This window comes from Capsella rubella, unplaced genomic scaffold, assembly GCF_000375325.1.
Source record: "Capsella rubella cultivar Monte Gargano unplaced genomic scaffold, Caprub1_0 scaffold_2, whole genome shotgun sequence".
Lineage (NCBI taxonomy): Eukaryota > Viridiplantae > Streptophyta > Magnoliopsida > Brassicales > Brassicaceae > Capsella > Capsella rubella.
The window spans coordinates 2,124,750-2,194,788 of record NW_006238922.1 but is presented as its reverse complement, the minus strand read 5'-3'; the positions used below and the strand labels follow the sequence as shown (position 1 = coordinate 2,194,788).

General features: G+C 32.3%; 10 protein-coding genes, 1 long non-coding RNA gene and 1 pseudogene across 12 annotated transcripts; 5 read left to right on the top strand and 7 right to left on the bottom strand.

The window, feature by feature from the left end:
- Nucleotides 1-915: 915 nt before the first annotated feature.
- On the bottom strand, nt 916-1,935 carry LOC17895318 (RNA-binding protein CP31B, chloroplastic). The gene is made up of 2 exons (XM_006302641.2): nt 1,425-1,935; nt 916-1,348 (listed from the first exon to the last, which is right to left on the bottom strand). Exons 1-2 carry the CDS (start codon nt 1,881-1,883, stop codon nt 1,019-1,021), a joined length of 789 nt encoding a protein of 262 aa, XP_006302703.1. The 5' UTR covers nt 1,884-1,935; the 3' UTR covers nt 916-1,018.
- A 923-nt stretch (nt 1,936-2,858) lies between these two features.
- LOC17894078 lies at nt 2,859-4,134 on the bottom strand. Its single transcript, XM_006302840.2, has 3 exons — nt 3,680-4,134; nt 3,453-3,583; nt 2,859-3,275 (listed from the first exon to the last, which is right to left on the bottom strand). The coding sequence occupies exons 1-3, from the start codon at nt 3,972-3,974 to the stop codon at nt 3,171-3,173; spliced, it is 531 nt and encodes a 176-aa protein (XP_006302902.1). The 5' UTR covers nt 3,975-4,134; the 3' UTR covers nt 2,859-3,170.
- A 9,286-nt stretch (nt 4,135-13,420) lies between these two features.
- Nucleotides 13,421-14,494, top strand: LOC17894199 (probable F-box protein At5g47300). Its single transcript, XM_006301675.1, has one exon. It carries the CDS (start codon nt 13,421-13,423, stop codon nt 14,492-14,494), a length of 1,074 nt encoding a protein of 357 aa, XP_006301737.1.
- A 199-nt stretch (nt 14,495-14,693) lies between these two features.
- Nucleotides 14,694-17,599, bottom strand: LOC17894196 (nucleobase-ascorbate transporter 7). Its single transcript, XM_006300379.2, has 13 exons — nt 17,250-17,599; nt 17,063-17,160; nt 16,797-16,973; nt 16,623-16,723; nt 16,466-16,541; nt 16,331-16,390; nt 16,063-16,247; nt 15,866-15,962; nt 15,684-15,770; nt 15,552-15,610; nt 15,288-15,457; nt 15,043-15,203; nt 14,694-14,955 (listed from the first exon to the last, which is right to left on the bottom strand). The coding sequence occupies exons 1-13, from the start codon at nt 17,371-17,373 to the stop codon at nt 14,737-14,739; spliced, it is 1,614 nt and encodes a 537-aa protein (XP_006300441.1). The 5' UTR covers nt 17,374-17,599; the 3' UTR covers nt 14,694-14,736.
- Nucleotides 17,600-19,338: 1,739 nt separating this feature from the next.
- LOC17896504 (WAT1-related protein At1g60050) lies at nt 19,339-21,122 on the bottom strand. Its single transcript, XM_023788578.1, has 7 exons — nt 20,920-21,122; nt 20,760-20,822; nt 20,494-20,606; nt 20,115-20,380; nt 19,857-20,015; nt 19,601-19,752; nt 19,339-19,507 (listed from the first exon to the last, which is right to left on the bottom strand). The coding sequence occupies exons 1-7, from the start codon at nt 21,120-21,122 to the stop codon at nt 19,339-19,341; spliced, it is 1,125 nt and encodes a 374-aa protein (XP_023644346.1).
- A 2,587-nt stretch (nt 21,123-23,709) lies between these two features.
- On the bottom strand, nt 23,710-28,494 carry LOC17895771 (annotated as a pseudogene).
- LOC111832046 lies at nt 26,850-30,695 on the top strand. Its single transcript, XR_002835184.1, has 2 exons — nt 26,850-26,921; nt 30,479-30,695. It is a non-coding gene; the product is annotated as an uncharacterized LOC111832046 (long non-coding RNA).
- A 12,045-nt stretch (nt 30,696-42,740) lies between these two features.
- On the top strand, nt 42,741-45,287 carry LOC17895717 (protein RICE SALT SENSITIVE 3). Its single transcript, XM_006302335.2, has 7 exons — nt 42,741-42,972; nt 43,239-43,289; nt 43,380-43,559; nt 44,000-44,105; nt 44,285-44,326; nt 44,430-44,486; nt 44,588-45,287. Exons 1-7 carry the CDS (start codon nt 42,836-42,838, stop codon nt 45,158-45,160), a joined length of 1,146 nt encoding a protein of 381 aa, XP_006302397.1. The 5' UTR covers nt 42,741-42,835; the 3' UTR covers nt 45,161-45,287.
- Nucleotides 45,288-49,092: 3,805 nt separating this feature from the next.
- On the bottom strand, nt 49,093-56,401 carry LOC17895611 (AP-1 complex subunit gamma-2). 2 transcript variants are annotated; one of them, XM_006300329.2, is made up of 18 exons: nt 56,192-56,401; nt 55,270-55,572; nt 55,013-55,154; nt 54,621-54,794; nt 54,079-54,258; nt 53,564-53,718; nt 53,162-53,252; nt 52,761-52,924; nt 52,520-52,574; nt 52,237-52,359; nt 52,049-52,144; nt 51,555-51,682; nt 51,266-51,370; nt 50,907-51,157; nt 50,300-50,527; nt 50,029-50,204; nt 49,580-49,678; nt 49,093-49,462 (listed from the first exon to the last, which is right to left on the bottom strand). In XM_006300329.2, the coding sequence occupies exons 1-18, from the start codon at nt 56,221-56,223 to the stop codon at nt 49,367-49,369; spliced, it is 2,598 nt and encodes an 865-aa protein (XP_006300391.1). In that variant the 5' UTR covers nt 56,224-56,401; the 3' UTR covers nt 49,093-49,366. The 2 variants fall into 2 exon arrangements, with proteins under 2 accessions (XP_006300391.1, XP_023643387.1); XM_023787619.1 differs by having other exon boundaries at nt 50,300-50,521.
- A 4,395-nt stretch (nt 56,402-60,796) lies between these two features.
- On the top strand, nt 60,797-62,190 carry LOC17895237 (putative F-box protein At4g21240). The gene is made up of 2 exons (XM_006301373.2): nt 60,797-62,040; nt 62,140-62,190. Exon 1 carries the CDS (start codon nt 60,876-60,878, stop codon nt 62,013-62,015), a length of 1,140 nt encoding a protein of 379 aa, XP_006301435.1. The 5' UTR covers nt 60,797-60,875; the 3' UTR covers nt 62,016-62,040; nt 62,140-62,190.
- Nucleotides 62,191-62,296: 106 nt separating this feature from the next.
- LOC17896211 (putative F-box protein At4g21240) lies at nt 62,297-64,470 on the top strand. Its single transcript, XM_006300274.2, has 2 exons — nt 62,297-62,301; nt 63,285-64,470. Exons 1-2 carry the CDS (start codon nt 62,297-62,299, stop codon nt 64,468-64,470), a joined length of 1,191 nt encoding a protein of 396 aa, XP_006300336.2.
- Nucleotides 64,471-64,911: 441 nt separating this feature from the next.
- On the bottom strand, nt 64,912-67,048 carry LOC17895834 (exosome complex component RRP43). The gene is made up of 9 exons (XM_006302545.2): nt 66,940-67,048; nt 66,641-66,809; nt 66,508-66,557; nt 66,350-66,419; nt 66,165-66,270; nt 66,011-66,077; nt 65,796-65,871; nt 65,230-65,537; nt 64,912-65,141 (listed from the first exon to the last, which is right to left on the bottom strand). Exons 2-9 carry the CDS (start codon nt 66,798-66,800, stop codon nt 65,070-65,072), a joined length of 909 nt encoding a protein of 302 aa, XP_006302607.1. The 5' UTR covers nt 66,801-66,809; nt 66,940-67,048; the 3' UTR covers nt 64,912-65,069.
- Nucleotides 67,049-70,039: the final 2,991 nt, after the last annotated feature.

The window sequence follows — 70,039 nt, the reverse complement described above, 5'->3', positions numbered from 1 at the left end:
CTTGTTTTCCAGAGCGAGAAGTCACCGGATCCATCAAACACCGCGATCGGAACTCCATACATTTTCGTAACAACTTTGCTCCGCCGCCGAACCTGGCTCTGATACCAATTTGTAGAGAATCTTCTCTATCTTTAGACTTGAGCAAATGCTGAATGAAGACGATCTCTGATGAATCTAATATGAATCGAGAACAAGAACAGAAACGAAAGAACACGAGCAATTAACGAGTTCAGAATCCAAACCGGATTCCTACGTCTCGCCGGAGAAACTCCTCCGGAATCCACTAGAACTTGGTGAACAAAGTAATCGTTACAATCTCTCAGATGCTCTCTCTCTCTAAGCTTTCTCACTCTCAGATTCAACTCTCTCTCTCTCCTCAATCCAAATCTAACAAACTTGTAAAAAATGAATCGATACAGAGGAAGAGAAGAAGATGACTTAATATAAGAGCTGAAGCGAAAAGACGATTATGCCCCTCCTTGGTTTGTTAGAACCATCAACGGCATCACGTGAAACTCACGTGTCTTCTTCCTGCATCTGAAACTTTGAAACCCTCTCTTGACCTGAGAGTCTTCACCACACTTAGACTCCACCTGAAGAATATCATAGTCAATTACTTCAAATATAATGAACAATTTGGTTCAGTGAAGCTAGTTTTGTTAGCACCACTAGTGCTTGGTAAGCGAGCTCTCGGGGTATGATTCTGAATACAGTTTATGAGAGTCTCTTTGTGATTCTTATATATGTCTTCATGGAATTCACTAGGTGATCTTCTTGGAGTTTTTTGTTATCTAGAGAAGGTACAAGATCAATGCTTGATTCATTCAAATGTTTTTTAAGCAAGTTAAAATTATGCTTTGTGTCTCTGAGATTTCCTCACAGATTGGACTAGTACTGACTAGTTAAACCAACACCTTGAAGCATAAAAATTTATTGAATTTGAGTTAATTAGTTTAGCTTTAACATAACTCTAATGTATGGAAAAACTCAAATGATTCCACAATGTTGTTGTATAATATCAAAATTTCTTCCCTTGAGCCAGGTTAACTCGAATTTCCCGACCCTCAAGCTCAAATCCGTCAAGCGATTCAAGCGCGGTTTCCATTTCCTCTTTGGAAGAGTAACATACAAAGCCATAACCCCGTGATCTCCCAGTATCTCCATCAAACACAACTCTTGCCCCAACCACTTCTCCACATTCTCGAAACGCTCCAGCTAATGACTCAGAAGTAACAGTCCACGACAAGTTACCAACAAACAGCTTATGCTCTGTCTCTGGATACAGTGGTTCTTTGTTAGGTTTTGGTTTGTCAGCAAAGTTCACCTTCAAAGCCCGACCAAGATACTCCTGAGAAAAGACAACACAAGAACCATCAACCAAAATGTGTTTTTTGCCTTTTGTGAAAAGCTTGCAAGAAACTTACAGTTCCATCGAGGTTATCGATGATGATGTTACAATCTTCGACATTGCTCATCGTTACAAAGGCGAATCCACGACTCTGCCCTGTGTCTCTGTTGTAAAGAACCTCAACGAGCTCAGGGTTAGCAAAATCTTGAATAATCTGAGCCAAAGTTGCACTATCAACATTATAAGGCAAATTCCCAAAGTAGAGCTTAGTGTTAACGGCTGCAGGAGGATCAAGATCACCAGTTTTATCCTCCTCCTCCTCCTTCACTTCCTCTTCTAATTTTGCAGTTATGGTCTCTGGGAGGGCTTTGAATCGCCGGGAGCTGCAACTACGTGAGGAGGAGATGAGTAGAGGTTTTGGAAGTGAAAAGTTGAATCTGATGAATGTTTGGTTAGATGAGAGGTTGCAGCCATTAAGGAGATTGGGTTGATGATGGAGTTTGAAGCACGAAAGTGGTGCCGTTGATGCTGCCATTTTCTCTCTGGACAGAGAGAAAGAAACAGAGAGATTGGCCTAAGGCAGAGTCTGTCCACAAAAAGAGTTTGGATAAGGCCAAAAAAAAATTGATTGGCCTATCAGAACATCATCTTTAGAATTGATTGGTTCTGTAATCTATCACTTGGTAATTGATTGGTTTACTCTGGATTTTTCGGTTTCTTAATTTTGGCTTTTTTTTTTTTGACTGACATTCTTGATTTTGGTTTTGTTATTAGAGAAAAACAAACAAACCAAAAGTACTAAACTACTAATAAAGAAATAAATTTATTAATCAGATATAATCAGATATTTTGTTTGGAATAATAGTTTCTTATAGTCTAAATTATTGGTTTATAATAGAAAATTGTTCGGTTTAAAAAATTTCGGTTAACATTCTAGTTTGGTTTGGGTTTGATAGAAAAAACAAACCAAAAGTGCTAATAACGAATAAATTATTACTCAGATATTTTCTTATCAGTTGGCTAAAAAAAAAGAAAAAAATCTTATAGTCTGAAATACCGGTTTATAATCTAAAATTGTTCGGTTTATAAAATATCGGTTCAAGTGTTAGTTTGGTTTTGGGTTTGATCCATAATGCCATCATTTTTTTGCTTTACAGAAAACAAAAAGAAAAATTTATGAGAAACCTATTTTATTCAGTTTAATTTCAATTCAAAGGAATATTTATAAATTTTGAAAAAAGTATGTATAAAAAATAACTCAATAAATTTGGTTATTGATCTTAAATAACCTTCTCATAAATGCATGAAAGGATGTGTACCTACCAATGATCAATCCAACTCAATGCAATTCTTACAACCCATTTATACCTCACACATTCATACATCTAAATCAAATGTTTTTGGACTCATTTAACTAATGTTTTTATTTTCTTGAATCCTATTCCAAGAATTTGTGTAAACAAACCCCATTAATGGCTAAGACATAATAAATTCTATTAACAAAAACATATGTTTTCACAATCTTTTTTTTTCGATTGATTTCTTCATATGGAGAAGTACTTATATATACATTAACAGGACAAAAAAAGGGACTAAGTTCTTAATCTCTGCTTTTTTTTTTACATCTTAATCTATATAATTCTCATCTCCTATGTAATTTAATAACCAGAAAAGGAACTTATAATAATAAGAGAAGAGTTTATTCAATAAAGTTTTATATCTCTTCTTCTTCTTCTTCTTTAGATTCCATCTTCTGATTTTGATTGATCGATCTCCACACTACAGAGACTATGTTTCTTGTCCCTCACGTTAAAACCAAACATCAACTCGTAGCTTCAGAGATGCTCTGCAATGATGGCCTCCATGTTTTTGATTTCGACGATGCTGAACTCGTTAACATTGACCGTTGCTTCTCATCTTTCGTTTCCTATTATAAAAATAAACACACAAACCCATTAATTATTTTTAATTTTTTATACTAATCGTTGCTTATAGCTTAAGTTTTTTTTTAGCCAATAAATAGATTATTTAACCAAATCCATATCTAATTACTGTTAAATTCGAATAAATCTTGATTATATTCGAGTTGAGAAAGATAACGTACCAGATTCTGATTCTTGTCAGATTCTTCATTAATCTTCTTCTCAAGTGATGGCTTCTTCTTCTCTCTAGTCGTTTCACTCTGATGCTTCTTTGTCTTTGCGTACTTCTTAGCTTTCAAAATCTTCATAACCTCTGGAAACATATCAAACCATAATCAGAAACCCATTATTACAAGAACACAAAGCAAAATCTTGTGAAGTGATTACAGTTCAAAAAAAGAACACAAACCTTGTGAAGTGATGAGACGATAAGCATGACCAAGAACAAGATTCTCAGTTGGTCGGAGAAGTTTCACGCGCGTGAACCTCACAACCCTTCTCTCTACACTCTTATCATCCGTCGTGGTCGTCGTAGTAGTCGCCGGTATAGTAGTCTCCGGTAAAGGGATGATAAGAGAAACGTAGTGACCAGGATACATACGCATAACTTCACTAACTGATATAGGACCGTAATATCTATCGATCTTGCCGTCAGGATGTTGTAGAACCAAAGCCGCCGCATCAACCGCTTGACAATTCCCCATCTCTCTAGCTCCTTCTTCTTCCACACACAACAAAAACAGAAACAAAAAACTCTGTTCTTCCAAAAAATGATATGATTAAGAGAGTACACACAAGAAAAGAAACAGAGTAAGAAGAATGAGAGAGTTTTTGTGAAGGAAAGAGGAAGAGAGAAGAGAAGAAAAGAGTCTTTTTCGGGACAGCGTGAAGGGTTAGGTCCACCACACTGGCTTTGCTTATAAAACATGTGAAACCCTCAAAGAAAAAAAATTAAAAATTGTTATTATTTAATTTGGTTACATTTTGTGTGATTATTGTTATTAAATTGGACTGTCATTTTTCGGGTTTAATTAATGATAAGAATAATAATATTGTTTAAAGATTTGTAACCATATTGGTTTAAAGATTTGACTGTGGTTGCCCTGAGACATCTCTGACGTTTGCTTTATTTTAATTTTCTTTGGTTATTTTCTTTTTTTTGGAGTTATAAAAATTGAATGGAATAGAGTAATAGGATGGTCGGAAATTAAATAGTTTGATGTGAACGGGTGGGTGCCGGCACCGGAGATCAGGGACCGATGATTTTGACATTGTTTTTGTTCTTGCTCTTTAGAATAATTTAAGTTGTTTCTATTTATATAATTAGTTACTCGTTTTAGATCATGTGAAATATTTTAGAATGCTGCAATAAGATAATTAACCATTTCCTAGTAGTTACATTATTGAATGTTGTAGTGTTTTGACTTTTTATTTAGAGACTTGATTAGATACTAGACTAGTATAAAGAATAACTTAGCTTTCCAAAATTTAATTCATTTTGTTGTGTAATGGTACAAAAAATCAGATACATACATAAAATTGAACTTTCAAAAAACTAGTTAAGCAAGGTGTCTTTTCTTAGTTTATTATTTAAAATATCTATAACACGCGTTTGAAGAATCGGAAAAACATCAGTTTCAAATGACAATTGTCCAAAGGATTTGAATAAGTGCCGTTTCGAACTAATGTTTTTCTCGTTTCGATGTGTATTTGTAACGTTTGAAGAATCAAGAAAAAAAATAGTTTGAGATGACAATTGTTCAAATGATTTGAATAGGTGCCGTTTCGAACTAATGTTTTTCTCGTTTCAATGTTTATCTGTAACGTTTGAAGAATAAATAAATAAAAGTTTGAAACAATGTTTTTCTCGTTTTGATGTAACGTTCAATTTTTTCTCGTAAATGATTTTCTTTAAACTAATATTTTTTATAATTTCTTTTTAAATGTTACTCTTATTTTTTTTCAATTACCTATAATTAGGTATAAACATAAAATACTTGGAAAATTAATGTTAAAGATAGCAACTAGTCATTTGTGTATATATTCTATTTTTGTTCACTTGTAGAGACTATAGACTTTGGTTCTATTATTTTCCTTAGTCTTCTTAACACACTTGACATTGAAGTTATAACAATATATGGATACAAAATATTATACTATAATAGTCATACTAGAATTTTAGTTCTCTTCAACCACCAGAAGCTTAAGTATTATTCTGCTTATTTTCAAACTCGGCCTAATATAACATTTAATGCACGTTGAACTTGGACCATGGGGACAAAACGATATGGTATACATAGATTTAGAAGAATATAAGAAAAATCATAGACGATAGCTGAACATAACCTAACTAATAGATCCAAAAAAATCAATTTTGGTACCACTCATCACGAATAATAATACCAAAAAAATATCAATATTATTCTTTAGAAATTTTGAGACGTAATATAGATAAATAAAACAGGATTGTGGATTTTGGGTGGACAAGGGACACTGCAACTTCTTATCTCCTTTTTTCTCACTTTCACGGACTTAAATGCTTTCTCTTGACATTTTATTTTTGTTTGTATTTACTTTTTTGTATGATTCATTGATAAGGTAAGTATCGGTTCTGGTTCTTTTGAAGATGATCCGATTCATGTCCCAAATGGGTCATCTCGTCTCGATCTTATTTAGATTGGCAAAGGTGTATATGACATGTTCATGCATGGATAGTATTATAATGTGCCCATCCCTTGACCAAAGCACCCATATGGGAAACACTTCGATCTGACATGGTCAATTCTTGCTACGATATCCATTACTAGCAAATTATATCCTTTCGTTTAGTGGATATGCATACGTTCAACCAAAAAGATCATTGTTATATATTTTTTTTTGTAAAATATCGTTATCTTTCTTTTATCTTTTAGGACTATCGTTATCTTTTTTAAGGGTGGAAATATCTTATATATAGTATACAACTTTAATGATGACTACGTATGGAAGAGATATGCTAGGACTTAGGGTTCAATTATAGATGACGAACTAAAGTGAGATTTTTAGAAATGATTAGATATCAGATTGTTATTAGTGGAAGAATATTGAGAAATCTATAAAGTACATAGTTCTTTAGTCTCAATTGACTCGATTATATATAGGCTAATAAAGGTTTCAGAAAACCATAGAAACGAGGTTTGAAAATCCAAAAGAATATTTAGATGTAAAGAATGCACAAAACCAAGAGGTGAAAAAATAGATTTTACTCGTCATGTAAATTTAACGAATATAAGATTCATATTTAAATGTTTTATAGATTTACATTACGAACTACAGGCTAATCAACCATCACTGATTAGTAAAATGTAAAACTAATCAGTCACTTAATTGCAAGGGCTAATAAGATTTATATTACAAATTTACAATGTAATGTATGAGAGAAACTCGTGTACTAATTAACATGCACAAGCTCTTTAGTTTACACATTATTCAAATTTAATTTGGTTTAATGATCGATATACAGGTAAGTATTGGACCCATATATTTTGCTACAATTTCGAAGTTAATGGTCCATCTAAACATCAATAATATGCAAAAATACATATTCACATGAGGATGAGGTAATCAATTCACTCTAATAAATAGAACCCAAGATTCGGATATCCTAAGGAAACATCCTCATGATCATAAAAGTATAATAACATAATCGTATTTTTAGATAAAATAATGTAATTACTCTGACTCATGATCATCAAGTGTGCCCTCCACAATTATAATTAAAAAGGTCGTCCTTCGTGGATACATCCCTACGTCCCTACCTAATATTTTCACCAATTCATTGATATATTTTTGTTAAAAAAAAAAAAAAAAAAACAAATAAGAATAGCTAAAGTTAAAATTGAGATTTGCATATATACGGAGACCTAATCACGTTGACGTTTGTACGGCGACCAACACGCAACAAAATAAAAAGATTAAAAAGATTTTTAAGATCGCAAAATTATGTCTTTTGGTTCTTCATCCACCCAACATCTCAAACTTATAATAATCTTTTTAATCTACTTTCGTTAAACACAAACAAAACCAGCTAATTCTTCCAGAGCATCTTTGGGACTTGTTGGTGAGAAAAAAAATCTTGACATGATTAAATAACATATTTGAATAATTAAAAACAACTTAATAATTAACTAATTAGAATCCCGAGGATTTAGGACTAAGCTTATTAGTAGTTTTTAGTTTAAGACATTTAATTGTTGTTGACATGTGTGAACGAACACATGATCTGATACAACAACGGTCAGAGAGTGTGTTGTGTGTGTGTGCCATGTGAAGGTGTTGGAATGGTCTTTCGTCTCTCGAACTTATTAAATGTCTTTGACGATTTGGAAACTTCATTTTCAAGTTTGTTTCTTCTTCTACATCGATATAACTGCACATCCCAATCCATAAAACCCAAATAATAATAATAAATTTTCCAAAGTTTATTTTATTAATCACATGTTCACAACTACTAAACTTGTGCTAATTAACATTTTAAACCGTTCTATCATTTTAACCGTTAATGTTAACATATATGGGTTATATTATCACCGGACTTAATTAGTCTTCACAAATTTATACCAAAACTACAAAACCGTTGTATTATTTGATTTCTAGTTATTCATATCGTTTTCTAACATGTGAATGTTAGTTTGCAAAAAAAAAAAAAACATGTGATATTAGAGCATTCAAAGTCACAAACAAGATTCTGACTTTTTTATAAAATAAGAAAAAGTCAAATATAAATTAATTTTGGTCTATTTTTTTTTCTTGTAAAGAAATTAGCAATTCAAATATATATAATTAATATTTGCCATTTTGCACAAGACTTACAAAAATAGTTTGAAAGATCATGCATATTCGATATATAAACCTAGTATGATTTTTTAATATAAAAAAATAGATTGGAAGTGACTGAAATAATGATGATCTAAAACATTCATAAATATAGCTAGGCATGCGACTAAACTAGGGTATTAGTTGCAATCCGACCCCAAATATAATCATCACAAACTTCATTCATCCACTATCAATATTTCATTAATTTGGATATTAATTATAAATTGTGTCTATCTAAGAAAAAAAAAAAGAACAAAGAAAAAGTTTCTTTTGGGCTTTGGAATACCAAGGCTAAGTAAGAACTAAGAATAATCATTCGAGATGTGAAAGTTTCAGGTGAGGTGCAATCATCTATCTTCGGTTTCTGAATTGAAGTTGCTCTTTTATCAATGCATGATGACTCCAATGATATTGTTTGGTTATTTTTTTTTTTTTAATTTACTTTATGCTTAAGGCTTAAGCATGTTTAACAATGTCAGGGGTGGATTTTTTTTGTTTTCTTTTCTTTTTTCTTCTCACTACAATAACTTATAATATATAGATTTGAACTCGAGTGTAACAACAGCAACAACAACAATACAAACCATTAAGTTCTGTAATCATATAATTTACTAAAATTGTGTGGATTCTTAAATCGACTTTCATATGTTTTTTTAGTACAATACACTATAATTGTTTTAGTGTATATTTTTTCTAATTGTTATCATAGATAATTGTTTCCCTTCATTTCATAAAAGATCAAAAAGTAAAAGTGTTCTTTTGAAGAAAAAAAGTTAATTGTTCTATTGTGTTAATTAGTATTTATAATCTTCGTATAGATAAGGTAACCACCACTTATTAAGTGGACGATGAGTGTCCAAAGTTAGGTTTAGAATGTCGTTTTGTAGGCTTTGCATGCCACTATAAACATCCTTTAATCACTCTCTTTTGGCTTCCTCTACCAAACCATGGAACATTGAACCAAATGATCTTTATTCTATCCAATCTCTATATGTATAAGACTAAATTTTTTTTTTTTTTTTGACATCACCAATTCTGATTTCTTTCTCAAGAAATGATCACAAACTTTTATATAATTACAAAAAAACATTTGTGTGAAATGTCAAATCGTTTTCCGACAAAGAGAATCGGTACCAGAACAATACATCAGCAATCACCAACTACTGAGGATCCTACAGAGCATGTCAACTTTTATTTTCTAAATGGTTTTAGTAAATATTCATTTTATACAAGTTCCAATCATATGAGAATATTATTGCACGACAGTTTCATTCACAATACTGTAAAGTATTTTGCTTTGGATAATTTGTGGAAGTGACTTAATTTAATTCTAGCTAGGGTCGACATTTTATTTTAAGATCAAAATGATACATAGTTATATTATTATCTGTTTAGGTTTTGTTGTCCCTAACCAGAAGAATATGTATATTTCGTTAGATCAAAATATCTAATCATGTTTAGATAAGTGTATTTCTTCTGCACTATACCATATTAATAGTTAGTGGTGTTAGTAGTTTGTAGCATATTAACATAAATATAATTTATGCGTAGAAGGTGGACATTATCAATTCGTTTAAAAACCGACAAATCAAACAGAAACAATGGTACATGTAATCTTCTGACGAGAGATACTCTGCGGAAAACTTTTACATGTGTCGTTTGATATAGTTAAACCTTTAATAATGTAGTTTTGCATGATGTTATAACCATACTAATAAATAATATCATTGTCAGCTACTCAGCTTTTACTAAATAAATTGAATACACTTAATTGGCTTCAATGTGCAAGAACAGAAACGATATATTTTTTTTGCTAAACTTCTAAATATCATTCAAATGAAGGTTTAGGTTTTTTTGCTAACCTTGTTTTTTTTTTTTTTGCCAAATTAACTTATGTTATTAGGTATTGCTGTTATAGAGAGATACATATTTCAATAATTTTTGTCAACCTACCAATTTAAATCTTGATAATAACTTAACGAAATTATTACTATAAAGTTTTTTTTTTTGGTGTCAACTTTATTACTATAAAGTATAAACTGCTGAATTACATGTCATGGACCGCCATACAGATTGAGGTAAGTTAAGAAGCAGAAAAATTATAAAAAGTTTTGGATGTGGAAAAGCCAAAAGGAAGAGTATAAATTCATCCGTTAATTTGCATAGAAAATGGAAATCGCCATGTTTAATATTTTCTTTTTTTTTAACTTATGACTTTTATTAATTGGTTAAAAATTACAAAGATTGTAAGAGCATGTACATTAGTCATATAGGAGAGTATCTTTAATATATAATTAAAAAAATATATTGTAAATGTGAGATACTAGATCTAACATATCTTTAGGAAGACATTTTGATTGAGTTTGTTTTAGTTGTAAAGACATTTATAATATAATATTAGTAATTTTATAATTAAATTTATGTAAAGACATCTACACTAATTGATGTTTAGGAGTTCTAAACACCAATTAAAAACATCATCTTATTTAAAACTATTCTAAAACATTAGGAAAAAGAATGAAAGAAAGAAAGAGAGTATTATTTAATAAGGTCATCTTTTGGCAATTCATGTGCACTTGGAAGTATGATAGACCGTACATGTGAAACAGTGCACTTATACACACATACACGCAATCATGTATCAATATGTCAAGAGATAACATCTTTGATTTAAACACTTCAAAGAAATTAACATATAACTACGAGAGTGTACGTACACAAATTTTGACAAGAAAAAGCTCAAAACTCAAAAGGAATGAGAGAGAAGTAAGGAAGAGAGACAGAAACACAAGTCAGTGGCCTCTTTTGTCGCCCAAATTGCTTCAATTTCCTAAGAAAAATACAAAATTTTTGTTGTAAGCCATTATCCTAACATTATAACATCATAATCATCTTTACCGGTAGACTCTTTAAGCAACATTAATCATATTGATCACGTGATTTTACAAACAAAAAATATAATCTTCCCTTACTTCCTCTGTTTTATTGCAAGTATAATTATTGTATGAGCATATTTTTTGGTTATATATAAAAAAAAAAAATTCAAATTTTATTGCACCTTTTCTAATTCACTATATCTATTTAATGGTTAAAATGTTAAATACTTCTAGGAATATATGCATACAAAAGAACTTATCTATTCGAAGAAAACAAAGAAGAAGACTCATTCGTGGATAGAGGCTTCTTCGGAGGTTTAAAGGGAACAAAGAAGACTCTTATTAGGTGTCACAAACCAAACATCCTATTTCAAGTTTGATATTGAAGGACAAATCAAGATGTTTGGTTTGTTGGAAGCTTACTTAGAAGTTAGAAGAAGAAGAAGAAAAATCTTTGAGCTAGTTGACGAACCAACAACGAAAACTAGAGAAGGGACTATTCTACAAACAATAGAAATTAATCTTAACTTCAAAACCAGTGGATACACAACTCTAGAACAGAGAAGGGGAAATGCCATATCAACCATCATTCTTGAGTGTAGGTGTGACAAATGTGTTAGAAAAAAAAAATTCATCAAGGGTAAATAATTTACACTATATATGTGGGTTCCGGGCTCACACTGACAGCCCAATGGCCAATACACAAGTAAAACATTTATCTAAAACGGCAAGCTGTGCATGCGCAGTTTAAGGAAACAGAGTTGAATCAACTCTGTTGTTGATAGATGCAAAATGTTACACATAGTAGGGAGTCAGGGGGTCAAGCCAATGAACTCTTTCATGTTATTAGATGTCGAGGTTAAAAATAAGTCTGACATTAATTCTCTAGCCAAAGTAGAAACAAAAACTTATAATGCCTTTTAGTTATATTAATGTTCCGTGGCTCATTTTTAAATCTTTTGGTTCGTAGGTGTGCTTCCAAATTGCGAAAAAGAGTTATGTGCTAAACTAGATCTTCAAGACTATGACTATGACTATACGCCCACACAGCCGTGGTACAGTGGTAAGGTTGGAATAAACTAACCCAAGTTCGATTCACCCTGGAAACAAAAATCATTGTTGTGTGGGAAGTCTGTCAATTGGGTCAATGCCCAGTTGGTTTACCTGATAGTCAGAAATGCAGGCATCCTAACTACCCCTGTCATTAGTCAAAAAGCATTTCAAATTCGAGATAGTCAATGTAGTGGCCCTTCGGGAAGTAGTGCACTCTGAAATACTTCGATGCGTTTCTACCGAGGCTGACCAGATCAGCCGATAGGGTTTATTAAAAAAAAAAAAAAAAAAAAAAAAAAAAACTAATAGACTAATGAAACCAAAATTTAAACATACTTACAAGACTATGATAGCCGATAACTTATACAATCAACTAAGGTTAGACTTGTGTTTGACACCATCTTCTTTTTTTTTTGGTTCTCGACAGGTACTTGACATTACTCAATACTCAGTACTAGTGACACAGGACCTGCGCATGCATCTTCTCTGTTCGGTTATTTAAAAAACACGCTTCTTCCGAATCATGATCTTTCAAGTTTCCAAATCAGTTTAGAAGTGATCTACGTTTGCTTTCATGTTTTCGTTTCCTACTTCAGTTTGGTTCGTTAAGTCTGTGTGGTTTGTTCTCTAGAGACTTTGTAAAGAAGACAATAGAAGTTTTTGATAATTATGGCAGTGAGAGAAATGTATTATTCATATATATAATTTGTAAAGAAGTATGTTTTTCATAATTAATACTGCTGTCACATGTGAACGTCTTAATCTAGGTTTGTAAAGAAATTAATAGAGTTTTTAATTTTCCTTTGTTTTAATCAAAAAGGAAAACTAACCAAAAACAGAAAATTTACCCTTATCAATAATATATATATTTTAAGAGATAATCTAAACCTTGTCTAATTTATTTTTCTCAACCAAAAAAAAAACTAACAAAAACAAATCATTATGAGATTAATATTAAAAATCTTTGCGATTGTTTAATCACATAGGAAAATATTAAAAATCTTTATTGATATTAATATTTTAAATTTTAATCACATAGGAAAATAATTATATATACTTCTATTTACAACTGTTTTGAAATGCTTATGTATCTTGTAAACACTTTATGATATCAATATATTTGATTAGCCAGAAGAAAAAAAAAACAAGAAATATACCCATAAAAAAAGGAATAATTAGAATATATCAAAACCAAACCAGAAAAAGAAAAGAGTTTATTTCTGAAAGAATATTTTGTGACAAAAAAAAAGAGAAAAGGAAAAGAGTTATGGTTCTGCTTTATATATAAAAGAAAAAGAGTTGGTGGTAACCTAAACAAGAATCAAAGCCATCGAAACTTTTCTTCCTTAAAAAAAATCACAATAATGATATTGGACGTAGAGGACGAGATACTCTGTCGCGTTCCGGCCATATCTCTCAACCGGTTGCGATCTACTTGCAAGCGATGGAACAATTTATTCAGAGAAAGCAAATTCACTAGAAAGAACCTTGAGAAAGCCGCAAAGCAGTTTCTTGTTCTCATGTTGAAGGATAGTAGAGTTTGCTCGATAAGTGTCAATCTCCATGCAACTCGTCCATCTGCAAAGGTCACACGTGAACTTAGTCTAGTCGATCCTCGTTACAATGATCAACTCGTGATCTCTCAAGTTTTTCACTGTGACGGCTTATTGTTAGGCACCGACGATGACGAGAGTATAATCGTGGTTTGGAACCCTTTAACTGGCCAAACCAAGTGGTTCCAAACTAGCGACGGTGACAAGACAAACACCTACTATGCTCTTGGATCCTACCAAGACAACAAATCTGGCAATAAAAGCTACAAAGTATTGAGTTATGGTTACGACCAAGCATTCGAAATCTATGATTTAAACGCTGATTCATGGAGGACTCTTGATGCCGCCACTCCTGACTACCAGTTTCCTTATAGTGATTGCTGCACGTCTTTGAATGGGAACACTTACTGGCCGATTGCTTTACAAGAAGAGGAGAAACAGGAGCCATGCATATTCTTAGTAAGGTTTGATTATACAAGAGAGAAATTTGAACGTCTTAAGGGTCAGATTCCTATATATATGGATGATCAAATTGTGGCTCTATCGGTTGTTAGAGGAGAGAAACTTGCATTGTTGTTAAAACCCGAAAAGTCATCAAAGACTGAGATATGGCTGACGAATAAGATTGATGAAACCAAGGAGATATCGTGGAGCAAGGTGTTAGCGGTTGATTTTAGCCCTTATCTCCAAGATTCGTATGGTTTGAGTTTCTTGTTCGATGAGGAGAAGAAAGTCCTCGTGTGTTGTGATAACGACGACGACTGCGAACACATCATGGTATACATTGTTGGAGGGGACAATAGAGTCACACGAGACAACTTTGGAGAAGAAGATGATGCTACGCCTTTTCTGTTTTATTATGTTCCAAGCTTGACTCGAATCTAGCAAGGTGGTCGGACGGAGACAAAAGAAATATATAGGCAACAAAGCTTCGTGCAATGTTTTTTTTTCTTTCTTAAATTTTGTTTTTGTCTTAGTAATCTTGGTCTGAAACGGCAAGCTGTGCATGTAGATTTAAACCGGACGCAGTTTAAGAAAACAGAGTTGATAGATACAAAATGATGTTATACATAGTAAGGAGTCAGGGTCTAGCCAATGAACTCTTTCATTAGCAACATTTTCAACTATCAAACTGAGGGAAAATACTTGTTGAGATTGAATGGCAAAGAGTAAAACTCTTCACTTCTAGTATCCGATTTGAACGACATGAAACGATCCCACCAAACCATCCCTCGGTCTTTCCTCGTCGCACTGTCCTTAGATGACAATGTTACATCAAGAAAGAATGCTAAAATCCCAGCCACAAAGGCTTCAGAAGAGAATGGAACGTTGATCATGTCATTGAACTGCGAATAACACAATCAATCAGCATTGTATTTTGCTTATAAACTTATCATAAGTGAGAAGATTAACATTCTTGTTTTGTTTTGTACCCATCTTGCGTGTGTGTGAACTGGTCCATACTTGTTTACAGCTGTATACTCGTTGAAGTACTGTGGTACTGATAACCCCATGAAGAACGAGAATCCAAGGATGAATTTTGTTCTGAAGCTGTTTAGATTACAGAACTGAAGTAAGCTTAGACCACCAGAACCTGCAGTTTTATTGGTTAGCTCAGTTTGCTGTTTTTAAAAACATAGCGGTTTGAACGAAAGAAAAGGCGTTTCAAGAAACTTACCAACGTATGCAAAGAACAAGCAATGTAATGCTGCGACGATCGGAGCTGGAATCGATGCAAAGATGGCACCAAATTTACCAAGAATAGAGAAGAAGATCATAAAACCAGCTGATATTTGAACTACTCTTCTGCTACCAACGCGTGTTAAGGCTAACAAACCAGCATTTTCTCTGCAAAATCATCAAAATAACCATTACATATTACAATAAAGACCGTTGTTTTCGGTTCAAGTACTTGATTAGCTCATAGAGAAACAGGTCTTACACTGATATAGATGCTCCATTCCCTGCTCCAAATAATCCACAGAGGAGAACCCCAACACCCTATACATAAATACATTGACATAAATATAGACTCTTTAAGGGAGATTGGGATTGAATATTTTGTCAATGTTACCTGCCAACCGATTCCACGGCTGAGAACAGAAGGTGGCGGTGGAGTTGCACTCGAAAACCTCGATACAGCAATGTAAGTCCCTGTGGACTGTTTCCATGAATCACAAGAATAAGATCAAGAATACGTGCAATGAACAAAGTGTTCTGTGTTGTTGCATCAATAAATGATAGAGAAATTCTAACCTCAATAAGGGAAACAAATGAAACAGCCATCATAGCGAATGCTTCACCCGCATGAAATGTTGGAGGTCCCCATTGGAATGGGTAAGGAACTCTTATCCTGAAATCATCAAGAACCATTCTGAATTTGTACTAAAAACTACATAGCCTAATAATGTCACTATAGTATGCACAGAAATAAGATAGAAAATTTCTCCAACCATGGAGCACCACCAATGAGGCCAGAACGATCTGTTCTGCAACTTAGCTGAGTGTTGAGTCCTGTGTTCTTATAGGCTCCACCAACGGTGAGTAGGTGTGCGTAAATCCAGACAATAACAACAGAAAAAATCACAGCAAACCGATGGAACACTTGTCTTTCTCCTCTCATGAGATGAGGAATGTACTGCAGAAAGAAACCATAGAGATGAATCTTTGGTTAAGATATGTTTTGAAATAACGACAAGAGCTTGGTCGCTGAGCTCTAACCTGTGAGAATATGAGTAGAAGTATGATTTCAGGCAGTCCAATCTCAATGCATTTGGCTAGCTGCCAGAGACAGAACAAGTCAGTACTCAAGAAAATGTTATAAAACCATACGATAGATAGTAAAGCAAAACACACCAGTGGGAAACCGTGCTCATAAAGTCCAAAGCCGGCTAGTGCTACTAGAGGAACTGAAGAGAGAGGACTCAAGAGCCTGAAGAAAGTAAAAACAATCATTAAAAAATAGCAGAAGAGACTCAGTTAGTTTTATATGAAAGGAATGTTCTTAGCTAACCTAACTACATTGCGCCATAGCCCGCTGAAGCCAACGACGATCTGAAGAAGCGAAGCAACGATAAGAGCACCCTGGATTCCTCTCATTATCCTCTTAAATTTCTGCAATTTTTGTTCTCTATCAATAACAAAATCTGACACAAAAAGATAGATTCTCAGTTCTGTTTTTACTAACCTCCTGAGGATCAACAATGTCGCTGTACCGACCAGCTAAGATAATCGAAAGCGTGGTTGGTAAATAGGTGTAAGAGCCACCAATGACCGCAGGAAGTCGAGTACCAAAGAAGCTTTGTAATAAAGTGTTAAGTCCAGAAACAAAAAGCAATGTCTGAACCATCTTTGCCTTCTCTTCCTACACCAAACGAATACAAACCCAAATCAAAAACAGAGCTTTTCCCATAAATGTTGCATCACTTAACTTGTCTAAGAAGAAAGACTAACGTTTCCACCACCCATCTGCGGAACTAAATATGTTGGGATGAGAACTGTAGTTCCAAGCATCACCAAGTAATGCTGAAACCCCAAAAGAACTGCCTCAGCTGAATCATAAAAAAAAAAAGAAGTAGCGATCATTGAGTTGTAAACTCAAACATAACAACATGAAAGTATAGGAGAGAAGAGAGTTTACGCCAAGGAGGAGGACTAGTGATACAATAAGAAACAGAAGGAAGCTGATCTTTCACCGGATGTGGCTCAAGCTCATCTTGTTTCAACTGCGGCGCAGCCCCTCCTCCTCCACCACCAACAGCCATTTCCTTTTCACTTCTGATGAAAACTCCAAGAAGCAAAAAACAGAGAAAGGTTGGATCTTTATGTTGGAAATTTCAAGAACAAGTGAATATTGTAGGAGACTAGCCTAGGAGAGATATTACAAAACCAAAGGCACCGAAAGTGAAAAAGGGTATAGTAATGGAGGAGAGTTAAGAAAAGTGAAAGAAGACGAAGACGAAGCTAGAAAAAGAGAAAGACATTTGTCGGGGAATTTTATGTAAGAAACCGTCAATATAAAGCCAAGAACGTCAAAAAAGTTGATTTTGCGCGTTTTTAGGTTAATTAAAAAGAACTTTGAGAAGAAAGAACCACTTGGAGGACACGGAACCCTTGTAAAGAAAATTATAATAATATATATAAACCCAAAAGCTTCAATGTGAAGAGAAGATGAAAAGAGCTATTTTAACTTGCTTTTTTGTTTTTGTTTTGTGAATGTATATTAGTTGATTACAAAGATCAGGTCAGACAAATAGGGAAATTATAATTAGTTGATTACAAATATAAACAAAGGTCAGAAGGTTTTTTTTTTTTTTTGAGTTTTGAGTATATTTGTATGTTAAAATAGTTCAAAAAATCTTTATTTTACTGACATATACAAAAAAATCTTTATTTTACAACCCTACATCCTCTATCAAAAAAATCTTTATTTGTATGTTAAAATTAGTTCAAAACTCCGGATTACTCCGGATTAATGAAAAACTAATATTTAAAATCCGTAGCTCAACCAATTTATCGAAACTCTTTCTTTGTTTTAACAAAGAGTTTTCATGTGAGAAGACTTCCGATGAAGCTGCTATAAGTTTGAGCACCACCAATGGAGTTGCGAAGACTTGTTAACATGTTCTAGACTTCTAGCTATAAGCCCGAAAAGGTTAATGCCATAAGTATAAATAAAACGTATTGGTTTAGTCGGATGGAAGAAGATAGCTCATGACATATATATAAGTCTTCCTTGTGAGGTTAGTTGGCCGAGTGGACCGGTCCGCATAGGTTCTTGGACTAAAAAGAATGAAACGAAAACACTCGTTTCTCATAGTGTGAGACAGACTCACACTTTTACACACTTTAGCATTACGTAAAGTCGAAGCAATCCCTAGGAGCATCTCTCCCTTTAATACCTTCGTCGTCACACTTTACTGTTACTATTATAGAATATTCAAATAATCTTTCTTAACTTAGTACAATAATTTTTCTAAATTGGAACCACATTAATGGAATAATGGGGTTGCCATTTTTGGATACTTTTTATTTTTTTTTAAATTCTTCAATAGTTGGAAACTTGGACGGTTTACTTCACCCACCACCGTTTTAAATTTTGAAATTTTATAACTAAACATTGTTAACGATATTTTATTCGATATATATATATATATATATATATATATATATATATATATATCAAAACATTTTATTTTTCAATTTAATAGCAATACTTTAATCCATCAATGATTTTTCAGAAAATATATTTGCACAAACATTTAAGTTATTTTGGAACATATATTTGGTTTTTTTTTTCAATGTTTGTGAAAATTCTTTTGGAACATATATCTATATATCTAATAGATGGACCGGCTGGTTCATTCCATTTATATATCATAGTGAGACTCAAGATTAAAAATGGCCTTCAAGTGCTTTCAGATAATTGACATATATATTTATATTCACTAATGATTCCACATTTGAGGTTACAAGACTGCATCGTGAGTTTAGTTTAGATACCAGTAAAAAAAGAAAAACATTGTAATACCTTTAAGTTATATAGACTTTGACACATTCCTCGCCAAAAAAAAATATGTTACAAGACTTTGATATTAGATTTGTTTTTTCCTCACAATATTTCCTTTTTTTTGTTTGATTTAGTTCCTTCCATTTACTTACCCTTAATTTTATGTTTAACAAAATACGACTAAAACTTATCTTGCAAACCAACCGTTTTTTTTTATAAATTAAACTTGATCAAAATCACCATTTCCGAGCAAAAGTGGAGTTGTCTGTTCATCTGAATCCAATTGATGGTTATCGTTTTTCACCACCGTTTCCTTTTGATCTTCTCTTTGATTTTGACTCCACATTATCAACAGATATCCAGTTCCAGCTATTGCAGCTCCTAACACACTGTTCATAATTAAGAAGTTTAACATGATAGCCCCAACTTATCAGAATCAAATAAATTGATGCAAAACCCATAGTATTCTATGATTATTTCACCTTCCATAGTGAAGACTATTGACAAAGAAGCTTGTTCCAAAAATGGAAGCCCAAAGGATCCCAAATGGCTTAAACAATGGCACATAATAAGGCCCCTTCATTTTTGAGCACTTCACTTGAACACTTGTTCTGATTATGCTTCCAAATATTCCCTATAAATTAAGACATGATTTATACAACGTCCATATACTAAGGAAACATTATATATGATAGTAACTATAATATATGATTACTAATTAAATATATATATATGTACCGTGGCGATAATGAGATATAGGTCCATGTTAAGTTTGAGTTTCCATTCATTTAGGTCTGGCTCCATGAACGCTGAGAAAATTGCACATTGGACTGTCCCAGCTAAACTATAGGCAGACACTACTTTCATCACTTGAGGGTATTTCTGGACTGTATCCAACTGATACACCAAAACCCGAGAAAGAATATCAAAATATGAAAACTTGTATGCTCATATATAAGAATCTAATTTTGAAGTCGAGAGTCGTGATTTGGTTACCTGTATGATATTCCAGATGGAGATAGAGAGTGTGGCACATGCAAGAAGAAGAGAGCCTAGAGCCCAATTATCAGAGTTCTTGAAGAAAGTCAAGTAGTGTGAGATTGTAGTGAGGAAATTGGAGTTTGGAGATGAAGAAGGAGAAGGTCTAATGAAAGGGCCTAAGTAAATAACTTCTACAAAGGCTCCAGTGAAGCATATCAACGTGCCTATCACTCTTCCTTTTGTTCTCTTACTTTCCCATCTTAGCCCTCCTTCCCTATTTAGTAATATTCCAAATTTATACAAATTAGAGGAAAAAGTGTTAGTTATAATTCAGTTATTAAAGAATAATATAAACAAAAGCTGAGTTTTAGAGAAGTGATTAGTTTTTACCCATGAACAAGAGAGAGCAAGAAGGAGAAAGCAGGTGATTGCAAACCCATTGCACACACCACAATTGGAGAGCTATAACTTAACCCCAAAAATGCCATATTTTGGTACAAAAACACCCTGGTTCAAGAAAATATTTTATCAAAGAATCTAAAATTTAATATAATTCATTTTATTAGAATCTCTATATATATGTAGTTTTGATCAGAAATCAGAAAAGAAATAGGAATCAATATATCTTATATAAATAGATATAGAATGATATAAACTAACCCTGTAAAACCGAGTAGGAAGATACGAACAAGGGAAGGCTTCGTGAGGAATGGTTCATCGTCCCTGCATATCATCATAACATCTTTAATTGAGAAAGACATATATAGATTGATCGTGTATGTGGGGATTATGTAGAGACATGATACTTTTAAGTACGTACCTTTCATCTCTATGGAAGTAGAAAGAGTAAGGGAGGAGAAGGAGAGAGCCAAGAGCGTTGGTGTAGACAATAAACACGAAAGGGCTCATGCCACCCGTCAACGCGGTCTTAGCCAAGATGGTAAGTGCAATGGTACATGCCTCCATCAACGCCATTACAGTAAATGGAACTATGGTTTCCCATCTTGTATCCATTACTCCCATATCGATCGTGTGTGTGCGGCTTATATGTATATTGTTGATAATGCACGGCCAAGTACCGCCAAAATGTGTAGCAATATATATATAGGCTAACTAATTCTCTTTATCTCTCTCTCTGGAGAAAATGAGAGACCAAGTCCACAACACAACTGTGTTAGGGTTGTCTTGTAATGAAAATGTTAATGTGAATCTACATTAGTAATATTTATATATGTGTGATTGCATGTGAGTGGAAGGCCAAATGAAGAAGAGGGCTTTCACTAGACGTGGAGGGAGTCATTAGTTAACCTTTCGAGAGGCGATGAAGCTAATAAACAATTCGTTGCGCCTCAACTCTTACGACTTAATTAATTATATATATATCTTGAATAGTTTTTGTTGGAAGAAATACGAACATTACCTTTTCTATTTAATTATATACTAAAAAACTTGCGAAATGTTAAAATCAAATTTTGTTACACAAACATTCCACCAACCATCCTTAACAAGACTTTTGTTTTTTTATATAACATATTTACACCTAAAGAAAAAATTTCATTGGTTGAAACATGTTACAAAACATCATTTATAAAATATATATGCAATATTTTATTTTACAATATTTTTAAAGGCATTATATATTTTAAAATAGTTTTTAAGGCATTATATATAGAACAAAAAATATGATGTTTAAAACCAATTTTATGTAATATCAACTCCAAAAAATCATCCTGATAATAATAACCACAAATATATTTTTTTTTTGGTTGGAAGGCGTATTTATAATAACCAAAATTTGCCTATGGAAATTAACATGTTTAATGATAGTGGTAGTAGTAGCAGTTTTAATGCCACAACTATAGTGCATATATATTTCTTGGTCAAATGAGATTTGATTGCAAGAGACAAAAAGTTCGACTCAGATAGGTTTTGTTTAATATGTACGCTAAAACAATGCCTTTTTACGTTGTTAACTTCAACTGTCAAACAAATATAAAAGAAAATAGGATTAAAAGATGATGGCAATCAAAATTAACAGAACATGAAATTTGATAAATATTTTGGATGATAAGAAGATTTAATCATGTTTGGAAAAACGTGAACAAACTATCCTCTATGTTTGAGTTACCAGATAACTAGAGGCACAAAACAATATAAACCACAAACACAATTAGTTTAAAATTAAAATTATTAAATAATATGAAAACCCTAATCTCAATAACATTCTTTTAGTCTTTATAAAGAACAAATCTGAATAAAATAATGTTTGACTTTGAAATTTTCTTGATCTATATAATTAAGAGTCGCATTTCCTTTGACGTAGCAGTTGGGGGAATGAAACGTCACCTTGACAATAATGTTGGGATGAAATGTGGTGATGACATTTGAAATATTCCCACGATGGTGTGAGGCTGAGGAAAAAAGAATATATCTTGAAAATATATTATCTATTAACAGTCCTCACAAATAAAATATTTTATAAATAAAATTAAAATAGGTTCCGTATTATTTTTCTAAACGAATAAATCTTACTGTAAATTTAATATTTCAATTAGGATTTATTTCTTAATTTGATAAAATTTGTTGGTGATTTATGTTTTTTGGGGTTAATGTTAAACTAGTGATCGACCCGCACGTACGTGCGGGGTTTTTTTGCAAAACGTTTTTTACACATAAATCTGTTATATTTATAGAATTTTTGGTGTTATGGTTAAATTTAGAAAAGTTATGATTTTAGAAGTGTTTTATTTAAAAGATAAAACATTACCATTAACATGTATAAAAGATGAGCTTTTGTGTTATATAAGTTTATGGTCCAGGAATAATGTAAATGGCTTTTGTTTTAGACCCAAACATGATATAAAACTACAGAGCAGGCCCAACAATACGTTTTGCTTTTTTTCCCCCGACAGGTCTAAATGTTAAAAAAATAATAAAGAAAAAAGATTCCAGAAAAGACAAATAATGAATTGTTGTCTTCTATCTCCAAAATCACCTCTTAGAAATCGAATCGGTTGAGAAGCTTCACATGGAATCAACCAAAAATGAGAAATCGAATCGGTTGAGAAGCTCCAAAAATGAATTTGCGGCATCTGTATTTTGGGTTCATTGTCTCTGAGTAAGTATAATTGAATCGTTTAATGTTTCTTATTTCTGGAAATTTACTCACAGATGTCGATTGGGTTTTTCTGATTTTTAATCAAACTGTTCTTAGATTCTTGAAAAGTAATATGTTTTATGTGCTCACTTATATTGCTTTCGTAAATGGGTCTTACTCATATAGCATGATTCTGTTTTAAAATTGTTGCTTTAAATAGAAAATGCAGTAAATAGAAAACAATGTCTGTTTTGTGGTCCATCTAAGTAGCAGAAACCTTTTCCTTCTCCTCAGCCTTTTCTGAATTGTTGGTTGTAAAACAGTAGTTGGAACACTTCTTTGAACACATCTTATTGGGAGAAACCTGTAGTGCAAAAGATGAAATTAATCTTGTTAGTTTGATTGTTACAGATTGAATAACTTTACCAATCTGTTAAAATAATAAGTGCTTTAATATGTAAGTGTTAAACAACAGTTACCTGAATTGCTGGTTGTAAAACAGTAGCCCCTGTTTTACAAATTTTTAAACACTTCTTTGAACACAACATTCATCGTTTCCTTCTGAGGTTTTCCTTCTTTATCCACTATCAATACCTTTAACCCTTTCTTAGTAGTCACTCTAGAGACAGCTACATAAAGTTGACCATGTGAGAAACATGGTCTAGGCAAATACACTCCAACGTAATCCAAAGATTGCCCTTGACTTTTGTTAATAGTCATTGCAAAAGCAACAACTAATGGTAATTGTCTTCTACGCATCTTGAATGGTAGTTTAGTGTCTGAAGGTGTGATTAATATCCTAGGTATCAGGACTTTATCCCCTACTCTGTCACCTGTTAGAATGATAGCTTCCAGAACAAACTCAGCTAACTGTGTTATCTGCAACCTTGTACCATTCATTAGTCCTCCTCTTGGATCGATATTTCTGAGCAACATCACTGGACAACCAACTTTCAATCTTATTCTATGATTTGGCAAGCCAGATACCGTAAGATTGTTTAAGAAATCCGGAGTTAGAACTGGATTGTTTTTGCATCTTTTGTCAGCCGGATCTATTGAATCTGAGCTGAGGTAAGTTCTTTCCTCACCTTCATAAAATACATGAAAACTATTATGAGCCAGCTAAACGTTTTATAAACAGTAACGAATAAATATTTTGTAAATTTTTTTACATAAAAGGTTAGTAGTTTGCACTGACCTTCAAGCTGATCAAGCATATATTCATTAATAATGCCGACATCCTCGTTTGTTGGACATAGAATAGCTCTTTGCTGAAAGAACACTGGATCCTTCTTATCTTTCAAGCACTTCGCATCTCCATAAATCTCTCTTGTTATTGCCTCAATAGGATTTCTTGCTTCTGTGATCAAGAATTCTTCTGGAATATCAATCATGACTTCACCATCGTTAGGTTCAGCTATCTTCCCATCCCCAACTGCTAAAATCCACTCTGAGAAGTCCTTTAGCTCTTTTGCCTCTGAAACAGTCAAATTATTAGATAGAAGCCTCATATTTTTTGTTAACTTTAAAACTTTACAATGCTCCCATATGTAAGAAGCATTGAGTGCAGCCATGCAGATTTCTGCTCTACCAGCATTAGGTATAATGGGTAACACTTGTCTGAAATCTCCTCCAAAAACAACAACTTTTCCTCCAAAAGGCTTTTTCCCATCTCCTTTAATAATATCTGAGAGACTTCTATCTAAAGATTCAAAGCAATGCTTGCTCATCATTGGAGCTTCATCCCAAATTATTAAAGATGCTTCTGCCACAAGTTGTGCTTGATCAGTTCCAGGGCTCATTGTACACACACTACTTTCGTGAGGGTTTATTGGAATTCCAAACCTAGAGTGTGCAGTCCTCCCACCCGCTAGCAACAAAGAAGCAATGCCACTGGAAGCAACGTTAAGCACAATAGATCCTCTAGATCTCAAAGCTGCTGATAAAGTGTTGTATAAAAATGTTTTTCCTGTACCGCCAAACCCATAAACAAAGAAAACACCTCCCAAGTCATTATCAACAGCTTCCATGATCTCTTTGTAGATATGGTTTTGCTCATCAGTCATCTGCCTAACCCATCTGTCATGTTTTTCCTTCTGTTCTTCACGATCGTAGTTCTTCTCATCAAAAATCAAAACATTTGTGTCATCCATGCTTTCTTCGGGTATTTGAGGCATAGTCCTAAATGCTTTTAAAGAAGTTCCATTGCTTTTTAAGATGCTATCAATATGCAGTAATGCGAATTTCTGCTTTTCCTCATCATCCAGATTGAGCTCTGCATAATAATATAATATGTTATTTATCATATAAATTAAGTAAAAGTTTGTAACATAATTACTGTTACTTTAATCTTATATTAAATAGATGGGATTAGTCATTACCTGGTCGGTTAAAATACTCCCTCCTTTGCTTTTCTATGTCTTCTGAAAGTAGTTCCCAAGTTTTTTCCCAAACTAATTCTGGTTGTGACAAACTAAAAGATTGAAGCATAACAACGAATAGACGACGCAAGAAATTTCCAGTACTCCAAAAACTGGTTCTTATTATATCATCTATATATTCTTGATCATTGTCAAGCAATCCCAGATGGAAGCATGCCTCTTTGAAGGTTTTATAAACAACTCCTTTCACTTTCTTCAGATCATCAAAACTCTCTGGACCAGTTTGAGTGTTAAGAAGCACTCTCAGATAATATCCATCTTCTATACTTATTGGAACATAGTTGATTCTTCCAATAGTACGACTTTTTCTCTTCCGCAAGTTAAATTTTTTCCTTTTCCCATCCCATGTATAATACTCTGGTATTTGCGCATAAGTCAGTGTTTTGGCAAAAGGGCACACCTTATTTAATTCAAACTATGCGAGAAACATGGATAGAACTAACTCCCCCCTATCAAGAACTGTTTGTACCTCATCATCTCCTTTGAAGAAGACCATATGTTTTCCTGGTAAATGAAAAGATAACCTTTGAACTGCAGTAGACCGGAAACATATTGGATTTTTTAAAATTCTCCATCCTGCTTCGCATGCAGATACATACCTGCATAATTAGTTTAAAGTAATATGTTAAGTCTTTGATTAGCTAAAATAAAAAATTCAAACGTTTTTATAAAGTTATTAATATCTATACATAACAAACCTGCAATCGAAAAAGTCTTTTATCTCATTTGAACTACTGTTACCAGTCGCATTCTTTACAACCTTGTCTCCCGTTTTCCTTTTCCGGGCCGCACTATTGTCTTCTTCATTAACTTGCGTAGCTGGCTCTACAACAACAGCAACACGATCTTGTCCTTTAGTAATATACTTGAATAAGTATTTAATCGAACCTTCTTGATTGCACCACTCAACATTGATATGAGCTCTATATCGTAGTGACAACACTCTGTTATATGGAATGACGTAGCGATTATCACATTTAAAACCCTTCTTCTCAACAAAGTGCTTTGTTTTCCTTCTTCTATAAATTGGAAATCCGTCCTTATCCACTGTAGTTTTATCAACATGCTTCTTTGGGAAAAACTTTGAACATTTCCCTTCTTCCATACATGGAGAATTCCTGTTTACAGCACCACATGGTCCATGTATCATGCAGTCTTTAACAATTTCATATAGCTCTGGTTCTCTATTCTTGTCAGGGATTTCAGCAGAAATGATCTTGTCAATATCTTCTGCTTTGGGAAACTTGTAATCAGGATGCATCCAAAGCAAAATGTGAGCATGTGGTAATCCTCGTTTCTGAAATTCTATTGTATACATCGCTGCACAATTATATCAGTCAAAACTCTTTAGAAAACTCATTCTATAATATTATGCATTTATAATTTGTGACAATGCAAAAGAGGCAAGTGTTATAAGAACTTACACGACACAGTTTTCCCTAAGATGTGCTTTTTGGTTAGATCATCCATAAGAGAACTGAGTTTCATCTTGAAGACTCTGCTGATTATATCTGGCCTGTCGTCTGGATTTAGTTTCCTTGCTCTACAAAATCTTTGCAACTCTGGCCATTTGGTGTTGCATGTAAAAGTTATGAACATATCTGGGAAGCCATGGTACTTACACACTGCCATTGCATCAAGATACATATTCCTCATATATCTAGGTCCTCCAACAAAAGTAGCGGGTAGGTAATATTTGTTCCCTTCTTCATTCATATCTGTTCTGCCATGATTAGCAGCATCCTTTACAGCATCATAATTAGCAGCCCTGAGACTCGATTGATTCAACTTAATATAAGTTAACCTGTTAGTCTCAATAGTAGTGTAAGCATCTACTAAGAACTGCTGAAACAATCTTTTAGACAGAAGCAGATTATGTGACTCGTTATGTCTTTCTTGTATACGAAATGCAAACCACTGACGTAAACTTATACAGTCATTCTCTTTCTCTGTCTCATTTTTACTCTTCTTCTTCCCACCTCTTAGACCTTTTTTTATTCCTGGTCTATAACCATCTTCTCCCTTTGGAAACAACAAAGGATACTGTAGAGACAAATATGATGGATGTGTTTCACTAATCCTTTGTAAGTGGCCTGATTTTTCTTCAACCACTATATCACGAGTAGGCATACCTACATGGAAATCTCCCGGGATCAATGCAGCCACCTCATTAGCTGTGGGGACAGCATATGTTCTTCCGTCATTCTTGCGATCGCTTACAATTCTCATATGGAAACTTTCTTCTGGATTTGTATCTAGCCTTTCCTTAGCCTGTCTGAAATTTTCAACATATGGGTTCACATCATCTAGTAACTTGATTATAGCTGAGATTACTTCTGGTCTTAAGTTCTGTTTCTTCTTATACTTTCCTGCATTTGCTGACTTACTGAAATGAAGCATAGAAAACAATCAATTAGCGTTGGTAATTGTTTCACTATAAAGTAGAAACGTAAAAACTACTAAACACATACCTTAAAATGCCAGCTCTGTTTTGTACTTCATTTTCTGTGTCTACAATATAGAGCTGTGAAAACTTTGGGAAATCACCATCTTCAGGCATTAGACTACCAAGAAGATGATAATTTTCTCCTTGTATCTGAAACATATTAGGACCATGTCCTTTAAGAACATTGTTTTCACAACTTCCACCTAGTGATGTGAATGAAAAAATCATGTTGTATGCTCTGATATTCTCTCTGAAATGCCGACTCAATTCATCATCATTTGTAAGTAAAGCAAACAATAGCTCAGGCTGATTATGTAAGAAAGGCAATTTTACTGCTCCTTGTAAACAACATTGTGAGAATGTAGGGTTACGATCCCTTTGGTGTCGGTTAATGCGCTCACCGTACCACATAATAGCTCCACAATATGAACATGAATATGTAGGATCCCCATGATCAAGATAATCTGCAAAAGAACATATTGTAAATGTTGGTTAAGTATCAATATGATACTATTAGCTATATTTGAATACATGGCTTCAATAGTTGTTGTTTACTGTTGTTGTACCTGTTTCTTTCTTTCTCAATTTTCGTTTAGGATTGTTTTTGGTTGGAGTCCCAAAAGCTTTTGTCAAACTTTCATCTAACATGTTGAGAATTTGAAACCCTTTTCTGACTTCTGCAGAAACATTTTCACTTTCAGAGTCCTCTTCTGAAATTTCAGATTCATGATCATCACTACTGCTGGTGCATTGGTATGTGTGTTCTTCTGTTATAATCATATAGAATAACATTAGAATGGGATCATGAGTATATGAGCACGGAATGGTAAAGAATATAAAGTTCACTATAATCAACTAAAAAATTACTAACCTGTGCCAATATAAGGAATCTCATTTATATTGTTTTTGGGAGACGTATGAGGATTACAACATTGATTGTTTTCCCTTGTTTGTAAGTTAGTTTGCTCAGTAGGTTTCCATTGTCTTGCTAGAGATTTAGCAAATCTTAAAGATGTTTTAGGCCTTGTAAGAGACAATCCTTGTCTCACTGCTTCAATTGAAAACGTTAAAACATGAAAATAAGTTGTCAATCACTACATTTTTAATTGAGTCACAGTTAGTTTTCTTGTACATTATACGTAATACTAAACACTTATACTGTAAACATTTAAACAAACGAAAATACTAATGACTATGGGAAAATTTAAACAATAAATAAGAAGATTATAGTAACATACCAATCAATATGTTTTCATTTAAAACATCATGTGTGAGGATGTTTTCAAAGGTAGCAAGATCAACATAGAAATCATTTGACACTGAAGGACATCGAGTTATGATTGTTGAATTCATAATCGACATTTTGTATTGATGCTTAGTTGCTCTAAACTTCCCAGAAGCTCTTGTTAGCTGAAAATTTTCGATGATTCTCCATTCTCCAAAAACAATCAGACGTTGGAACTTGTTCAACTGTTGTTTCTTAATGGTAGCATGAATGAGTATTCCCTATATGGAAAAATACATGAAAATATAAATCATATAAGCTACTTATAAGCGTGTAAAATAAAAGTATAAAGTCAATATAAAGTACTTAAAAATTAACTTACTGCTACATCAGCCAAGATCATTTCTATGGTTTCTCCCGTGTAAGTTGTATATTGTCTCCATGTGTGGACAATCTTGACCCGTATCTTCCAAGATGTCTTGAATGGTTTGATAGCAGCAAGATCGGTAATACCCTCATTAGTAGCCATTGTGTTTTGTGAATTTAAGTGTAGGTTTATGCAAAGTTCTCTTTCGTAGAGAATAGTAAGAATCGTAGGTTTTATTTATAGAGGTAATTACTTGGTGGGTACGATGGGCTAAATTTAAGGCTGTTAATAGAATAAATTTTGTTAATAGTATATATTTTGTTAACATTTTGCTATTGATGAGGAGATATGACGTTAATAGAATAGATTTTTTTAACATTTAGCTATTGATGAGGAGATATGACGTTAATAGAATATATTTTGTTAACATTTTGCTATTGATGAGGAGATAGGATGTTAATAGAAGATATTTTGTTAACATTTTTGGTTTAGCAAATGAAAAAATATTCGGATGTTTATAGTTAGTTGTTATAGTAAGTTAGATTGTCTTTGATATTTTCATATTTTTTGTAGACGTCAATATTTTTTTAACATTTTCGGTTTAGGAAATGAACAAAATATTCGGATGTTTATAGTTAGTAGTTATAGTAAGTTAGATTGTCTTTGATATTTTCATATTTTTTTGTAGACGTCAATATTGTTTTAACATTTTCGGTTTAGGAAATGAACAAAATATTCGGATGTTTATAGTTAGTAGTTATGGTATCATATATTGTCTTAGATATTTTATTTTTTTGGTACAGGTCGTGAATAGTAAATAAACTATTGAAGATTCTATGAAGAAGATCTTAACAGGCCTAGAGGTTTATGATTCGGCCCAACAGAAGAATCAAAAAATCGGACCTTAATAAACGGTTGTGTTTTTGTATTTAATCAAATATTCAATCTTTACTCTCTGTTTGGCAACAGATTTAATTTTCATGAAATTTTTTTTTTTAATGGGGTGCTGTTTGGCTTCAAGTTGTACTTCCCAATTAATAGTATAGATTGTATGTCAAGATTAATCATTTACTTTTTTTCATAAGCAGACTGCAATGGTAAAAATTACAAATGAGTTAAGCACACTCAACTTTGAGATCGGATTTGAGATGTGAATTCAGACTTTAAAAAGTTTAGCATAATTTAATTACAGATTTCATATTATAATATGGTCTTTAACTCTGGTTTATAAGGAGATGATCGTTATAATATTTTTCTAACACAAAAGAATGCCTTTTTTTATATTTTCAGGTAAATTTTGAAATTACTTTTTGTATAAATTTTAAGTATTAATAATTTATTAAAAAAAGAAATACATGTATACTTTGGTGTTTTTTTCCAGTTTGTGTGAAATGTATAAAATGATATTATATGTGAAAGACTTAAGAGTACTAAGCTTATTTAAACTTAATTTAATTTTGTTAATCTCCCGCATTACCTGAATCATCATCTAGAGCTTTAATATAATTATATAATTAAGAGATTCAGCAAGGATGTGGCCTATGATTAAATGGCTCCATAACAATGTTATAAATGACCCATTACAGAATGTTTCTTTTTTATACTATCATAGATTATACTTGTTTTAATTATTTAAAAGAAGTTATTACTTGAATAATGAAAGAAGTCTAACTGGATTAGTCAGAAAGTATCTTTAACAATGTATATATTACTCGTATATAGTCATCACTCATCACAATGTTATGATCTAATCATCATTATATTTCTATTCTTAATTAAATTGCTTCTTCGGATTTTGAAAGGATAAAATGTTGATCTTATAAATATGTCTCCACACAATGTTTATGGGTTCGGTAATTAAACATATCATTTACAAACGTTTCTATTTTCTTCAATTCTCTCTTCGGTGCAAGATTCGTTAAAACCTAAAGAAAACATGAAACATATAATTTAAAAAGCAATGAAGAAAACAAACCAAACCAAATTTTCCTATAACAAAATCTAACCAGACCAATCATATATATATTGTTAAACTTTTGTTTTTCTTCATTTTTAAATATTATAGATACTGAATTTTTTGAAGTAAACTATAAGTAATCTCTACGTTGTAAGGTTTGCATGTTCGAGCATTCTAACTTCCAAGTAACCAAGGCTCGAATAAAATGGGCTGAAGGCTGAAGCCCACGGTTATCTTTATGCTCACTTCGCATCTGATCCGATCCATATTGCAAAACTATAATATCACTTTTTCATTAGGAAAATTTGTATACATTTTTATATTGGTTGTTTCATCTTTTAGTATATAGTACATAACCTCATATAGATAAACCTTTGAAAAATTCACCACTTAGAAAAACAAACACTGCGAGACAGAAGACTGATATTACTAGTACACTGGCAGAGGGTAAAAATGTGGAAAGAATAGTTGTAAATTTATCATTTTGTAAGATGCAAACAATACTTTACAAAATTAGTACTATACTGCCACATTAATTGATTTTTCTTTATATTCCTAACAAAAAAAAAAGAGTGGTCCAAGTTTTTTGGAATCGAGACAAATATATTTCATTCACTGTGAACATAACTAGCCACGAACAGTTTGAGCATTATATATATGTAACTTGTAGCTCAACTTAGTATTGAAGAGAGTAGAGACATTTCTTTTGATATTGTATACAGTCTCGCAGTATTCTTATATTGTGATTGTGATTAAATCTATTAACTATTTCGTTTTTTGTTAGTTGAGAAAACAAGAATGGACTTCCACTTGATTCACATTTGGAAAAAAAAAAATTATAAAAGGAAGAATTTTTTTTTAAAATAGAATATATACATATGTATGTGTATATGATTTAAACCTGATTTTATCTTGTATTATATGTTATAATATAGAGAAAAACATTCTTGGTAAATTTGCATTATTCTATGGAATTTAAGCATGTTTTGCAAATGAAGATAGGTTTGATGAGGTGAGAAGATTAAAATAGAAGAGGATATTGCCTACACTGTGACCATGTCTCCCATGTGCCATCCTTTCTGTAAAGAAATATGGAAAATTAATTAATATTTATTTGCTAAACAAAGCAAATGGAGTGCTTTGACATTTGAAATGACATTTTGATTACTTTTTTAATTTAAAGAATCGTATTAAATTAATAAAGTGTTGAAAACTATGCGAAGGGTATCTTTGTGCCCAAAGTCTTTGGTTGGTTGTTAGGGAGAAGAAATGCTTACCAAAGTATACATCACTAAGCTTTCTTTGGCCCTTTGAGGAGGACAAAGCATTTAGCCACCTTACAACTATTATGGCTACCTATACCACGACTATTGTTTTCTTTTTAAATATATATATATATATATATATATATATATATATTTTAACATTTTTTTGATAATATATTTTTACTATTCTCTCTTATATTTGGCATTGTGTCTACAACTACTAGTTTAATGAGCAAATTAGCTAGAAGACAATAAAATTTCGGCCTAATTAGCTAAATGGCAAAAGTCATTATATGATCTAAACAAAAATAAATAATTTCGTGCAATCTTTCTTTGGCCCTTGGTGGAGGACAAAGCATTAGCCACCTTGTAACTATTATGGCTACCTATGCCAAGACTATTTTTCTATATTAAGAATTTTTTAATCATAATTTGAAGTAATTTGTATTACCATTCTCTTTAATATAGTAATATGAACAAAATTTTGGCAGTGTGTCTAGAACTGATACTTTAATGAGAAAGATTGCAAAAAGGCAATTAATTTTGGACTAATTAACAAAATGGCAAAATTCATTATATGGTCTAATAAAACAATTCACTACCATTTATCTCCATTTTGGTCTCACGCGTTTTATATTGACATTTACTTGATTTAAGTGTCAAAATAATTCTTGGTATCAAGTTCAATGTATTTTAATACTGTTGAAGTGTCATGGGCAATAAGTAAAGTTCATGAAAATTTTTATAGGTGGTTTCTAAAATATAATATCCAACATTTTTTAGTTCTAAAATAGTTTTTTTTTTTCTGTTGAGGTAGTTAAAAAACACTATAATGTTTTGAAGCATATTGGTGCAAATGGTCGAATTGAAACCAAACAAAATATAAAAAGAGAAGTGAAGAAAAAAAGAAAAAAAAAAGAAAGAATCAAATCAAAGATATAAAAAGAGTTAAGAAAAAGAGAGAAAAAAAAAGTAACAAGTATAAGATAGTGAGTGGAAGTGATGGATTCAATTATAAGTGTCTCTATCTTAAAAGAAGTCCCCACATTTTAAGAGATCTCAGTCATATTGTCCTCCAACCCATAGGAGAGCTTTAAGATGTTTGTTACCTCTTTTCCTTTTCTCTATCATTGTTAGTCCTTTTCATTGATCTATCGAGTTCACACTCTTATATCACTCACCATCATCCCCACCTCTTAATTTCTCTCTAACCACGACTATATATATGTTCCATTTTCATGAATCATGATGATGGTGCATCATACTATTAAAAGTTTTCTAAGTATAATAAACCCGAGATTATATCATTTTTATCGATATTGTAGCGATTTTTCGAAAGTTTATCGATATTGTAGCGATGCAAAAGTGTATCGAACGGATTTTGATTTTATTTCTAATGAATCAAGTTCATTGTTAGTCTTTTGGTATATATATATATATGAAGTATCATAGAGCATTTCAAATGAGGGGTATAATGTATCTAAAATTAGACACTATAGATGGTTCATAGTTCCTTTCCTCTATGAATAGCAAGTACCAACACCATACAAGGTACACACGTACGTACACACATATCTCAATATTAGATATGTATATGTGTGAGTGTAGCAATATATATATCTAAATAGGTGGACACCGTTGGTGTCGCGCATGACTTTCTAAAGATTCCAATAATGTTTTTGATGAGTACTGTTCCGAATCGCATACTTAATATTTGTTCTTGCTGTCATGCACAAAATGAAATAACAGTAATCATTTAAATATTATTTTGATAAATCATCTCTTCCACACGATGATAAATATATATTAATGCTTCGTGGACCAACTTCGTTTCAGAGTTGTCTAATTCATATATTGAAACTTATGGACAGTGGGTGTTCTCCAAATTTTTGATAAATCGCTTTCTCTTTTTGACCTTATAATAAACAAAATAAAGTTACACTTTACTTTTATTTTATTTTTCATTTCTATAAACTAAAAGATACAAAAATTTCTAGGTTTTCTAATATTTTTTTAGTGTGAGAACGCGCTTCCTTGACCCTTTTTTGTATAAATGTTAGGAAAGATCAGAAAAATATGCAAAACTAATACCAGCTTGTGAAATCATAGAGATATGTGTGTAATAATAAAACTTCCAACGTGTTATTTGGGGGATTTTGTTTTGTTAATTGAAACCATATATCATAAGGTAAATTTTGATGTAGTAACATGCTACCAAATGTCCTAAGATGATATTATATTATTTCTGAATTTAAAGAAAAAGTGTTTCCACGAATAAGTATAAAACGACTTCGTGAGTTTTAAGATTAAAACAAGTATGTTCGTGTGTGTGACCGTGTTTGTTTAAAATGATAGCTAAAAAGAGAAGGAGGACAAGAAAGGCTTTCACGTGATCATGCTTTTGGGAGTTTTAACATTGCAGCTAAGCTTCATTTTCATACTGCCTTTCTTACACTTGACCAACTTCTTGTCCACAATAAGACCTCTCTTTCATTCTTATTTTTAACCATTTTTCTTTTTCATCCAATCGAGTTGGTAACCAAGGCATGCAACCACATACTTATAGAGCTTAATTATGGATTAAGAACTGGTGAAAACTTCTACCTTTTAGTATATGAATTGTGAAAACTTAGTATACTATAATATTCTACAATCAACATATATATGTCGTTTCTTCAACTATAGCTTATTGAGTGCATAGAGCAAGCATTGATCCGAACCACTAAGCCACAATGTAACAATCATACCCAAGGGAAACTATAAACAACAATCACACGTTTATACTTTATAGTTTTGTATAAACTTAAATTTAATTAGTTGGAAATGATTCACTTCTTTCTTTTTGTGTCCACTAGATTTTTAAGTGGACAGCTCATTTTGGTTTAACTTTTTTAATCGGATCTCTTGGAGAATAATCGTAAAACATATTATTACCGGCTAAAAAATGAGAGTACCCAAAAAAAAAAAGAAGTGACAGTACCATATGTCTCGCTCGCACTTATTTTCTTACTCACCCAAAATGTGTATATGCCATTGCCAATAATATAAAAAAAACGTGTTTCATGATATTGCACCAGCCACCAAGGCGAGTGGTGAGGGGGTCCTCGCAATCGAATATTAAGTCGAGCATACTTTGGCCAGCTAGCTAGATTCACTTATCTTGATTGGTCTATTTTAATATGAAAACTTGTACTCAATTAAAATGTAAATACCTTACCTTTAGTAACAATACGAAGAGCAACTTCATTATTTTTTTTTAACAGAAATAAAAACAAGAAAAAACACCGGTCACGGGGATCACCATCATTGTGAGGGGACTTTAGTCATATCTAAGGGATTAGGGTCAATCCACTCATTGCCAATTGGTTTTGAGTTGGAAACCCATAACAAACCCTAATTTAACAATCATCGTCTAAGTTTATTTTAATTTAGGTTTATGTGATAGAATTACATGAGTTGACTAAGTGTAGAATTTCATAAGATTATTTTTGTATAAAATCCGTTGAAGATTAAAGTGATAGAAAATGCGTGGACCAAGCTGGAAATTTTTGTTTAAGACAAAATATTATGAATAATTTATCAGAAATCTATGGATTAATACTTTTTGACTAATTTTCTACAAAAGTTTCTATCTTTATTTTCACAAAGATTTCAATGCAATTTTATTTAACCAATTGACAGCTAAAAACAATTTTCAACGACTGATATTCAATATTTCGAGAGAAAAAGATAAAACACTTCATTTCCACCGTTTTCTCCTTAGAATTATCTACAAGAATTGGCATGTTTAATTTCTTGCAAACAAAAACATATTTTTAAGATTTTTCTAATGAGACCTTTGAACAATAGAACAACGGCATTAGGGTTTTTGGATTTAAAATGATTATTACACCCTTTGTGTTTTTATGCTGATGTATATGATCACATAGAGTTACATCTTTTTCTTTCTCTTCTAATATAGTTGTTGCATGTTTCTCCTTCTCTTCTAAAATAGAAGGCACAAGTGCATGTGCATGGCTTACGAGAAGGCCACGAAATATTGTATACATTGACTAAGAGAGGTGAGGAGCATTTATTATCTAGTTGAACGAATCATTATAAATATAAACTAAAAGTATTTTTATAAGAACAGAAAAAAAACTTTAAAAGTCCGAGGAGCTAAAACGATGGATGTGTTGGATTGTTGGGAAATGTGGAAATTGGTGTATACTTATCAATCTAGAAAGGATCGATGTGTTTTATTTTGGTACCGTGTGATCATATTTTAGGTATAAGATATAATATTATGCACATATTTTACATCCCCTTATATTAGTATCTTATTTTCCTTGTTTATCATTTCAAGAAAGACACTGAAATTTAGGTTTTTGTTTGGACATCACCTTCACCTATTCTAATCATGTGATATGCTATAAAAACAAATATTTGGGATCTTCTTAATTATTATTAATGCTATAAAAACAAATATTTGGGATCTTCTTAATTATTATTATAAATGCATAGAACATACTATAATCTAATTAATTGTTTTCTTTTCTTGTCCTTTTTGATAGTTTGCATGTATAAAAGAGACAATGAATAAACAATATGCAACTTCAAGAACTCAAGCGAGACAATGATTCTAATTACTTTCCATATTAGTTTATTTATTAATGATCTTTCAATTTTTTAAAATTTAGCTAGCATGTGGTATAGTTAAACCAAGTAATAATTTTGTATTTTTACTTATAATAAGTTTTATCGATGAAAAAAAATATTTTTGTGACTTGTACTTTGAACAACAACAAATAATGTGACTTAATTATCATATTATTATGAACCTAAATTACCCAATATATCGCACTTTGGCACACTTTGATTTGACTTACTTTGAACAACAATAGATTTTTTAGGTTTTGTACTATTATAAAATCTTAACTTATATATAAACACGAGTAATATTCAAAATCTAACTGATTTAACACAAGGTATTCTGGCTAAGACTTTTGCGGTAGCTAAGAAGGAGCTGATAGTAAAAGATCCCTAGATGGGAGGATTCGATCTACTGCCTAAACTACTATGAGAAGTCTTATCACATCTCTATACCAAAATTTTTAATTAATAAACTATTAAGAGTATCAAAACACGTTTCACATCAGAATAATTGGACAATAAGTGTATATCTACTATAGAAGTTTATGTTCAACTCCAAGACATTTTGAGAATGAATACAAAAAAAATATGTGCAGGTTTGGTTTGGTCATTTAGCCAAGATAGATCTGGCAAAGCTCAACAATACTGGTATTAGAGTTGAAATTGGTGGCTCTATATATAATAATAGGTGTATTATAACAATATTTCCCTAACTTTATGATTTATATAATAACACAACTGATGGGCTATAAAGTACTCTAAATATTCCATGCATGCTTTATATAATCTCCCAATATTATCGGGTTATGTGTATACTTTTCTCTAGAGAATCCTAGTTTATTTGTTTAAGTCCTACATATTCTTATGAGTCTTTTAACATTTTTAGTTAATCTAAAGCATATTATAATGTTTTTTTTCTGCTTCCATTGTCGAACAAGATTTATAGAGAAATTGGGATAATTCGAGAGAATGGGTGGAGCAGAGATTCCATGTCCTAAATGAAGGAAAGGGATGGGGCATTCTCTATCTCAGTGTACTTATTATTATTATTATTATCTTAGACCTCAAAAATAAATTCAATGTAAAAAGAAAAAATGAAATAAATGCATATAACACATATACATGAAATAATAAATTTTCTCGACTTGTGTCCATACCAACTTTTTCAACATACAACAATTACTCCAGATGATCACCGTCCCCAACAAGTATTGCCATATGTAAATTCACTAAAGGGAAAGAATAACTAAAAGTTTAGAAATTCAGTTTACAATTATTGCATAAAATAAAAATAATTAAATATACAAAGTACCACATTTATAAAACTTAATCATGGCAATAATTTATTTATTTTGGGTCCTTGTAGGTTATTTGGCTAAATTTTTATTTGCTTCGACAATATGTTTTGAGCTGTTTAAGATGCATGGTACGATATGTATTAGCATCTTATTACACAAGTTATCTCCAATGCTCATTTCATTATTAATTAGACTTTTATTGTAATATAAGAATATATGTGTGTGACTATTAAAAAGTTTTATAGTACTCAAGTGCTTACCTCATCTCGTTCAGAGCTTGTCCCTCGTTCTGCTATGGCATCTTACCGTGTCGGAAATATTACAATTGTTTCTTAAGAACAAGAAATAACGCACACATAAAAATAAATTCTTCTCTTTTTATTTTTTTGTCACAAAATAAATATATATGTAATATATATGTATAATGTATTCTTTCTTGGTCTTAATTAACACATGAAACTTAAAGAAAGAAATATAGTAGGTGGTACTTTGGCCTAATAATATATACCACAACCTTTGGATATCTATGATCAACCATATTAGTTATTTACTAATCATTAAAGATTTTATAGTTGTTGAAACTATTATGGATAAGTTCCTTAATCTAGAGGTTAATATAGGTTTAAGAACTTTTATATATACTAGGTTTACATATTATATTTATAAGAATTATAGTGTTTTTGCGGATTATTAACGCAAAGTTTCTTGACAATTCGAGCATATTTTAAATAAAATTTCTTGAAAATTCCATAGTAGTATAGATGATATGCAGATTATATGCTTCAGCTATAACTTAAGATTCACTTTAATTAAATCTACTTTAAATATATAGTATCCATTACAATTATATCTTGTTCAATAACTCAGATAATATTATTAAAGTAGCATAAAAATGCATTTAAATAGATGTAAATGAAAAATATGGGTTGCCAGGGGAAGAAGCCAAGCTAGAGAGATACTAGATATTGCAATGTCTGTCCCTATATATCTAGAAAATCTAAGAGGTGTGGACAAATTGCTAGACCTATGAGAACATTAAAGACTATGCATGTGAAAAAAAATTCATAATTTGTTTTCACATGAATTAAGAAAAAAACGATTGTAAATCTTAAGATGGAGCACCAAACAAAAAAAAATTTGTATGTAACCCCATAACTTACAAGATATTTACATGCATTATGCTTGCTAGATACCAATTTATGTAATATAGAATCTAATCATACAAATTATAAGAAGTAGAACTAAACTAAGTGTATACATAATAAGAGTAGTTAAATGAGAAAAGGAGAGAAGGTAGGAAGAATGGTCAAAGACAAGAGCATAATGGTCTGCCCAAAAACACTTTCTTAGTGTCAGCCTCAGAGCTGAATTGAAAGCACTGAAAGCTCCTTTTAGTCATCATGTCTTTTTCCTCCAATCTATTTCCATTTTTTTTCTTCTTATTATTCTTACCATTTTCACATTTTTTTATATTATATAAATTGAATTATTTCTATCTGTGTAGAGAGAGAGATGTATGATAAATTAAATGAAGCATCAATTATTGTTTCTACATCTAGTCCCTAAAACCTATCTACGTGGGCACACAATCTTCGTACCAAAATGATAAAAGTTTTCTAACGTACACTGCTCTCTTTTTTTGTTTGGCTTCAATCTATAAAAATCTATGACTACGTGCGTGAACCAGTACTATGCTTCATCGACGATTAGTTATGACTCAAAACTGGATCTATTGAACAAATGATATGTGAAATGTTTCAAAGCTAGCTAGCTTAGTTGTTAAGTTGGATTAAAACCACTCAATCAAGAAGTCAAGATTAGTATACTTTTGTGTATATATATAATCTCTTGATAAAACCAAGATTTACATGAATAATCCGCTGATTAATTTTCTTAACTTCTACTTTTAATAATGTCCTTGAAGTTTTTAACCTCTTTAGAACCTTATACATATAAACCCCTAATAGTAAAACTAATTAAGAAAAAATTGTTATGATCTATGCAAAAGATTTTGACCTATATAATCATTATAACTTAGTAAGACAATGTTAGTTTTGTTTGAGAAAATACTTTGCTTGAATAAAGATGCAAAATAGTTATTTCATTTGATTAGTTATTTAGATAATTTGGGTTTGTTAGATTAATTACGTTTCATTTTTGAAACTTAGTAAAATCAAAATTTAAAACCACAAACATTTGATTAGTATCAAGTTAAATAACAACATATATGAAACTACTCACCACTGATCCCCATTAGCCTCATTCTCCAAACATCGTTGAAGGTGAATTTGAAGTCGAAAACAACATCATTGAGACCTCTCGAGAGAAATTGATGTTGCAAATATGACACAACAGTAAAAAAAAAAAAAAAACAATTCGTAGACTAGCTTTGACCAACATAGCAGAATAATCATTGGACTAAAATGTTTATATATACTTATAAGATATGCTCTCAAGATATATAAACTTCGAAGATATGTCTCTATTTGTATATATCATTGTCCAAAAACGTATCATTTAATTCGTCAAAACTATCATAAGGAACCATGTGACACATTTGATTTAGCTCTCTAGCTCTACACCTCTACCTCAAGCTGTGGGGTCATTTTAATTAATATATATAATTTCTCACAAAAACGTTACATCTCCATATAATGGTAAGAGATGTTTTCTTAAATTCCTAGGTAAATCATTTGGATTTTGATTTGACTTAAAAAATCATGTGTTCTTTTCTGATTTTGATGATATAATGTCGTTGATTAAAATCCTTAGAATCATCAATGAGATTTTGATTCCTATAAAGACCATGGCATGTGCATATATATAAATTAAATCCATACACACATGTATTATATGTATTATTTTGACTTTTGTTGCATGTAAGGACAATTTTTTTTTTTTTTGAACTCGTACACATTTAAAATCATGGTTACTTACATTGTATGCAGAAGTATATACATGTAAAGATGGATTAGAAATAATAAGTAAAAAAAAACTTTTTAGGTAACATAACTGATATGTACAAAAGTGTGAGAAAGAGTAATTAAGAACACATGTACAAAAGAATCAAAAGAATAGGTACAGTTTTCGTTAACTGACCACTGAACTGAAATTAAATGAATGTGTTGGTAAAAGGAAAACCCCAAAGTTTATTTTCATAGGATTTGAAAATTAAATCAATTTGGCAGTCTTTTGTCAGAAGAAAAAAAAAGAGTAGTATTCATTAACTTAGATATGATTTTCAGGTAAATAGACAGTTTCTCATTTAGTGTAAAACCCAATAATCACAGTATAGTCAGAATTAAAGGTTGACATATAAACTTACAAAATTGGTACTATCTTATTGTATATGATCTGAGACTATCAAATAGATTTTTTCTTGTATGAGATTGTGTAACTTACAAAATCTGGCCAAGTTTGGTTTTGGATAGGATACATCATATAAGACGATGAAGAGATGGATAACACAACATGAATTGATGTCTCTCTACCCATACTTACTACATTGTACATGTTTCTTTTCTTATTGATTCTATTTCTACATACATGCATGCACAAGCATATATATGAAAGCTGAGAAATTGCTCTTAAACTATATTATTTTAGTATTCATTGCCTCATGCGTCATGAAAACTAAGAAAAAATTGACGTGCTGTAAAAGAGTAACATAAATCAAGAATAAAGGTAACGTTAGGTAAATGGCTAAACATGAGGAAAAGCCAAAGAGGTAAAGAAATAAATTTCTTATCTTCATCCAAATTGATTGAAATAATATTAAAAAAAATGAAGAGAAAAGAAAAGTAAAAATAAAATAAAAGATGCTTTTGTGGGGTGGATCTATAAGCTTGTTATATAAAGGAGGATAGATAGTGAGGGTTTTCTACCTTCTTCTATCTCTAAAGGAAGTCTTTACACAGAGAGAAGAACCACAAAACCCAAAAAAGAAAGAGAAAAAAAAAACAAGAACCAAGAAAATTATATTAAGCCTTTTGTAAATTTGGAATAATTATGGAAGAACATCTAAATCCATTAGCAGTGACTCATCTTCTTCAGCACACACTAAGAAGCTTATGCATCCATGATAATTCTCAATGGGTTTATGCTGTCTTTTGGAGGATCTTGCCCAGAAACTATCCTCCTCCCAAGTAAGCTTTTGTTTCATAATCTAAACTTATTAATTTTACAAGTATAAAAACTTTTCTTCAAGAAACTTCAAGAAAAGAATTCGAGTTTCGTGTTATTCTTTTCCTATTCTATTCTTATCTGTATTTTTATTATGTATATATTTATTCTTTGATTCTTTTTGGGGCTTATATTAAAAAGCTAGTTGAAAGTGTAATTTATAAAACAAAATCTTTGGAAAATGATAAATATATGTCAAAATAATCATCTTGGTGTTGTTTGCAAGTAGATGGGATGGTCAAGGAGCTTATGATAGATCGAGAGGAAACAGAAGAAACTGGTAAAGTTAACATATACAAACTTGTATGTATATAGTAAGATATTTTGGTGTATAAATAAGGTTAATAATATGCTTGATTGTGTATTTTAGGATCTTGGTTTGGGAAGATGGGTTTTGCAACTTTGCAGCTTCTGCCGCTGAAATGAGCTCCGGTGAGTGTAGCGGTGGCGGCTCGGCCGCCTATGGAAGTAGTGATTTTCAACAATATCAAGGGCTTCAACCTGAGTTGTTCTTCAAGATGTCTCATGAAATCTACAATTATGGAGAAGGGTATGTTATGATAATAATAATATACACATTTTTCTCACCATAAGTTAATTTTTTCTCAAAAAAAGTAAAATATTTTCTGTAATGTATATAGTACTTTCTCTCTTTTGGGATTCACTTTTTTTTTTGGATTAACAGTGTTCTTTTGGACCCAAGTCCATACTATTTTTCTTACTTAGATTTTTTTTCTATTCTATATCTGTGTATATGTAAACAAGGTGGTTTTAGAAAGTAATGAGTCAAAGTACCTCTTTTTCTATCAATTCAATTAGGTTATGATTTATAACTGTAAGTGAGGAGTAATATTTAATCATATTTTGTTTTTTGGCACAGCAGGGTGTGTGTATTTGATTAATCATTGTCAACTAAATAAAGAATTACTTGTTAATTAATTTAATAATAATACTCTAATGATTGAAGTGTTTTTATTAAATTTTGTGCAGGTTGATAGGAAAAGTAGCTGCAGATCACAGTCACAAGTGGATTTACAAAGAACCTAATGACCAAGAGATTAACTTTTTATCTGCTTGGCACAACTCTGCTGACTCAGTAAGCATATGCATATACCTCTATATATCCACTCCCCTTACATACGCCCGTGCATGCTATCTATATTACCGTTTTAGAGGAAATAAAATGTATGAAATTTAGACCCATACACATATTCATATGCATAAGCATTTCTATGTTCACTTAACACTAATTGAAATTTATGTGTAATTATGTAGTACCCTAGGACATGGGAAGCTCAGTTTCAGTCTGGTATCAAAGTATGTTTCTTCAACTCTTTTTTTCATTTTTTAACTTGTACATATATACAACTAACTAGTAAAGTATATATACAATTACATGAAAATGAAAATGTTTTTGCAGACCATTGCCTTGATTTCTGTTCGAGAAGGTGTTGTCCAGTTAGGAGCTGTTCACAAGGTTTCTCACACACTCTCACTCTCTCTCTATATATACGTAATACATTTTGTATATATTAAGATGATTATATTTGCATAATATAATGTTGTTACACTTTAAAGGTGATAGAGGACTTAAGCTATGTTGTAATGCTAAGAAAAAAGCTGAGCTACATTGAGAGCATCCCTGGAGTTCTTCTTCCTCATCCTTCTTCTTCTGGTTACCCTTTCATCAACGCTTCTCCTCCCGAAACATGGCACTTCCCAGGAGTGGCTCCATCTCAGCAGCAGCCTGAGCATCAGTTTTACCACTCTGACCACCACCGCTTCTTGATGGGACAGCCACAAGGTGTAGGAGCAGCTGCGACGCCTCTTCCTCTTTCCATGAAGATAACACCGTCGATGAGTAGCCTCGAGGCGCTTCTCTCTAAGCTTCCATCAGTCGTACCACCGGCGACGACGCAGCCAGGGTACTTCCCGTTTCACCTCAGTGCTAAAGAAGAAATGAGTCAAGAAGATCAAAATGATTCGTTTAGGGCAGAACGTAATGATTTGGTTGGTGAAGGTAGTAATAATAACCATAATCATAATAATTACAATAGTAATAATGATATTTATAACTATAGCAATAATTGCAACAATAATAATTACGATAGAGAGAATAAGATAGGTGGGTTTCTTAGTGAAGATTATTGAGTCTAATCAAATCTCTCTTGATCTATCTCTATCTCTCTCTTTTTTTCTTTTTTTCGTACAATAAGTATAAATTGTACTAAGAATTTTCCTAGTCTGACATTTTCAATTCGTATTAGATTTTTTTTTTCTTTTTCTCTTAGTTGGCATAAAAATAATATATATTATTATTTGTCCTTATAATATTGGGTATTGTAACAGTGTGTATGTCTTGTTTCTGACATAGTGACATAGTACGTTGTTTTAACGGTACTTGTGTAAAAATGTTGCAGATTCCATGTCTTGAACAAAAATATCACGTATAAATTACAAAATGCAAAAAGAAAAAAATATGAAATTTATCTGCTAAACATTTATAATATATTTTGGAATTTGAATTTCTGATGCTCTACTTATTTAGCCTATATATATAACCGTATTTTTTTTTCATCAACCTTTGTATACATATATCTTATTATATAAACCTTGGTTTTCAAAATCAGCCATTAACAAGATCGTGACACGTGTCAATTATAAACGATAAGATATTGACACGTGTCGTAACTATTTTTGTTAATATTTGGATAAAATAGAAATATTATTAACCCTATCGAAAAAGGAAATAGATAAAATAAATATTATAAAGAATTATATATTAAAAATTATTAATAAAATAAAACAAATAACCTAATTTCAGTTATGTCTATTTGGTTTATTAATAAGATAGGGATTTAAAATTTATAATTAACAAGAATATATGGCGGTTTTTGTTTACAGAAGAGGATTAAGGTTTAAACTTTAATTTTACAACTAAATCAGGTTATTTGTTTGTTTGGGTATATAAATGATAAATAAGAATTATAATTTATCTTTATAAATTAAAATTATGGTTTAAGTTTAACAATTAAACGAGATTATATGTCGAAACTTGGTTTTTAAATTTACTAACTCACGTGATCATGATAAGTGTCAAGTAAAACATAAGATGTCGCAACATGTTATATCTACTTTTGTTAATATTAAGATACAAATAGAATTTCTAAACAACATTAAAAACTAATTATAAAAAATTAAAGAGAATTTTTGAGAAATACCCCTTTTGGTGTACCCCTTTTCAAGAATACCTCCTTTATCTATCCATTTTCAAAAATATCCACGTTTAGATATGAAAAATTATAAAGTTTTATATGGTTTATAAGGTACTTCTATATAATAACTACTACTTGGAAATTTGATACAAATATTTTATAATGTTTTAAAAGGTTTTAAATCGTTTTTACAAGTTTTATAAAGTTTTTAAATGGTTTTGAAAGGGTTTTTAAGGTTTTTAAAAGGTATTTATAAGTTATTTTACGCTATTTATGAAAGATGTATAAAACTTTAAACATATATAAAGGTAATTTGTATCTATATTTATAAGTTTACACACATATTTGGATAAATTTCAACATTTATAGTGGTTTTTTTATAAATTTTGAAATAGGGGTATTTAAAAAAATTGGTATGCAAAAAGGGTATTTTTGATAAATAAAAAAGTAAAAAAAATCTATATTTAGAAAAAAAAAATGTGTGAACCTTATATATTTAGACACAAATTATCTTTCTATGTGTGTAAATTTTAAATACCATATAAATACCTTAAAAATTATTTAGAAAATATATAAAAACTTTGTAAACCTTATAAATACCTTATAAAAGTCTTATAAATACCGTTTAGAACTTTTTTAATACTTTATAAATATTTGTGTTGAGTCTCCCAATAGTACTGATGATCTAGATGTACCTTATAAACTATATAAAAGTTTACAATTTTTCATATTTGAAAAGGGATATTTTTTAAATGGATAGAAAATTGGTGTATTTTTAAAAAGGGGTATACCAAAAGGGGTATTTCTCAAAAATTCTCTTTCAACTATTAACCTAATTTTTGGTTTTGCGAGTTGTAGGTTTTACAATTATAAAGGTTATATGTTGAGTTTATAAATGTGCATTATAGTTTAGATTTTATAATTAAACGAGATTATTTATCGGTTTGGGTTTATTAAAGAGGAGTGAGATTTAGGTTTTACAATTAAACAAGGTTATTTCTCAGTTTGGGTTCATAAAGGAGAATTAGGATTTACAGTTTACAAATAAATTAGATTTTGAGTTTAACTAAATATATAATTTTATTCATGATTTTTATTTTATAATATATTATATTTGTTTAATTTTTAATTTATGTATGAATGTATTATGCCATTGAGCAAGTTCATTGTCAAAAACATAAGGGTGAATAAAAGATTTTTGAAACTTAAATTAAAGATAACAAAGTTCAATATAAATCGTAATATAGTAATTTTAAAATAATTTTGTAGTTTTTTATAATCGTATTTGAAAGATTTTTTAATGTTTTCCTCAACGATGCTATAATTTATTTTAGAATCTTTATGTTTATTTGTGTTGTTTGTATGAATTTATTTACAAATTACTATATTTGTATTTAACATCATATTTTAGATTGATGTTAATTTGAAAGAACTTTACCATCATATTAAATAATAATTAATTAATTTTCATAGTCTGAGAATGATTTTTTGAAAAACTGAAAGTTAATAAATAACAATTTTTACAAAATGGTATCATGTTTTAGAGGATAATTGCTAAATTATGATTTTTTAAAATATTTTAGCAATATTATGAGTAATGGTGAATAGCTCCCAAATAGCTCCCAAATGTTTTGGTGATTGTCAGTTTGACATTACTAGATTTTTATAATTAACGTTTAATAACGAATTTTAAGATATATATATACACGTTTATTTGATACTTCAAACCAAATAAAATCTCTTTCCAAATGAAATTAATTTTTCTTATTTCTTCAAAAAAAAAATTAGAAATTATTTTTTTTAAGTTATAATAAATATTAATTTTAATTTAATTTTAAATAAAGATAACCCGTCCATCGGACGGGTATAATACTAGTATATATATATATACTTCATTTGGTCAAGAAAACATTCTCTTATAATTATCACCAAAACTTGAGAAAATGGTATGCCAGATTAATTAAGAAGTAAGCAAATAGTTTGATAAAATTCTTTTACATGGAAACTCATTTCATAGATATATATAATCCACACATTTTTGAGGTATCAAGGACTTCTTTTGTTTTGTTTTGTTTAGCTATATATAGCTACAATAAGTGTTGAAAATGAAATTGCTATTAGTTTGATGATGAATGTGTTCATATTATAAATCAGAAAAATTAAATCAAAATGATTGCAGTGCATTGTTTTGTATGTTTTAATAAATGTTCAAGAAAATGGGGCTAGACTGCTAAAATAGCATATCCAACTTTGACCAAAAAAAATGATAAGTCAGCAGTTTTGGACGGCAGGAGTATATAGTGGCATTAACACGTTTTTAACCGTCATCACACACATTTTTTTTATTTAAATTAAAACTTTTTCCTGTCTTTCTCATTTCCAATTATTATACTAATTTAGAATATTTAACAATTAAAATTAAAAGTTGAAGAAATTGTAGAATATCAAGAGTGTCAAAATTGAGTTAAGGTTCATAGGTCAACTCAATTCAAACTAATGAACTTTAGGATTTTAATCTTTTTGATGCCTAATGGATTGATCATTGATGTACTAAACATCGATCAATAGGTTAAATGAGTTGTGATATAATAGGTTCATTATATAACGACTAACCCGTCCATTTCTTCATCATCATATCTAATATAATAATCGTTATCATCATACTACTATCATCATCATACATTTGTAATACATGATCATAAATACCTCTAAATTGTCTATGTTCCAATTTCAACAATTACATCCACCAGTCTTTACATGTTTCGTGCCCAACCCCCCCTTTTTAACTCAAGATTGTTGTCGAAAGATTGATTGAGATAGTACGACACAATTTTATTCAAAAAGCATACTGTATTTGGTCATGGGCAATTTGCAGTACTATGCAACCTGTTTATGTCTTTATGAAACAGAGCTTGAAGCAGCGAGGAAAATAACATCTGGCGAGACACATTCTCATAACTCAAAAGTCAAAACTATCATCAAAAAGATCTCTCTCTTTAAGCCCAAATTTCACACAAAGCCACAAAGAATACACACACACACAACAAACGTTCTATGAAGAAATTTGTTTTAGTCTACGGGAAGTTGATTATATATAAAATTAGGAATATGTATATGAATCTTTTGAATACCTGAAAAATTTTCATATCCCACGCGGGAAATTGTTGATTTGTCCTTCCTCCAATACATCTTTGCCATTAATCTTGTAACCTACTCTCATCCGCATCACAATGGGTTTCTGAAACGGTGAAGAACAGTGGTTATTCTGAGAGTTTGGCAGTCTCGGTTTCGCAGCAGATCGAGAGTTGTGCTAAATGTTCTATTAATTTGGTCAGGTGAGTAAGGGGAATGATACCTTTCCGTGTTGGCTGTTTGTAACTCTCATAGTTTGTTTGATGCTTCCATTGGCTGGAAGAGTGTTGCTGCTCGCGGGATCCAAGTGAAGTTGTAAAAACTGCAATACGTATGTGGGATTATAGAGAATTAGGTATATATACTATAATATCATCATCGTCAACAAAAATTTGAAACCAGATCTCGAAATCTTTTATAAGTCAGATCAAACTAAGAAGACATATCATATCATGGAAACTTAAACAGAAGAATTTTAAAGCAAAACAGTTCCAAGTTATGAACCTAAGTCTATAGCATGAATTTGTCATGGCCATGAAAATGTGGACCTTTTTTAGCCGACAGCCCAAATCCATGGGGGCTTTTTGGTTTGGAAGGACTGTCTAGTATAATCTATGAAGCGAAAGGCTTATAACACATACAAAAAAAAAAGAAGCAAGTTCGAGACCTGACCTTTGGAACTGCAGCCTGGAAAAGAAAATCTGTGTACACGTTAGGAGAAAGATTTGAAAAATTGGCCACAATATCTGTTGTTTGAGGGTTTTCTGATTGTTTTGTGAAGTTGAACTCAATCTTCAAGGAGCTGCTTTCAAATGCAACAATGGACGGATATGTTGGGCCCTTGTCCTCTGTGAAGGAAAGAGATGCTAATATCACATTTTAAAAACATAAAAATAGAGGGAAAATTGTGCAATACTTGCAATACTTAAGATCGTATCTTTACCGCTTGTTGGTGGGGTGGGACCAAATCCATCCAATAAATCCATCATCGAAGAAGACGCAGTGGGAGAAGTTGATGAAATTGTATCCAAGGAGGCTATTGGAGCATTGTTATCTTGCATAGATAACAAGTCTCCATTCGTCGAGCCATTTTGGACAGGGGCAGGAGTTCCGATTGACAGCAGATCCAAAAGAATATCTGCGCCAGCTTGAGATGGCTGCATACCTGAAACTGACAGACGCTGGGGTAAACAACAAGCTCAACGATTTAGAAAATATTATGCAACTTCACAACTTAACATCGCAAACTCTTTACAAAACGTAACATTATATACTAATCTTAACTACACAAAAATTTACAGTTTTCTTCAGGTTATAGACAGGCCATACTACAGCTGAAGCAAATAAGTTGAATAAACATGACCAGACAAAATTATCGGCTGAAGAAACATATATGAATTATGATCCAACTAAGACTCCAAGAAGATAATGATATACAGATAATTATCATTATCAGTTGTAATACCAGATTTTTGACCAGACAGATGCTATAAGTTATTTTTTTTTGTTTCAACTGGTGGAGTGGTATAGTATAAGTTTGGAAATCTAACCAGGTTGTGCTGAAGGCTGCATTAAATCACCACCAAGAAGATCTTGAAGAAAGTTGGCACCAGAGGAGGTCGGTGCAGGAGTATCATCAGAACCAAGGTCGAGTAGATCTACAAGAGGAGCTGTAGCAACACCGTTCGGGATACTAAGCGAAGATTTTCCAGACGTTGACACAGCTGCAGGTAAAGAACCAGCTCTCCTGCCACTAAATGTTGCCTCATCAAGGACCGGCATTCTTTCAACCAGGGAAGATCTGCATATATTTAGAACGATTGTTTGAATTTAGTAGATATTGATCCATGGAACCTTCTCATCCTAAATCAATGAGAACAGATATGTTCAGTATCATTGAAAGAATTACCTTATATTCTGATGCTTTTGAATAACTGAACTGAATTCCATAGATCTTTGTTGCAGTTCTAAGACAAAGCTACCTTTGTTCTGTCCTATAATACTTTTAACCCTCCTGTATGCATAAATAACAAGCTTATCACTGATGAGAAGTATCACTGACTAATTTTCATTGCGACCTAATTTATAAGGAAATTTACAGGGGTGTGAAAAGACTACATGCATGATTATACCCTCTCAACCAGAAACTCTAGAATCAACTGTGTAGACATAATAAAACTAGGTATGAGTTGGCATACTCTGAACAAGAAGGAAAACGAGATGAGATCTTTAACAGAGCAATGAGTGCCATTGCCTTAGTTGTGACATCAGATGTATGATGCTTAATAGCTGTCTCGATAACATCCACTGCATCTGATTCCGTCACCTGATTACAGAAGCTTGAGAAGTCAAATTAGTATCTATCCTTCTAATTTATACGATTGAATAATAATAAACCTTTAGCATGTAAACATGATAATTAAAAAAGTCCCAGGCAGAAAAGTTCAGCAATAAATCTATTTGACTGGGCAATCAAACCATTTTGTTTTTATCAACCAGAGAAATAGCCAGCGCAGAAAATCCACTAAACGTAGAGTTAATATTTTCTAGGGCGGAGAATCCCCAAGAAAATCAGTCAAGCACAAAAATATTAAAAGACAAAAAGAAAAAAAAATCAAGAAAGAGATCCCGTAACTGCACCTCCAGTATCAGTCACAACAATAAGGACTTTGTGCAGGATGATAGTACTCACCGTTATTGGATCTTCTAAGTCAAGCATTCCAGCATTGTTAACCAACAGATCAGCATATTCTCCTATGCACCATATTGCAACCCGCACAAGAGTTTCCTGCAGCAAACATCACAAATGATTCTCTTACTCCTAAGTTAGAAGATACTACAATTTAGGAAATACCTGACCAAAGAAAAATGTCATCAAACCTGTTCACAAGATGTATGTAATGCTCTGTACAAAGCCCTAACAGTGTACCCATGGAGATGAGGGGCATTTGTTATTACAACAATCAGCGCGTGCCATACATCCTCTTTCACATAAGTTCCAGCCTGCATGTCTCAAATGAATCAAGGTTAGAAGTCTCAAATTAAGATCTACTTATATTCATATGAAGTAAAAAGTTTGTTTTTAGTTAAGAAGCCTGCATGTCCATTGATACTGATAAGTGTCTGGAACAATGTAATCTCACAACCTGGGTTAGAAGTATACCTCAGATAGAACCTTTAGCATTTGATCAATGTACCAGATCTTCTCTGGAGCAAACCTAGTCAGAAAGGAAATACAATCAGGTCTGATGGACACCATTCATCCAAGCCAGCATTCTATAAACTTCAGCAATTACTTTTGATTTAGCTTGACTCACATCTTTCTTACAGATTAAAATGTTCAGTTACCATCAACCAGATAAATGAAATCCCAGTACATGCTGTCTGAAAGTCGTGCAACTTACTTTTCAACAATGGAGCATATTTTTGCAGTAAGATCTTCCTTAAAATCTTGTTCGCTCACTTCCAAATATTCTATAAGCTCCTTTGCTAGTGGCTCCACGTTATTCTCATTCACCAGAAGGTAAATAAGTTCAAGTGCCCTTTTCTGAATTGAAGCATCTGAATCCTAAACCAGAAGAGATCAAAGAACACTTTCTGTTTAATAGAGTTATCCCAGTCTACCTAAACAGAATTGGATGGTTACTTGTAAATCTTGATTCAGGGACTATACTAAAACACCAAGCAGGGAAGCATGTTATACATTGAACTGAATTCCGTATCCAGTATAAGCAATGGACTTAAATTCGTCTGGTAAGTCAATAAGATGCATTCAATGAAGAAAGTGTAACATCACATAAAATACCTTAACACACTCCAAGATTGTAGCTCTGTGTCTCTGAACCGCTTGAGAATCAACAGTTAAGGCTCTCATCAGCATGTTTAGTGCTACATATCTGAGAAAGCAAAGCTAAGTTTTATCTTTTTTGGAAGGTAGTCAATGGAGAGACAAGAAAGGCATCAGGTGAAGTGTGTTATCAACTGTCAGAGCATGTCAGGGTTGATTTAGTTTTATCTTTATCAAAGTTGCTTCTTCAAGCAGAAAAAGAATATATAATATATCGGAAACCTAGACATATACGAGTTAAACAATAGATTCTATAGGCATTATAGCAAACAAAATTCGAAGATAACTGATGATCAATAGTGAAATGTCAAGAGATAAGGCTACCAAAAAACTCAAATAATGGTGGTACTCGATGAAAACCTGATGTTATTATCTCGGTTAGACAAGAATTTTCCCAAGATATTGATGGCAAGAACTCGTAAGCCACCATTTTCTTCAATGCTCATTATCGTTTGAACGCATTCGTATAGGATAGCATTGCCTGCATTTTTGTTTGACTCGGTTTTAGAGGCCACCTAAGACATTGAAAATCAAGTTCGGAATCAAAAGAATTATCTGTGATTATGATCCTGACTGCTATAGATCAATTATTTTCTATAGAAAATGTAACAAAGATCCTTGTAGAAAACCCCATAAAGGTGAGAAAAAGGCTTCATTTGTTGTTTTTGTGGAATTATGTTATTAGTTTTGGAAAAAATCAGAAAGAGCAAAACATTATGAAAATAACAACGAGGAAGCTTTTGAAAAACAAATAAAAGACCAAAAAGATAGTGAAACATGAAAACCCAGGTCATTCAGGCCAGGATAAGCCTTGAGAAAATTTTCATGTCATTCAGTCCCTTGAGACAATTTTGACAGACTAAGTACAAACAAACCTGAGCAAGTATATCATTCATACAGTCACTGGCATCTGCATCACCTTGGCCCAATACACGCAACAGTTTGAGCAATCTGATGTGAAGAAATGGATCCGTAATTCCAGCAACATCATACTCTGGTGAATATGGACTGTTTGCAATATCTCTCAGGGTTTTAACCAATCCCTCTGTGCATTTCTGTCAATCAGATAAGGAAACCTCTAATTTTTCATCATGTCAAGAAGAACAAAGATTGAAAACACTCAAATTAGTTCAGTCATCTAAGCATAACTTCTGCAAGGGGTTTAGGAAAACCATGAATTCAAAGGAAAAAAAATGAGGATGCAGGGATCAGGGATGATATAGATTCCAGATAGAAGGATCATGAAACCATGAGACAGTAGGAGGCTAAGAGTTACAAAGAGAAGTCTAAGGAACCGATACAGAGCTACTTTTAGATTCTCCAAGAGAGAAGAAGAGTGCACACTGCACAGTACAACATACAAGGCATCCTAATTCTTCTAAGTATTAACCAAATAGATAGGATTTCAGCGAATTACCTTCCGGAAATATTCAAGGGCTTCGGAACTGACACTGCAGATCTCCGTGCAAAGGTGAACTCCCGTAATGAGAACACCATGATGCTTTTCTTTGAGTAAAGCAGCACCAGGGTTAATAAAGTTTTCAGAAAGATCCGGAACTTTTCTGATGATTCTTATGGCGCAAAGAGCTGCCTGAATAAAGACAAAAGTTGATGAATGAAAAGTTCATTATATTGTATTAGTCTATGGATACAAAAATAACAGAAATAAAGTGAAGACTCATGAAAAAAGATACATAGCTCTTAAATTACTGGCTTTATTTGGTTACTACATGCATGTCAACCTAGCTTCTAAAATTCTATTAGCTGGACGGGTACAATGATTCAATGAGAGTACAAGAAAATACTCACTTTCTTGCGTATATTTGGATCACGAAACTTAAGCAATCTTTCAACCTCAGGGGCGAGATCACGAGCCATTTCTGCTGAACAAATATTTCCTAAAGCACAGAGAGCAAGCCCCACAATATATTGGTTTGTGTGATTCAGATCTCTAGACGTGAGTCAAGGTTCTCACAAGGTGAATTTAAAAATTTGTAAGATGCCACCAGCAAAAAGTTAAATGCTACCAAGGAATCAAATTCAAAAATTTACACCAAAAAGGATACTGCTTCAGCGAGTTGGTGACCAACATTAGTACTTCTTGCCTTTCATCAAGAAGCAACATCAATCCTAGATAACCAATCCTCTTCTCTGGAAACCCAGGAGAAGCAATTAACTTCAGGCATTCCATCTGCCCAAAATGAGTGGGGTAACCAAGCATGTGAATGAACATAAGCTTTGCTAGATCCCGGTGTCTGTAGTCCTGGTCATTTTCATTAATAGAAGCACGAATAGCAGCACATTCTTTCCTTACAACAGCACGTTCCTCAGCAGCAGTTTTACTTGCACGTATAGCCCGAATCATGTCGCTGCAACATAAAATGTCAACAAATAATAAATGCATTTGTATATATACATATGGTCAATTCCTAAAGAATCGAAGCAGAGTAAAATCTTAACTCTTAAGTAAAATTTATTACTATAACACTAGCACAAACTACCTTGACAAAAGCTGAGAATTGTAACAACAACAGGTCCCAACAGATACAGAACACAAAGGGAGATATAATCATAGAAAAATGTGTCTAATTTACAGTCTTCTTGAAAATTTGTGGAAAAACAACCCTTTTTGCCGTCTAATTTACACATTCTTCACCATTCTTAAGTTTCACTCAATACCCTGTATTACTCTTTTATCATATTTATACATCTCCAGTACCAATTTCCAAGATTTTACTTGAATATAAAGCATACACTTATATAATCAAAACACTAGAATCAGTATGATCAAATGCCAAGAACATGCCTAATCTCACTTACAAAATACAAAAAGCTAAAAAAACACTGCATTCCAGAATCAACCAATACAATTTCCAATAAAACATCACTCTCCAAATCGAATTGCCGAGAATTAGAGATTCCCCAGTAAAAATCAAAGCTACATTACGGTTTCGAAACTCGAAAAACGCAACAATGTAGATTCCTAACCTGAGACGCGTGCCGGAAGAGAAAGGATTCATGATTGGTCGTATCAACGCCGGAGCGGTACACTTCCAAAGCTCAAAATCAGATCCGGGGGAAGATTTGCGGAAGAAAACGGATCAACAGATTTGACAAATCATAGATCTACGAAACTCAATTCCCAGATCTGAAGAGTTCTTTAGAATTCACTCTGATCTCTCTAACTCTCTTCTTCCACTGTCGATGAAAAGATGAACAACAAGAGAAAGAAAGAGAAAGAGAGAGAGAAGGGTATTTGTGTAATTTGCTTGTTCTTCACTAAAGGGAAACGGAAAATTACCAACGGAGTTGCGGATTCGAAACGGAACGGTTAACGGTAACAGATCAAGACTCGAAACCCTCTGATTGACTTAGAAGGTTTGTGTTTTCTTCTAGGGCAACAATATTGTTGTAGTAGTATAAATACGTGAGAAGGGGAGAGACCTAATACATCAAAACTAGGGTTTTAGAAAACAAATAAAAAAACAAAGTAGGTGGCCGCTACGTCGAAATCTCTCTGTTGTGAAGTCTTTGATTCATATATGTGAATTCACAACTGATAGATATCGACGTACTCATCTCTTTCTCTTATGTCTTAGCGTTACGTTGATGAAACTCATGTGGTTACATGTTTGTTGTTAGAGAGGAGCGTTGATCATATGGTTTCATTTGAGATGGGATCTGGGTTTCAGATACTTGTTTTGGTCGATTTATTAAGTTTGCCAATTTTTGAAGTATTTGAAACCCAAATCTCTATCTCGAATTGCACCCTTTATGAAAGAACACACAAATCATAGATCTATGATCATGTTGATACCTTACAATAATTTCATTTGTTTTTTTTCTTCAAAGTCCTTACATATAATTATATATGATGCCTCGGTCTATGCAAAAAGAAAACCAATCCAAGTTCATAGATGATCATTTTTTGGGTTTTGTTGGGTTAGATCTCTTTGCTTCGTGTTGTAAGATTTACTTGTAAAGAACATTGGATTTATTATTTTATTTTAACGATAATTGCTCTTCTGGTTTGATGAGAATTTGTAAAAACCAATCTATTGAATTATTTTAACTTCGTTTGAAATGGAGAGACCATATATGATTGCCCCTTATACAGTTGCGCTTAACACTAAAAATTCGATATATGACCACCAAAATCTTTAAAGTTTAAACATTGAAAACAAGAATGGTGAAGAGAGATTCGTCTTCCTTTAACACTAAATGTCTTTTTGGTATTCGCAAGCAAAAGCAAACAACAACGACAAGAGTATCATCTATGATCATCACTAGACGATACATATAAGAATTCTTGAATCAATAATAGCAAAGAAAAAAAGAAAAAAAAAAAAACTAGAAACGTACTAAAACTCAAAAGCCTCTCAGAGGTTTTGTTTTCGTTTTTTTTTTGTTTTTTGTTTTTTTGGAACATTTTTTTCTATATAATATATGATGACGACTACGTGAGAGAGAGACCCAAGACGAAGAAAAATAGGGTTAATAAAAAAAAAAACCCTAGTGGGTCGCTGCTAATAGAGGGGAATAAGAGGTGGAAGGTAGGGAAAAACATATAGTAAAGAAGAAAAGAGCTTTAGTAAGTTTCTCGACATGATTCCTACTGATCTGATCCATGAGATACTCTTGAGACTGCCTACTAAATCTCTGTTGGGAGGTTCCGTTGCGTCTCAAAGCTATGGTCATCCATCACCACTAGTCCATATTTCATCAGGTCGTTCGGGAGTCGGTCTTCAACACGGTTGTGTCTTTTAGTGTCCGTGAGAACATTGAACAAGTGTCGTATCTTCAACTCAATCCGCCAACATGAGCATCCGGACAGAACATCTAATCCACATGTACGGGAAAGTTATGTGATAGATGCTCACAAGTTATATCATTACCACAGGTCCGAATCAGTCAATGGCTTGATATGCTTGGGAGTTCCTTATGGGAATATTATAGTTTTGAATCCAACCATAAGACAACATGTTACCTTACCCCAAACTTCAGAAGGAGTACTTGTATATAACTTTTTAGGATATGATCCGGTCGAGGACAAGTATAAAGTCTTGCTCATCGCAGGCTGTAGATACGAAGATCCTCTTGTTTTCACATTAGGACCTCAAGAATCATGGAGAGTGTCTCGAAATAGCCTTAAACATATCGCTACCGGATTTAAAGTAAAAGGTATATGCATCAATGGGCATGTGTATTGTAAAGCAAGGATACTTTTGAGAGTCGATGATACTTTTAAAACGGAAGAATGCCTTATGAGCTTTGATGTGAGGTATGAAAAGTTCAACGTTATCAGAGAACCAGCTGATGATACACTTTGCGATTCTTTCTTCAACTACAGTAGTGGAAAAGTAGCATGGCTTTGCTACGACGTCTCTTGTATAAGGTTTTGGGTTCTCGAGGATAAAGAGAAACAAGAATGGTCGCCTAGAAAATTTCCTCTGCCTTTTCCAAGATTACATGACCCGATCTGGCTAGTTGTTTTGAGATTGAGAGGTATCACTCATGATACTTGTGAGTTTATTTATACTCGTACAACGCTTGAAGCAATTTATGTTTTGTACTATGATCCTAAGAGAAACCGTATAAGGAGGGTCAAATATGAAGGGGTTCAAGACGAAGAAAAAGACTTCTTGAAAAAGAACATTGAAGAATATATCCACTATTATCCCAATCACTGTGAGAGTCTCGTGTCTTTGGAGGACGTTCCTAGGCCCTAGCTTTAATTAAGTTGGATTGGCTGAGAGAATTTAAATAGGGCTGTGTTATGTATTCTATCAAGTAAAATTTCTCCAACAAATCTAAACTGATTATTCTTTCATGCTTTTTAGTTAGTATATATCTCTGTGATCATGTGTTGCTATAATCTTCTTCCCGGATTTTCAGCTGTCCAAGACTATATAATATCTGTGATCATATAAGAACACTCTTAACAAATCTTACCCTAAGAGCACTCTCAACTAACTCCGGAAACAAATTTTACGTGAACGACCGGTTCAATTGTCCATCAAAGCTAAGGAGATACTAGAATCTTCTGTTGCTTGAAGAAGAGGTAGTCGGGGACGCGGGAACCATGAACAAGTCTAGTTTTTCTCTGGTGTTGTTCTAGGAATCCAACCAAAGGGGAAGATTTGGTTACCATCTCTATTTTACTTGTAACATTGGCATATGTCTGTATTATTTTCATGCTGTAAAAACTGTATGACTCTAGTGTCATGGCTTTTATATAATTAAGTTTAAAAAAAAAAAAAATCTTACCCTAATATTAAATTAGTTTTTACAAACAAGAAAAAACAAAAGTCTGTGGCCGCTACGTCGAAATCTCTCTGTCTTTGATTCATATACTCTCATAGATGTGATTTCATAACTAATAGATATCGACGTACTCATCTATCTCTTCTGTCTTAGAGTTGGCTTGATGAAACTCATATGGTTTTGATCTGTTTGTTTTTAGAGAGAGCGTTGATCATATGGATTCATTTGAGAGATGAGATATGGGTGGCGGATACTTGAAATGTTTTTATCGATTTAAGTTTGCCTATTTTTTAAGTATTTCAATTCCCAAATCTCAATCTCAAATTATAGCCTTTATGATAGAACAAAACAAAAGATTTACCAATTAGTGTGACAATGAAGAAAAAAAAACCCTACTGTGTATGATTTTGTATTCATTTGTTTTTTTTTGTTTAGATATGATGCCTCTTGCAAAAAGAAAAACCAATATAAGATCAAGGATAATCTTTATTTTTTTTTTTTGGTTTTGTTGGGTTAGATCTCTTAGGCTAATTGTAAGATTCACGAAAGTAGCATTTTTTATTTTATTTTAATGCTAATTGCTTCTGGTTTGATGAGAATTTGTAATCCGTTTAATTGAAATGGAGAGAGCATATATGATCGCACCCTTAACACTAATTAAAACTCGTTATATGATCACCAAAACCGTGACACATTGAAAACAAAAATTGTGAAGAGAGCTTCTTTTTCCTTTGGCTTTACTCGTTATTAGATGTTCTATATCCAACCTATATAAAAAATGGCGTTACTTATATAAAAAAAAAAAATTAGATTCATTAAATCAACTACTAAAGGATGAGAACATAGAAGAATTCACAATTCGAAAATGCACCAACAACAGAATGCAGGACAATAATTCTTGATTCAATAATAACAAAAAAAAATAAAAATTGGGTTGTTATTGTTTGTATTTAAATAGAGTTTTAATAACTATAAATGTTACATAGAATTTGATTTTGTTTAATTCTATTAAGGTTTGATGTTATTAGTTTGTGATTTGTGATTTGTAAAAAGTCATTTAAAATCTTAATAAATATGGTGTTATTGGATTCACAATTTTATAAAGTCATAATATTTTGTTATGTGTTATTTAACTAAAAAAAGAATCTTGGATTGTTAATGAATTCAATTATTTGTAATAATTGGTTTATGATTGTATACACTTTTTCACAAAATAAATCTATACTATTAAAAGGGAGAGATTATTTGAAAGACTTTACAATATTATATAAAAACTAATCAACAAGATTATAGAAAACTCTCAAGCAATCCTCTAAAATCTTTTACTTATACACTTTCTAAGATTTTATCGAAGTCTTCAAACCTTTTATAAATTAGAATCTAAATCTGCTGATCTGAGATACTGATCATGATTCCTACTGATATGATCCATGAGATACTCTTGAGACTGCCTGCTAAATCTGCTGGGAGGTTCCGTTGCGTCTCAAAGCTATGGTCATCCATCATTACTCGTCCAGATTTCATCAGGTCGTTCGGGAGTCCGTCTTCCACACGGTTGTGTCTTTTAATATGTGCGAGAACATTAAACAAGTGTCGTATCTTCAACTCAATCCCCCAACATGAGCATCCGGACAGAACATACAATCCGCATGTGGAAAAATATGAGATATATGCTCCTAGGGTTTATCATTACCACGGGTCCGAAACAGTCCATGGCTTAACATACTTGGCAGATCCTTATGGGAATATTATAGTTTGGAATCCAACCATAAGACAACATGTTAAGCTACCCCGACCTTCAGAACGACTATTTGTATGTAACTTTTTAGGATATGATCCGGTCGAGGACAAGTATAAAGTCTTGTGCATCTCAATATGTAGATACCAAGATCCTCTTGTTTTCACATTGGGACCTCAAGAATCATGGAGAGTGGCCCAAAATAACCTTACACATAGCCCTTCACGCACATTTGGAGCAAGAGGTATATGCATCAACGGGCATGTCTATTATGAAGCGGAGATACAATATAGAGTCGGTGATACTTTTAAAACAGAAGATAACCTTATGAGCTTTGATGTGAGGTATGAAAAGTTCAACGTTATCATAAAACCAGCTAATGATAAACTTTGCGATTGTTTCTTCAACTACAGTGGAAAAGTAGCATGGCTTTGCTCGGACGTCTCTTGTATAAGGTTTTGGGTTCTCGAGGATAAAGAGAAACAAGAATGGTCACCTAGAAAATTTCCTCTACCTTTTCCAAGATTACGTGACCCGATCTGGCTAGTTGTTTTGAGATTGAGAGGTATCACTCATGATACTTGTGAGTTTATTTATACTTGTACAACGCTTGAAGCAATTTATGTTTTGTACTATGATCCTAAGAGAAACCGTATAAGGAGGGTCAAATATGAAGGGCTTCAAGAAGAAGAAGAAGACTTCTTGAAAAATAACATTGAAGAAAATATTCACTATTATCCCAATCACTGTGAGAGTCTCGTGTCTTTGAAGGACGTTCCTGGCTTTGAGCCTGATTGGTTGAGAATATAAATAGGGCTATTATGTATCCAATCAAGTAAAATTTCTCTAACTGATTCAAAATGACTATTCTTTCATGCATTTTAGTATTTCTGTGATCATGTTGCTATGATCTTCTCGAATTTTCATGTCCAAGACATTAACTTGATAGCGGATCTACCACAGTTACAATAACGTCCCAAGCTTCTAGCAGGCGAATTATGAAGTGGCAAATATAGTATGATGTGGCAAATTACTCATATATAGTATGTATGAACTTCCTTATCCACCACTTATTAGATTAACCAATTAAAATGAAGTAATTTACCACTTCATACTATATATAAAAATAAATCAAAATTAAAATCATTAAAACAAAATAGATTATGGAAACAAAATCTGTATAATATAACCACTCTTTTATAAACCTAAACCGAAATATATAATTTTGTTTAATTAAATAATCTAAACGCTAACCACTATTTATCAACCCAAACTTAATTACAAAATTTAAATCCCAACCACTATTTTGTCAACCCAAACCGAAATATAATTTCGTTTAATTACAAAATCTAAACCCTAACTACTATTTTGTCAACACAAACCGAAATATAATTTTGTTTAGTTACAAAATCTAAACACTAACCACTGTTTTGTCAACCCAAACCGAAATATAATTTCGTTTAATTACAAAATCTAAACCTTAACCACTATTTTGTTAACCCAAACCGAAATACAATTTTTTTATGTATAAAATTTAAACTCTAACCACTCTTTTATAAACCCAAACTGAAATATATATTTTTCTTAATAAAAATCCGACAGAATTTGTAACTTTAATTTTCTTTTTAAAATTTTAATTTGGATTTATTTTGATTGGCTATTAGAAAGGGGGTTAACAAGAGTGGTTCACCCCAAGTACTTTTCTAAGAAATGGGGAATTTTAAAAATACACTTTTCCAATACCACTTTTCAAAAATACAACTTTTCAAATATGACTACTACTAAGAGACTCAATCAAAAATTTATAAGATTTTCAAAAGCTTTTATAAGATTTTTTTTTGGGTGGAAAGGCTTTTATAAAATTTTTATATGGTTTAGTAGGTTCTTATAATGTTTTAAATGGTTTTTAAAAGGTTATTATACAGTATTTATAAATATATATAAAATTTTAAACACATATAAAGATGATTTGTATATACAAGCTTAAACATATTTTTTTGGATAAATTTTAAACTATCAAAAAGGTATTTCTCAAAAATTATCTTTAAAAAAAAAACCCTAGGTCTCGCCTATAACTAGACTAGAAGAAGTGGTGGAAGATAGGGAAAAAAGTATAGAATCTAAAGAAGAAAAGAGCTTTAGTAAGTTTCTCGACATGATTCCTACTGATCTGATCCATGAGATACTCTTGAGACTGCCTGCTAAATCTGCTGGGAGGTTCCGTTGCGTATCAAAGCTATGGTCATCCATCACCACTCGTCCAGATTTCATCAGCTCGTTCGGTAGTCGGTCTTCAACACAGTTGTGTCTTTTAGTCTGTGTAAGGACATCGAAAAAGTGTCGTATCTTCAACTCGATTCCCCAACATGACCATCCGGACAGAACATCTAATCCGCATGTACGGGAAAGTTATGAGATAGTAGCTCCCAAGTTTTATCATTACCACGGGTCCGAATCAGTCAATGGCTTGATATGCTTGGGAGCTTTTTCTGTAAATATTATAGTTTGGAATCCAACCATAAGACAACATGTTAAGCTACCCCAACCTTCAGAACGACTATTTGTATGTAACTTTTTAGGATATGATCCGGTCGAGGACAAGTATAAAGTCTTGTGCATCTCAATCTGTAGATACCAAGATCCTCTTGTTTTCACATTGGGACCTCGAGAAACATGGAGAGTGTGCGGAAATAGCCTTAAACATGTATCTACTGGCACATTGCGAGGAAAAAGTATATGCATCAATGGGCATGTGTATTATGAAGCAATTTTGAGAGTCGATGGTACTTTTAAAACGGAAGAATACCGTATGAGCTTTGATGTGAGGTATGAAGAGTTCAACATTATCAGAAAACCAGCTGAGGCTGCACTTTTGAAATTTTTCTTCAATTACAATGGAAAAGTAGCATGGCTTTGCTCCGACTTCTCTTATATAAGGTTTTGGGTTCTGGAGGATAAAGAGAAACAAGAATGGTCGCAAAGAAGATTTATTCGGCCTTTTCCAGGATTAGTTGACCCGAATGTTTACTTGAGACTAAGAGGTTTCACTCATGATACTTGTGAGTTTATTTATACTGAAACAACGTCTAAAGCAATTTATGTTTTGTACTATGATCCAAAGAGAAACCGTATAAGGAGGGTCAAATATGAAGGGGTTCAAGATGAAGAAGAAGACTTCTTGAAAAATAACATTGAAGAATATATCCACTATTATCCCAATCACTGTGAGAGTCTCGTGTCTTTGGAGTTTGGAGGACGTTCCTAGCTTTAAGTTGGATTGGTTGAAATTTTTTAATACGGCTGTTAAGTATCCTATCAAGTAAAATTTCTCCGACAGATTCAAAATGATTATTTTTTCATGGCTTTACTCTGTGATCATATTGCTTATATTCTTCTTCCTGGATTTTCATCTGTCTAGATCTACCACAGTTACAAGAGCGTCCCAAGCTTGCATGTCCATCCATAATTCGCGTGCTTGAAACTTGCTATGCTGTTGTTTGCATCTGATCTAGAGCTATGACCAGACATGATCTTTCAAGAAATCACGATCACGGGTTCTGAACATACCCTAACATTATTTTGATGTTTAGAAAAGCCTAATCAGAAACAAACTTGCTATGTTGTTTTGGGTTCGTCTGTTTGAGCATTTTCAAAACGTATATTTTCAGTTCGTGTGAGATGGATATCGATGATCACACACTTACTCTAAATTAAAAGTCGTTATATGATCAACGAACAGTATTACAATGAAACAAAAATGGTGAAGAGCTTCTTCCTTTGGCACTAATTGCTTAAAATATGTAACACAAAATTTCAACAATGTTATGGAATGATTCACAACTCACAAGTATTCCTTCTGATTGATTAGTCAATATCCATCTCCCCCAAAATCTGCTTAAGCTCCTTTGCCCTCGTCCTTGCTAACTCGACACAGCTCTACATAAAGCAAAACCCGCAAGGCAACTTTATAAGAACGTTGTAAACTAAGTAGTGGATTAACATAAGAGGAAGCTGAAAGTCTCACCTTGATGGCTGATGAAGAAGCGAGAACGGTTCCTCCTGATTTGTAGAAAGAAACCATATGATCCGAGGAATCTAAAACAACAGTCACAAGAGTGTCCATGATCGTTTCTTCTTCAGTTGTTGGATCTGCTAAGATATAGTTCTTGTGGAGTATGCAAGTTAAAGAGAAAGGGATGTTGTTAAGCGTAAGTTTTCTCTTCTCCTTGTTCACTGCTTTTTTCTCGATGATTGAAGCATTGTCTTGATCTTTTCCTCCAGTGATGGCAACTATTCTTCCATTGTCATTCAGAGCAACAACTGGAATTTGCACTGCAATATAAAGATCTCTTATGCATCAGAGGAAATATTTGACTTTGGTATGACTCAGTTAAAGTTATGTTTCGAGCTGCTTTTATACAGATATATAATGACATATGGCTTAATAAGTAAAGGTTGATCTAATGCTTACATTTCTTTGATAACTTAAAATTTCAAACTTTCAGTTCTAGCTTAGAAAATGGGTGTAGTCTAAGGAGTTCTAGAAGAGCTATGCAGCAAACTAATGGATAAGAATGAAGAAGAACTTACAATTTGAAAAGGCTGCAACAGCAGCAAGCAGAGCAGCATCGAAAAGAGCACCATCAGCATCCAGGCAATATATGTCCTATGAAAAAGTTTAGAGAGCAACAATGTTCATAAATAAAACTAACTTACAAAGAGATACTTCCCTAGAATCAATAGCTAGAAAACATGTAAGAAATCAATTGAGGTGCAAGCGGGATTTAAAACTAGCATGTACTCACCAGATAACCCATCCAAGCAGCTTTTCCACTAACAAGGCACAGTTCTTTAAGATCAATCATTCCAGAACTGTAACAAAGGGACACAATTTAGAAAGGGACGACATAGTATTTGCAGCCCAAGGAGAATGAGTAGAGAAAGATCCATCTGAAACACCTTAGAATAGTATCAGACAAACGCTTTGAAATCACGGGAGCAGCGTCAGCTGGTCTTCCAGGACGAACAGTTGGAGAACATATAGGAGGCATGTGGAACTCAAGAGCTACCAAAAGGAATCAGTCAATCAAAAACTGAAACACCAAAAACGAACAAAATCACATAGAACAAAATCAATAAACAACCTATGCTTCCTTCATCTGGTGAGTCTGCAGAAGGAGTCATAACTTCCATTCTAATAGCAGCAAGCATAGTCTATAAACAAGAAGAGAGAAAGAAAAAACAGAAACTATGTAAGAAACATAGGAACACAACAACATTGCCGACTAAGGCAGCCACTTACAGTGGAACCAATCTTGGCAAGAGCAGATCCATCAGCGGTTGAAACAAGTCCTATACACACACAAGAAAATACAATCAAGGTGACATTTTTCAAACAACTTAACTTTTGAACAAAGTAATTTACATATTATTACCAAGGTTAACAATGGTGTCTCTGGCTTTTCCAAGTGGTCTAGCATCAGGTCGGAGAGATTCAGAGAGATGACGCTCAAAGAAACGAAGAGGAAAGATTCGTCTGAAAGCATCAACTTCCATCTCTGTCGACAAGACTTGTGATGAATCTGGTAACCCCATGGCTATTGTCTGAAACAAAGAAGAGAATCATAAAACCAATATACAGAAGAAACATCATCGACCTTGGAAGGCAAAAAGGAAGCTTTTTTATTCTAACTCCACTGAAACTGAAACGCAAAAATTTGAGTATGTGGCTTACCTAGAACAAAAGAAAGAACTGAAATTGATACACGAAACTGTCGTAGCGAAAGAAATCAAAACAGGCAAGAGAGTGTAAGAAGTGTAAGAGCTCGCGGCGGCCGTAAGTAATGGGGATTTCGACGGAGACGGTGAACGGTGACGACGGCTAGGTTTATCTGAGATTTTTAACTAAAGCACTTCTTAATTCTAAAATGGGCCTAAAGAAAGCCCAATATTATTGCGAAGCCCAAATAAATAATTTGAGATAAACTACTATATTTGTTTCGTTTTTTTTTTTTTCTTGCAGTTGCGGATGACAAAGTGAATATCAAAATACATATTTTATTTTTCTCTCAATATTATATTATAAAGTTTCAATTACTTTTACTGATAAAAAACTACATGGATTATAAATAAAAACCGAATATTAAATGATAGAAATTACAGTTTCAGTCAATATATCAAACAATTGAAAATTGATGTGTCACAGATAAATCTTAACGAGACTATTTACCAAAAATATGAGATTATTTACCAATATAATAAATTTTATTAGCTTAAATAGGAAAATCCAGATTAAAAATCGTAAATCTTTATATAAAATTTAACATATATTATAAGAAAGAGAACTTGAAAAAATAGACAAAAATATCGTCATTAATTAGAAGTATGTTACAAGTTACAACTGAAGCCAGTATTAGTATCAATCATGCGATACGTGAGCTTGTTAATCGTCAACTTGCATCTTTCTGGTTCCCTCATCTCCCTCCTATAGGGGAATGTGGCCCAAGATAATTAAGGATGCTCGTGTTACTGATCCTACCAAAAATGGTCAATGGTTATATTGCCGAATGCAAAAAACTGAGGTAACTTAGGAGTTTGTTATATCTTTGTCTGCTAGCCCTCCACCTAGTTGTGATCATAGAAAAGATCAACACATGTGAACTCATGATCACCTGTTTTTTGAATGTAGTTTTCTCCTTTGGTGATTTGGTCTTTCCTCACAAGTAAGTTCATCTCAAACCCTCCTGACTCCTTTGGTGGCGTGAATCTAATTAAGCCAGATCCCTTCCTCCTACTCAATATGAGACTCCTGAATCTGTCCTCACCAAGCTCATCTTTTCAAGCGACTATTTATGCTATCTGGAAGAAACGCAACTCCCACATCTTCTCCTTGGATTCAAGTACAGTTCCAGCCAACCGCGAAACAATTGACCATTCTCTCCAAGATCGCCTGCTCTCGTTCCCTTCCATCCTCTTTTCTTGCTACATATTTTGGTTGTGTAAACTTTGTTTAACTTTTTCTGTCTATCTTCTTTCCTCTTCGGTTATTTAATAAGTTGTATGCAAATAAATCAGAAAATGGTATAAAACTTATCATTTACACCCAAAATATAAGAGTAACTCTTCAAATACTAGTTTGAAGATTATATGGTCTCAGTTTTCAAGTTAATATAATAATGTTTTTGGTGTTTGACTAATCTTTTAATATATCTAGGATTTATTTTGTCCTGAAAATCATGCCTAAGTTATAGACATCTTTACATGATGCGGTCTTTAATTTTGTTGTTCTGATACATTTTGCAATGATAAAAAAAATTCTGAATTCTATTGATTACATCATAATTTGTTTTTTCAAGTTTTCTTTCAAATATTTATTTATCGTAACAGGAAAATGTTTTACATGCATTTTTTTTGGTAAAGATGTTTTACATGTATTCACACATCATATATATAAAATATATAGATATAGACATAGACACATTCTTTTGAATTAAACAAAAAAAGATATGTTTCTATAGTAAAATACAAAATATTCATGAATTCACAGTCAACATTTAAAAAACAATTTTTTGGTAGAATATTATGTCAATAGGGAAAGAAATCATTTTAATCTTCATTTTGTTGACTGTAAGAGGGAAATAAATCTAAATTGTTCAAATAAAAAGTTAATAGTAAATTAATTTTTTAGGGTTTTGAAATCTACAAAAACAGTTCCCTATATTATATATAACCCTAATCAATCTTTTGTGCCTCTCAAATCAAAATCCATATTCTCTTTATTTTGTGTCACTCATCTTTACAAAAGAATCCATCTCCTTCTTAGCTTACATATTGAGTGGATGGCATCTCTTATCGACTCTAACGTCTTCCACCTAAGAATGGTCACAAAGCTCATAAGTCTTTAGTCTCCGACCTACACATCATGCCTAGATTGATGGCCGCCAAGGTACATTTGATCTCTTTCTCAACATCTTTTCTTATTGCGTTTATGATTAAAGAACTTATTTGAGTAAATCTTGGTTCATCAAATGCAACAGGCAAAAGTATCCTTGTTATGTGATGAATTGAATAACTCTATTAGTCTTCCGCCAAAGAATGATCACAAAGCTCATAAGTCTTTCGTCTCCGACGCTACGCATCATGCCTCTAAAGCGATGGCCAAGGTATGTTTTATATCTTTCTCAACATTTTCTCATATTGCGTTTATGATATAAAGAACATGCTTGAGTAGATCTGGGTAGCTAGTTAGATTTGATTGTTGATTGAAGTATGATTTCTATTTTTCTTCATTCATTACAATATATATATATATATAAAAATTGGTCTTATATATTTTGAAAACTAATATTTTCGGGTGAAATATCAACATGAAATTTACCCTCAAATGAAATAATAACATTTTTAAAATACGGATTATTTCTTAGGGATATATTACGTATATGTTTGATGATGTTGTTATACTGCATTGATGTGATTTTATTTCTCAAATAACTATCGTGTTTAGTAAGAATCAATATTAACAGTATTTCGCGCGATAATAGTAGAACAAATTTAAGATTTATAGGTTTGAAATAAATATATAGAATTTCCTATTAATTATTGTAGTACATAAAATATATAGAAGACAAGATCTCTTGACACTTGATTAAATGCATGCCTACATAAAGATATATTAATTTATCTCTCTTAAGTCAAATTTGTTTGATCATAATTTTCTATGTATAATTGTTTGTTTAACGGGAAAAATATCATTTAATTCATGAAGGTTACATTTTCGTTGATTTAAAGCATGGACTCTTCACCTGCTCTTAAAGGGTTTCGTTCTTTTGTCCACT

Bases quoted from the DNA above. Each gene is read 5' to 3' on its own strand.
- LOC17895237 (XM_006301373.2), top strand. From the start codon at position 60,876: ATGATTCCTACTGATATGATCCATGAGATACTCTTGAGACTGCCTGCT.
- LOC17894078 (XM_006302840.2), bottom strand. From the start codon at position 3,974: ATGGGGAATTGTCAAGCGGTTGATGCGGCGGCTTTGGTTCTACAACAT. The intron at 3,584-3,679 runs GTTTGTGTTCTT...ATATGTTTCCAG, and splicing joins TCGTCTCATCACTTCACAAG to AGGTTATGAAGATTTTGAAA. The intron at 3,276-3,452 runs GTACGTTATCTT...TTTTTATAATAG, and splicing joins CTGACAAGAATCAGAATCTG to GAAACGAAAGATGAGAAGCA.
- LOC17895717 (XM_006302335.2), top strand. From the start codon at position 42,836: ATGGAAGAACATCTAAATCCATTAGCAGTGACTCATCTTCTTCAGCAC. The intron at 43,560-43,999 runs GTATGTTATGAT...AATTTTGTGCAG, and splicing joins ATCTACAATTATGGAGAAGG to GTTGATAGGAAAAGTAGCTG. The intron at 44,487-44,587 runs GTTTCTCACACA...TACACTTTAAAG, and splicing joins AGTTAGGAGCTGTTCACAAG to GTGATAGAGGACTTAAGCTA.
- LOC17894199 (XM_006301675.1), top strand. From the start codon at position 13,421: ATGATATTGGACGTAGAGGACGAGATACTCTGTCGCGTTCCGGCCATA.
- LOC17895834 (XM_006302545.2), bottom strand. From the start codon at position 66,800: ATGGGGTTACCAGATTCATCACAAGTCTTGTCGACAGAGATGGAAGTT. The intron at 66,078-66,164 runs GTGTTTCAGATG...CCTTTGTTACAG, and splicing joins TTGTCTGATACTATTCTAAG to TTCTGGAATGATTGATCTTA. The intron at 65,872-66,010 runs GTGAGTACATGC...ACTTTTTCATAG, and splicing joins CTGCTTGGATGGGTTATCTG to GACATATATTGCCTGGATGC.
- LOC17895318 (XM_006302641.2), bottom strand. From the start codon at position 1,883: ATGGCAGCATCAACGGCACCACTTTCGTGCTTCAAACTCCATCATCAA. The intron at 1,349-1,424 runs GTAAGTTTCTTG...GTCTTTTCTCAG, and splicing joins TCGATAACCTCGATGGAACT to GAGTATCTTGGTCGGGCTTT.
- LOC17895611 (XM_006300329.2), bottom strand. From the start codon at position 56,223: ATGAATCCTTTCTCTTCCGGCACGCGTCTCAG. The intron at 55,573-56,191 runs GTTAGGAATCTA...TTTATGTTGCAG, and splicing joins TCTTCCGGCACGCGTCTCAG to CGACATGATTCGGGCTATAC. The intron at 53,253-53,563 runs GTTTTCATCGAG...TTGCTTTCTCAG, and splicing joins AACCGAGATAATAACATCAG to ATATGTAGCACTAAACATGC.
- LOC17896504 (XM_023788578.1), bottom strand. From the start codon at position 21,122: ATGGGAGTAATGGATACAAGATGGGAAACCATAGTTCCATTTACTGTA. The intron at 20,381-20,493 runs ATGGGTAAAAAC...TTGGAATATTAC, and splicing joins CTTCTTGCTCTCTCTTGTTC to TAAATAGGGAAGGAGGGCTA. The intron at 19,753-19,856 runs GTACATATATAT...CTTAATTTATAG, and splicing joins TATATCTCATTATCGCCACG to GGAATATTTGGAAGCATAAT.
- LOC17894196 (XM_006300379.2), bottom strand. From the start codon at position 17,373: ATGGCTGTTGGTGGTGGAGGAGGAGGGGCTGCGCCGCAGTTGAAACAA. The intron at 16,542-16,622 runs GTTAGCTAAGAA...TACTTTCTTCAG, and splicing joins CTATGGCGCAATGTAGTTAG to GCTCTTGAGTCCTCTCTCTT. The intron at 15,611-15,683 runs GTAACATTGACA...ATTTATGTATAG, and splicing joins GCCGTGGAATCGGTTGGCAG to GGTGTTGGGGTTCTCCTCTG.